At 38.4% G+C, this 72,089-nt stretch overlaps 2 protein-coding genes and 1 long non-coding RNA gene across 3 annotated transcripts; 2 read left to right on the forward strand and 1 right to left on the reverse strand.

The window, feature by feature from the left end:
* Positions 1 to 24,456: 24,456 nt before the first annotated feature.
* Positions 24,457 to 32,312, reverse strand: LOC104109622 (uncharacterized). Its single transcript, XM_070196422.1, has 2 exons — positions 32,210 to 32,312; positions 24,457 to 24,884 (listed from the first exon to the last, which is right to left on the reverse strand). Exons 1-2 carry the CDS (start codon positions 32,310 to 32,312, stop codon positions 24,457 to 24,459), a joined length of 531 nt encoding a protein of 176 aa, XP_070052523.1.
* Positions 32,313 to 37,895: 5,583 nt separating this feature from the next.
* LOC138906786 (uncharacterized) lies at positions 37,896 to 38,678 on the forward strand. Its single transcript, XM_070196427.1, has 3 exons — positions 37,896 to 37,908; positions 38,013 to 38,368; positions 38,460 to 38,678. The coding sequence occupies exons 1-3, from the start codon at positions 37,896 to 37,898 to the stop codon at positions 38,676 to 38,678; spliced, it is 588 nt and encodes a 195-aa protein (XP_070052528.1).
* Positions 38,679 to 57,625: 18,947 nt separating this feature from the next.
* LOC108948303 (uncharacterized) lies at positions 57,626 to 58,732 on the forward strand. Its single transcript, XR_011410840.1, has 2 exons — positions 57,626 to 57,883; positions 58,224 to 58,732. It is a non-coding gene; the product is annotated as an uncharacterized lncRNA (long non-coding RNA).
* The last annotated feature ends 13,357 nt before the right edge of the window (positions 58,733 to 72,089 follow it).

The raw sequence follows: 72,089 nt of genomic DNA on the forward strand, positions 1-72,089 counted from the left end.
TGCTAGGATGGAGACCCTCAATAAACCATCGAACCTTCTCTCAAACTGTGGCAACTAAGGTCAGTCCATGTCGGGCCAAATTGCTGAAACAAACTGCATACTCTGACACAGTCATAGCACCCTGGCGCAGCTGCTCAAACTTTGCACTCCATGAGTCCATGAGGCTCTGAGGGACATACTCTCTCAAAAACATGTCCGAGAACTGAGTCCATGTAAGTGAAGCTGCCTCAGCTGGACTACTCAACTCATCAGCGCGCCACCACTGATAGGCTATTCCTCTAAGCTGGAATGTGGTAAAAGAAACCCTGCTCATCTCCGCTATGCCCATAGTACGGAGAATACGATAACACTCTTCCAGAAAACCCTGAGCATCATCTGTAGCCACCCCGGTGAAGGTAGGTGGGTGGTACTTCTTGTACCTCTCAAGTCTGAGTTGCTTCGCCTCAGAAGCTGTTGCCCTAACCTCGGGCTGAGCTGGAGCTAACGGCTGCTTTGGTACAACCTCTGGAATCTGGTCGACCTGAACCCGCTGCTCTGGAGACTGTGCTCCTCCCCCGGCCTGAGATGTGGCAGGAGCAAGTGGAATCAATCCAGCCTGAGCTAAGGTGCTGAACATGCTTAGAAACTGGGCTAGAGTCTCCTGGAGGGCTGGTGCAGCAACAAGTATCTCAGGTGTCTGCCCTCCAGCTTGAGCTACTAGGGGCTATTCTGTAGCAGCTCATGCGGGTGCTCTGGCTACACCACGTGGACGTCCTCGGCCTCTACCCCGGCCTCTCGCGGCTCTAGCAGGGGGCGCGGGTGCCTGGTCATCAGATCCGCTTGTACGTTTCCTCACCATCTGTGAGAGAATAGAATTCAGAAGTTTAGAATCTTTGAAGTCAACAATTTTCGCACGACAGGGAATCAAAGTAGTGAAATATTTTTTTTCCTAACAGTTCCATAGCCTCCCGATGATAAGTACAGACGCCTCCGTACCGATTCGCGAGACTCTAATAAACCGGTTTGTGACTCACGACACCTACGAACCTAGAGCTCTGATACCAACTTGTCACAACCCAATTTCCCCTTCGTGTGACGTCGTGACAGCACCTAGTCTCTACAACTAGGTAAGCCTAACATTTGTGGAATAATGAAATAAAAATATAAATTTAACCAACTATTCAAAAATACACAACAAATCCCTAAACCCGGAACATCGTGAATCACAAACTACAGAAGGAAAAATGTAGTGTCTCTATACATCAGAATCTAACAAAGAAAAATACAGAAGACAATGGACATGAGAAAGAGTAGAAGGGGACTTCGAGGTCTGTGGACGCGACAGATATACCTTGAAGTCTCCAAAGCTATCCCGGCTCACTGATAGTGCGGCTGATAAGGTACACCTAGATCTGCACACGAAGAACATGTGCAGAGAGTAGCATGAGTACACCACAATCGGTACCCAGTAAGTGCCAAGCCTAACCTCGGTCGAGTAGTGACGAGGTCAGGTCAAGGCCCCAATGGAAAATATATAATAAAATAATATAGAATGTAATACCGCAATAAAATAAAAGCTGAAATTTAACAACAATGAAATCATAGAATGTAACAATTTAGTACACAGAAACACAACAGGGGATCTCCCGAGATACCGTCCCGTAGTCCCAAACGTAAATGTGCAGGGGGATCTCCCGGAATACCGTTCCGTAGTCCCAAAATAAATGTGCAGGGGGATCTCCCGGAATACCGTTCCGTAGTCCCAAAGTAAATGTGCAGGGGGGATCTTCCGGAATACTGTTCTGTAGTCCCAAAGTAAATGTGCAGGGGGATCTCCCAGAATACCGTTCCGTAGTCCCAAAGTAAATATGCAGTACATGGGAATCTCCCGAAATACCGTTCCGTAGTCCCAAAATAAATATGCAGCGCGAATGATAGAAATACAACTACATCACGAAATTCTTACAATTTAGACTAAGTACTAGTCAGGGAAGAAGCAGGAAATTCATTAAGCATGCTGCACATAATTCACACAAACAATTAAAACACGTAGACATGTTGGATTAGACTAAACATGATAGCTACACATATTGGAATAACTCAATTAAGAACTGAAAATAGATTAGTACTCATTAAAATGATATAACTCAAAATAACAGGAAAACATGTTGCTGCTCAATAAGAAAATTGGGTTTTTCACAACTAGCCCGTATACGTACTCGTCACCTCACGTACACGGTGCTCACATAGCACAATAGTTCCAAATCTTAAGGGGATTCCCCCCACACAAAGTTAAGCAAGCCACTTACCTAGAACCAAGCTCAATCAATTGGTCACAATGCCTTTCCCACTAATATTCGGCTCCGAATGGCCCAAATCTAGCCAAAAGCAATTACATATCATAAATACAACCATAATAGACTCATCTAATTAATGAAATCAACATTTTAACAAAAAATCCGAAATTTACTCAAAACTTGTCCGTGGGGACCACGTCTCGGAATCGAGTAAAAGCCGCAAAATACGAACACCCATTCACTCCCGAGTTTGCTCGTACCAAAATTGTTCAAATCCGATACCAAAATCTTGATCAAACCCCCAAAAATTGGCCTAAGAACTTTTCTTAATTTCTCACCCCAAATCCGAAATTAAATGATGAATTCAAGCATAGATACCATAAAGGAGTTATGAATCATTACCCAATCGATATCTCTGAAAATACCTCAAACCCTCGTCCAAAATCTGAGCTCCCAACTCAAGTTGTTAATAAAAATGGCATAACCCCCGTTTTGGAAACTTTAATACTGCCCAGACGCGTCCTTCTTCGTGAACGCGACCACACCCTCGCGTTCGCGAAGTACAGTTTACTTCGCCCAAAATAATCCTCCATCGCGAATGCGAAGACCACTCAGCTTGACCCTTCACAAATGTTGGATCTCCATCCCGAACGCGAAGCACAAAATCTCGCCTGCCTCTAGTTCTTCTTCGCGAACGCGAGGACCATGTCGCGAACGTGTAGCTTCGAGGTTCCACACCTTCGCGAACATGAGAGTGACAACGCGGACACAAAGAGTAATTCAGCTTCCCTTCCCAGATACCTTACGCGAACACGAGGGATCCCTCGTGAACGCGATGAAGAAAATGCCTGCAACAGAACACGAGAAATCTGCTATCTTCCAAAGTCCAAAAGTGATCCGTTAAGCATCCGAAACTCACCCGAGGCCTCCGGGACCTCAACCAAACATACCAACAAGTCCTAAAACACCATACGAACTTAGGCAAGCTCTCAAATCACATCAAAAAATGCTAAAATCACGAATCACCTTCCAATTCAAACTTAAAGAATTTGAAACTTTAAAAATTCTACAACCGATGCCGAAACCTATCAAACCACGTCCGATTGACCCCAAATTTCGCACGCAAGTTATATTTGATATTATGGACCTATTCCAACTTCCGGAATCGGATTTCGACCACGATATAAAAAATTCCACAACCGGCCCAAAACTCCAAAAATTTGACTTTCGCCATTTCAAGCCTAAATGAGCTACGGACCTCCAAAACACCATCCGGACACGCCCCTAAACCCAAAATCACCTAACGGAGCTAACGAAATCGACAAAATTCTATTCTGGAGTCATTTTCATATAGTTCCGACTACGACCCAAATCCTAAGGCTTAAGCTTTCATTTAGGGAGTAAGTGTCCCATAACACTCCGAAACTCAAAACCAATCATCCCGTCATAATAGCAGAAATAGATATGGGAAAAGCAGTTAATAGGGGATCGGAGCTATTACTCTCAAAACGACCGGCCGGGTCATTACAAGTTGAGTACAACATTTCATCCATAGATAGACGGACAGTCAGAGCGCACCATTCAGATATTGGAAGATATACTTCGCGCTTGTGTTATAGACTTTGGAGGTTCTTGGGATCATTTCTTTCCACTTGCGGACTTTTCTTATAATAATATATACCAGTCAAGCATTCAAATGGCTCCATATGAGGCATTATATGGAAGGCAATATCGTTCGCCAGTTGGTTGGTTTGAACCGGTAGAGGCTCGGTTATTGGGTACAGATTTGGTACAGGATGCCTTGGATAAGGTCAAGATTATTCAGGATCGACTTCGCACAGCTCAGTCTAGGCAAAAGAGTTATGCCGACCGTAAAGTTCGTGATATTGCATTCATGGTTGGGGAAAGAATATTGCTCCGGGTTTCACCTATGAAAGGTCTAATGAGGTTCGGAAAGAAGGGCAAGTTGAGCCCTAGGTATATCGGGCCCTTTGAAATTCTTGAAAGGGTGGGTGAAGTAGCCTACATGCTTGCATTACCACCTAGTTTATCAAGGATTCATCCGGTGTTCCATGTGTCTATGCTCCGAAAATATCATAATGATCCGTCCCATGTGTTAAATTTCAACTCAGTCCAATTGGACAAAGATTTGACTTACGAGGAGGAGTCGGTGTCTATTCTAGCCCGACAGGTCCGACAGTTGAGGTCTAAGAGTTATCCTTCAGTTCGGGTGCAATGGGGAGGTCAGCCGGTAGAGGCATCTACCTGGGAATCCGAGTCAGACATGTAGAGTAAATATCCACACCTTTTCTCCAACTCAGGTACTTTTTCTAACTCTGTTCGAGGACGAACGTTTGTTTTAGAGGTGGAGAATGTGGTGACCCAAAATATCATCTTTAAATCTAATAAGTAATTTTGTGTTCTAAGACCTCGAAAAGCACTATTTATCATTCCTCGACTTGCGTGCACAGTTCGTATACTTTCGAAAAAGTTTTTGTGTGAAAAATGGATTAAAATGTGAAATAGAGCTTTAAAACTCAATTGGATTGCTTGGTTAACAGTTTGAGCAAACGAATTCGGATCAGTGTTTTGACAGTTCTGCCAGGCCCGGGACCATTTAGCCCGCCAGGGACCGGTCCCAACGGCTATATTGTTTTTTTAAAAAAAACATTTAAAAAAAATAAAATAAAATATAGTCGTTGGCTATTTAAAAAATATCCATTTAACCCCCCAACTTTGTTTTAACCCCAAACTTTTTATAATTATACTTTTTCCCTATTTTCAACTATAAATATCCCATCATTCTTTCATTTTTCTTACAAAATCATCAATCTATCACAATCTCTCTCTTATTTTCTTCTATAATTGTTACTATTGCTTACTTTATTGTAACATGAAAGGACCAAATTATGGTACTTTTTAGCTAGTATAAATATGCGATGATGGAAGATCAAGTTTTAGCTCAACTCAGATTACAGTTTTAAATAATTTCCCACTCTTAGATATATTATCCTCTCTATCGGCTAGCTACACCAGTAACATAGCTAAATATAATGTCGCTTAAAATCACAGCAGCGAATTTGGTAGCTGGTGACCCCATTAGCCATATTATATATAGTATAATACGATATACGATTGTATATCTTTTAGCTATGCTACTGGTGTAGCTAGCCGATAGAGAGGATAATATATCTAAGAGTGGGAAATTAGTTAAAACTGTAATCTGAGTTGAGGTAAAACTTGATCTTCCATCATCCCATATTTATACCAGCTAAAAAGTACCATACTTTGGTCCTTTCATGTTACTACTAAAAAGTGTGTGTGTGTGTGTGTGTGTGTGTGTGTGTGTGTGTGTATATAGATTGTATATCTTTTAGCTCTATATATATCGATATAAGATGTATATATAGTATAGTATAGAATATATAATATAGTATAGTATAGTATATATACTAAATGTATAATATATAAGCTATATATATATATATATATAGCTTATATATTATACATTTAGTATATATACTATACTATACTATATTATATTCATAATTAATTATTGAATATTAAAATTTAGGATGTTAAATAAAATTTAGGTCACAATTCTATAATAAAATTTACATAGCATTACTTTAGATATTTTTTTAACATCCTTTTGTCTATAATATCTATTTAATTTTTTTTTTAAAATAATCCGTTGGGCCCACTTAGCCCACTGTCACGATCCAATTTTTTCCTCCGTTTGGTATCGTGATGGCACCTAATCTTAGGGACTAGGTAAGCCTAATATTAATTGAAACAACATTATTTAATTAACATCTAACAAAATAAATAGAAATCTCTTACAATTCCCAAAACCGGTAGTACAAGTCATAAGCTCTACAGAGTGTTTGCTAGAAAACTTCTAAATATAACTGTCCAGAAATAAGAATAAACAGTGCAAAACGAAAACTTGAAGGTGACTCCAAAACCTGCGAACGCAGCGGCATGTTTACCTTGAGTCTCCGTAGCGGCAGTCCATATAGGTAGTTAACGAACAAATACCTGGGTTTGCACAAAAAACAAAAATTGTGCAGAAGAGTAGCATGAGCACACCACAACGGTGCCCACTAAGTATCAAGACTAACCTCGGTGAAGTAGTGACGAGGACTAGTCAAGACACCCACTGGTCTAATAAACTGAACAAGCATAAGTATAGGGATGACAGAACATGACATCTATCTAAGGACCCCGCGATATGGCTAACGACATAGCAACTGCAATAGGGAAGGAAAAATATGAAGTAACAATGGAACACCAGAATAAGACACAGAAGAATGAACGACAACACAACACAAATCCAAAAATCACAATACAGTAAAGGCGAGTAGTAACTCAGTAGCTGCAATAGTTTTCACATAAGGTCTCAGCCAACAACCCCAATAAATTAGTTAAACACTTCAAGTGTAAACTTTCACCCGTAAGTTTTTAAATTGAGGTCTTTAGAATATAATCCTTTCCAATAAGAAATTATTTTTTAAATATACTTCCTTCAAATAAATATCTTTCAAACATAGTTCTTTCAAGATAAAACCTTTCAAATATAAACTTTTCAAATAATTAGCCTTCAAACATAGTTCTTTCAAGATAAATACTTTTTAAGTATAACCCTTTCAAATAAATATCTTCAAACATAGTTCCTTCAAGATAAATACTTTTCAAATATAAACTTTTCAAGTAATATCCTTCGAGTATAAGTCACAGTGTGACACCTAAGCATGGAATATTAGCAACTCCGAATAGAGATATAACCACAGAGAAAATCTATCGGGATACCGTCCCGTAGTCCCGAATTAATTATGCAGTAGGGGGGGAGATCTCCCGGAATACGTCTGTAGTCCCAACATAAATATAAAGTGCTGGGGGATCTCCCGAAATATGTCCGTAGTCCCAAAATAAATATGCAGTGCTGGGGTATCTCCTGAAATACGTCCGTAGTCCCAATTTAAATATGCAGCACAAACAATAGAGATAACAACTATAACACGACAGAAACCTCGTACATCACCACAACGAGTACAAAAGCAACAATGACAGAAATGCAAAGTCCGACGAGCAAATCAACTCAAGAATTTAAATCATAAGAATGGTAGAACTCATTCACAAGGAATAACCACAGTAAAGAATGCTAGGCACAAGGAGAACAGCTTAACAAGGGAAAATAAAACAAAAATGTAGCAACAATTCCACAATATTCAAGTCAACAATAAGAAGCCAACACGAGTCAAATAGTTCCAAATAATGGCAAGTCAACTAAGATATAGGTTATCTAAACTCCTTTTGAGGTTGAGCAATTACGAGGAATATTCAACAATTCAAGGATAAGCAGCGGAAGATAATCATAACTCCAATTAAGACTAAACAATTATAGGATGAGAAAATAATGATTTCAATTAAATATAAGCAGTTATGAAAAATATAGCACGACGATAGAAGAGGTAAAATCTTTGGTTAAGTCGAATAAGGGTCAAATAGACAGTAAGAGTGAATCCTGAAGTAATTATCTCTAATCAAAGCATGTAGAGGTGAAACAAGCAAATAGGAATTCAAACGTATCAAAAACAACATCATACACGGTGAATATAAGGACATAAGAGCCCTAAAAGGCCAACTTTCCACAAATAAGTCCGAGCACGCACTCGTCACCTCGCGTACATAAACTACAATCAACATAGATGACTCAAATCCTAAGGGGTAGTTCCCCCACACAAGGTTAGGCAAGATACTTACCTCGAGTCAAGCTCAATCAATCCGTAAGAATGCCCTTTCCACGAATATCCGGCTCTGAATGGCCCAAATCTAGCCAAAAGCAATTACATATCATAATAGACTCATCTAATTAATTAAATTAATACTTTAACAAAAATTTCGAAATTCGCCCTAAAAGGTCTACACGGGCCCACGTCTCGAAATCGGGTAAAAGTCACAAAATTCGCAAGCCTATTCACTCACGAGTCTAACCATATCAAATTTACTAAAATCCGACACCAAATGGTCCTCCAAATCCACAATCCAACTCCCCAAATCCCTAGCCTCCAACTTCCAATTTCCACCTAAAATACACACTAACTAGGTGAGAAAATACATGGGGAAGCATGATTATTGATAAAAAATAAGCACAAGGGACTTACCTCAAGATATCTCACAAAAATGCTCTTAAAATCGCCCTAAACCGAGTTGCAAAGTCCAAAAAATGACAAAAATCGCGAAGCCCTTCGGTTTTAACCACTGCCCAGGAATTTCCGCACTGCGGAGCCTGGGCTCGCACCTATGGGTACGCTTGTGCGGCCAAAAAGTGTGCATCTTCGCAAATCACTTACCTCCTCCGCCTTCGCACCTGCGATGAAAGGGCCGCACCTGCGCGTGCGCGCCTGCAGAAATCCCTTCCGCTTCTGCGGACCTTGCGCACCTGCGATGACCCTAACGCATCTGCGGGCATCGCAGATGCGGAATTCACCTCGCACCTGCGACCCCTGGCACTCCTCCATTTTTCCGCTTCTGTGCTTGCCTCCCTGCATGTGCGATCACGCACCTGCAGTCTCTCCACAGCAGGTGCGAAAATGACAGTTGCCTGAAGACTTGAGTAGCAACTCAAATCCAACTTTTGATCCGTTAAGCACTCGAAACTCACTCGAGGCCCCCGGGACCTCAAACAAACATACCAACCAATCCTAAAACACCATACGAACTTAGTCGAGCCCTCAAATCACATCAACTAATGCTAAAATCATGAATCTTCCTCCAATTCAAACTTAAAGAACTTGAAACTTCAAATTTCTAAAGCCGATGTCGAAACCTATCAAACCACGTCCGAATGATCTCAAATTTTGCACACAAGTCATATTCAACATTTTGGACCTACTCCAACTTCCGGAATCGCATTCCGACCCCGATATCAAAAAGTCCACTACCGGTCAAAATCTCCAAAAATTCGACTTCCACCATTTCAAGCCTAAATGAGCTACAGACCTCCAAAACACAATCCGGACATGCCCCTAAGTCCAAAATCACCCAACAGAGCTGACAAAATTCTATTCCGGAGTCGTCTCCACACAGTTCCGACTACGGTCAAAATCCTAAGACTTAAGCTTCCGTTTTAGGGACTAAGTATCCCAAATCACTTTGAATCACCCGATAATTGAATTCAACCACGCACACAAGTCAAGACACATAATATGAAGATTCTCAGGGCCTTATGCCGCATGACGGGATTTAAATTCTCAAAACGACCGGCCGATTCGTTACATCCTTCCCCTCTTAAAAAAATGTTCGTCCTCGAATGTGCTAAGAATCGCCTCGAAGTCTTCAATCACTGAAAGTATATATTCAACCTACACCCGCAGGGGACCCCACGTCACCTCAATCCAAATAAGCCTAACGACACCATCCCAACTGTAATTTATCCTTTCTATCAACACCGATAAGCCTTAGAGTCAAAATTCTCACCTTCCATTTGTCTTCAAAAGACCTAATTCTAAATCCATAACCGATATCAGTCTCAACCATCTGTAATAACTCATGCCTACACCCACAAGGTACGACCACACAACAAGACACACCACACATAGGCCCATAATAACATTTCTGATCACAATAGTTGCCCGTAATCAAAACCATCACCGACAATTAGCCTCATATCCGTTAGAACCCTGTTTAAACCTCCACAACACTGACAACGATACAAGAAACATGAATACCTCTTAACTATACACCCGAATCAATAAGTCGCAACTAACACCACCGGGCACACACCCCGCAAGCTAAAACTCAAGAAGCACAGAACGAAATTGACTGAATATGAAAAGAGAAACACATAAGGAAACTACCAAACAAGCCCGACATGCACAACTCTCTATCAATACTAACCTACAAAACAATATAACAAGGAAATAATTAAAGCATATGAACAATCACAAGGGTCCCATCCTGATATAACTTCCACCGCGATACTCAGCCCGGTTCAAACATATCAAATCACATGGAATCGCGAGGGTCTCACCCTCAACTCTGAATCACGAGTCGAATACATATAATACCAATGGAAATCTTCCACTAATTCAATTCTGCTAATAAAATCACAACACTTACTAAACCCTTACCCCAGTAGAGTATCAAATCACAAATCGTAACCAATTTACTCAGGAATCACATCAAACCTGCCATAATGGACAACATGAATTCACTTCTTGTCTCGAAGCTTTCGTTAATGAATAGAACAAACGATAGACACGGGCTACCACTCATAGAGTCTCCCAACAGGGGTAAACACCTAAACATAATACTAAGTCATGGACTCACCCATAGGTGGGACAACAAATAGGGGAACTCGCCCCGATAAGCAGAACCGGATCAAAATACGAATGGTTCCCCTCTATAAAAAATCAAAAGCATACTTGTATGATATCATCTGGCGCAGTGGCCTAAAGCCTATTATATGAAACACATCAATGGGCCGGGCCTTCCCCTCTTGGGTGCCCTCTACTTGCCTGAATACTCCGTTGTGACACACTTATCCGGAGTCTAGGATAATCTCTCACCCTGTGGCTGGTATCTCCACACTCGAAGCAACCTCTCTGCTAATGTGGCTGTGGGAACTATGCGGTACGGGTAAATCCATGAGCACCTGACACACTGTGCGAAGCCTGAAGTGCAAACCGAACTGGCTGACCCACAAAACCTTTACCATGTCGTACCCTGCCTCCAAAATAAGGACCAGTAGATCTCTCCGATCTACGAGGCCTCCTTACCTCCCTGTCCTCTCTCTCCTGATCTTGCATGTACTCTCTCTCATGGCCCCGTATGTCCTCTACACGGTGAGCGATCCCCCACCTGCTGAAACGAAACATCTGACTCTAACTCCCGAGCCATACTGAACCGAATATCATGTCTGAGTCCCTCAATGAATCTACGAACACACTCTCTAACTGTGGCGACCAAAGCAAGTGCATGCCTGGCCAAATCACTGAATCTCACGGCATACTCTGACACTGACATAGTGCCTTAGCGCAGCTGCTCAAACTCCACGCGCCATGCATCTCGACGGGACTGAGGTACAATCTCTCTAAGGAACATCTCTGAAAACTGAACCCATGTAAGTGAAGCTAACTCGGCTGGGCTACCCATCTCATATGCCCGCCACTACTGATAAGCCGTTCCCTTAAGCTGGAACGTAGTGAAAGCAACCCCACTCGTCTCAACATTATCCATAGTGTGGAGGATGTTATGGCACTCCTCCAGAAAACCATGTGCAGTCTCTGAAGCCAAACTGCTGAATGTATGAGGGTTATATCTCTTGAACCTTGCAAATCTAAGCTGCCCTTCCCTGGATGTTGCTGCTCTGACCATAAGCTAAACTGGAACCACGGCCTATGTTACCATGACACCTGAAACCTGACCAACGTGAACTCGCTGCTCTGGAGTGTGGGCGGCGGGAGTCTGGGCTCCTCCCCCGGTCTGTGAAATAACTGGTGCAACCGGAATATCCCTGCCTGAGCCAATATACCGAACATGCTCAGGAACTGTGCTAAAGTTTCCTGAAGTCCGGGGGTAATAGCAGGCGCCTCCGGTACTTGCCCCCAACTGGAACTACTGGCGGCTCCTCAACTGCTTCTCTGGTAGGTGCCCTAGCTACGGCACGTGCTCCTCGTTGGCCTCTACCTCTGACCATAGCGGCATCTACTCCGAGGGTAACACCATCAGGAACCGCAGCTCGTGTCCTCACCATTTGTGAGAGAATGGAATGGTAAATTTCAAACAACAAGATCAATGAACTCACACGATAGGAATGAAGGAAGTGAAATTGTCCTAATAGTTCCGTAGCCTCTCGAAGATAAGTACAGACATCTCCGTACCGATCTGCAAGACTCTACTAAACTCGTTTATGACTCGTAGCACCTATAAACCTAGGGCTCTGATACCAACTGTCACGACCCAATTTTCCCCTCCGTTTGGTATCGTGATGGCACCTAGTCTTAGGGACTAGGTAAGCCTAACATTAATTGAAACAACATTATTTAATTAACATCTAACAAAATAAATAGAAATCTCTTACAATTCCTAAAATCGATAGTACAAGTCATAAGCTCTACAGAGTGTTTGCTAGAAAACTTCTAAATACAACTGTCCAGAAATAAGAATAAACAGTGCAAAACGAAAACTTGAAGGTGACTCCGAAACCTGCGAATGCAACGACAGGTTTACCTTGAGTCTCCGCAGCGACAGTCCACACAGCTAGCTAACGAACAAATACCTGGGTCTGCACAATAACAAAAATTATGCACAAGAGTAGCATGAGAACACCACAACGGTGCCCAGTAAGTAACAAGACTAACCTCGGTGAAGTAGTGACGAGGACTAGTCAAGACACCCACTGGTCTAATAAACTGAACAAACATAAGTATAGGGATGATAGAACATGACATCTATCTAAGGACCCCGCGATATGGCTAACGACATAGCAACTGCAATAAGGAAGGAAAACAGGAAGTAACAGCGGAACACCAGAATAAGACACAGAAGAATGAACGAAAACACAACCCAAATCCAAAAATCACAATACAGTAAAGGCGAGTAGTAACTCAGCAGCTGCAATAGTTTTCACATCAGGTCTCATCCAACAACCCCAATAAATTAGTTAAACCCTTCAAGTGTAAACTTTCACCCGTAAGTTTTTAAATTGAGGTCTTTAGAATATAATCCTTTCCAATAAGAAATTATTTTTGAAATATACTTCCTTCAAATAAATATCTTCAAACATAGTTCCTTCAAGATAAATACTTTTCAAATATAAACTTTTCAAGTAATATCATTCGAGTATAAGTTACCCTATGACACCTAAGCATGGAAGATTAGCAGCTCCGAACATAGATATAACCACAGAGGAAATCTACCGGGATACCGTTCCGTAGTCCCGAATTAATTATGCTCGGGGGGGGGGGGAGGGGGGAATCTCCCGAAATACGTCTGTATCCCCAAAATAAATATGCAGTGCTAGGGGATCTCCCGGAATATGTCCTTAGTCCCAAAGTAAATATGCAAGACAGGGGGATCTCCCGAAATACGTCTGTAGTCCCAATTTAAATATGCAGTGCTGGGGGATCTCCCGGAATACGTCCGTAGTCCCAAAATAAATATGCAGTGCTGGGGGATCTCCCAAAATACATCTGTAGTCCCAATTTAAATATGCAGCGAAAACAACAGAGATAACAACTATAACACGACAGAAACCTCATACATCACCACAACGAGTACAAAAGCAACAATGACAGAAATGCAAAGTACGATGAGCAAATCAACTCAAGAATTTAAATCACAAGAACGATAGAACTCATTCACAAGGAATAACCACAGTAAAGAATGTTAGACACAAGGAGAACAGCTTAACAAGGGAAAATAAAACAAAAATATAGCAACAATTCCACAATATTCAAGTCAACAATAAGAATCCAACACGATTCAAATAGTTTCAAATAGTGGCAAGTCAACTAAGATATAGGTTATCTAAACTCCTTTTGAGGTTGAGCAATTACGAGGAATATTCAACAATTCAAGTAAGGATAAGCAGCGGGAGATAATCATAACTCCAAGTAAGACTAAACAATTATAGGATGAGAAAATAATGATTTCAATTAAAGATAAGCAGTTATGAAAAATCACTGTCTCGCATTCTCTTTCACTATGCTCAACACACTCAATCACTCAGCGCCATACAATACCTGTTGCGGTGTGCAGCCCGATCCCTGTTTAATGTCAATTGTGCTCACTGGGGGGTGTGTACAGACTCAAGAGGGGTTCCTACAGCCCAAGCTCTATAAGCACGGACAGCTCACGTGTTGCATGGATAACTCACGTGCCATAATAAGCCAATAAGGCCTGCTGCAGGCGGGCAGCCCTGATCTATATAATAGTAATAATATATATAAAGTCAACATGGCCTGCTGCGGCGTGCAGCGCGATCCCAAAAATATCCTCACAATCAGGCGCTCGGCCTCCCTCAGTCATCAATCTCTCTAGTCTCTCTCTCATGGGATCACAATGTCATGAGAATAGCCCAAAAATGATGATATGATGTATCAATAAATAACAACAGAGACTGAGATATGATATGCAATGAAATGAATGTGACTAAGTATGAATTTTCAATATAACCAATAATTCACAGCAATATGACCTATGTGGGTCCCAATAATACTGGCACATAGCCTCAACATGATTTTTAATATGCTTTTCAGCTCAATTTCTTTAACTCATAAAATCGCATGGAAAATACCAAGATTATTTAACTACAAAATTCCACAAAAATAATTATGTCACATTTTCTATAGTGTACGCCCACACGCCTGTCACCTAGCATGTGCGTCACCTCCCAACAATTCACGAAATACATATATTCAGGGTTCATACCTTCAACTCCAAGATTAGACGAGTCACTTACCTCAAACTGTGTAATTCTTTACTCTGCTATGCCTTTGCCTCGTGAATTGGCCTCCAAACACCTTGAATCTAGCCACAATTAATTCAATTATGTCAATACCAATTATTGTAATAAATTCCATAAGGAGATACTATTTTTCTCCACAAAAATCCGAAATTACACTCAAAATCGCCCGGGGGGCCTACGTCTCGGACCCGACAAAAGTTACAAAATATTAACGCCCATCCAACCACGAGTCCAACCATACAAATTTTACCAAATTCCGACATCAACTCGACCCTCAAATCTTCAATTGAAGTCTTCGAAGATTTTTACCATTTTCAACCCAATCTTTACCCATTTGAACTCAACACTCTTTCCATAAACCTTATTGATACGTATAAATAATACTACTACATCCAAGAATCATACTCTTAATCACCCATCATTACCCAAACTCGAAATTAAAGATTAGGGGTTAGAACCTTACCTCTTTGATGAAGAACTTGAGGGATTTCTTGTTGGATTTCAGGGCTTGGACAAGAATTTGATGAACAAGACACTTCATCTACTTCCTCTCTCTATAACACTCTCACTTCTCTCTAAAATTATCGGATAATTTCCCCAACATAAGCCCCAAAGCCTATTTATCAAAATGGGTCCGGGTTATGAAAATAAAAAAATTAACCCTCCGTAAGCAGGTATGCGGTCGCATAATGGACCGCAGAATGGGTATGCGGGCCGTAAAATTGATCGCAAAATCAGCGGCCAAAACTGGGCTCTTCTGCTCCATTCTACGACCAGTTTTGCGGTCGCAGAAGCAGTTTTGGGATCGCATAACTGTTTTGCGATCGCATAATTGGTCGCAGAATTGTATTTTTCCAGCCTTTGGTAATTTGATCATAACTTCTTATAGGAATGTCCAAATGACGAACGGTTTGAAGCATTAGAAACTAGACTCAAAGATATTTCATTTTATAGCTAATACACCATATAACACTTCGTATCATGAGAGTTATACTCATTTGAAGTTATGTCTTGTGCGAACTCACTTGAAACTTAAGTCTTATGAAATTTCCAACTTCTACATTTGATGCCGAAACCTACCGAATCAAGTCCGATTGACCTCAAATTTTGCACACAAGTCATAAATGACATAATGAATCTATTTCAATTTCCATAATCGGATTCTGACCTCGATATCAAAAAGTCAACCCCCCGGTCAAACTTTCCAAAAATTTAACTTTCGGCATTTCAAGCCTAATTCCACTACGGACCTCCAAATAATTTCCCGAACTTAAGTCCAAAATCACCATACAGAGCTATTGAAATCATCAAAACTTTATTCCGGGGTCGTTTACACATAAGTCGACACTATTTTAACTTAAGTTTTCAATTATGAGACTAAGTATCTCATTTCACTCCGAAATCCTTCCGGACCCGAACCAACTAACCTGATAAGTCATAAATCAACTGTAAGACATAAATTGAGCAGTAAATGGGGGAACAGGGTTATAATACTCAAAATGACCGGCTGAGTCATTACATTCTCCCCCACTTAAACATACATTCGTCCTCGAACGTGCCATGAGTTGTTTCCAAGCCACCACGTCACTGTTCCATTTTACCACACACGTACCCGGGGTGATCCCACGCCACCCTATTCCGTGTAAATTTTATAGGCCTGACAACACAATATAATTAAAAATCATTACTTTAACCTTAGCCCATAAACTTTGGAATTCAATTTCCATCATTCAGAATTTCTTTTCAAGACCTGAATCTCGCATCAACACGCTGTATGTGTCTGAACAAGCTGTATTGAGCCATAACCATAACCCCAGATATAATCACTTAACATACTACACAACTCGCATGCTCGCAGCACCATTTTCTATCACATTAACTACTCCAAAGTAACCCGGTAATAGTATTAAACCCCATATCAAACAAAACCTCGTTCTAAAACTTTTGCACACTGCTGATAATGAAAAAAACACATAGAAATCTCAAGACCCCGTATCAGATCAACAAGTAATGGAGCTCTCTCGCTCCAACCAGAACCATAATCACTTCCTAAGCCGAATTTCAATATTATCTTCCCGAATATACGGTTTCAAACCTAATAGTACTCATTCTAGGTCCAATGACCTTATATTATTAAACAAAACTATCCCACAGACACGCCACATCAATATAACTCCAGCCACCACTGCGCAATTCGTGTACCCAAATATGGGAGATGTCTCAAGGAAGAGAACCATATTGCAAGTTCAATAAAGCACCACCACGACCACAATGTTAGAACCAACTCCTCAAATTTCGTGAAGAGGATAACCATAGGCGCATCTGCACAATTGTAAAGGAAGGAAATTAATGAATCAGATAAATTATCTTAGAAATAAAATTCCCACACACGCACGGACAACTCACGTGCCAATAATATGAATCATCCGGCATGGTCACAAGCTTCCAGTCCCAGCACATCATACAGGAGCAATTAAACAAGTACACTTGTATATGATAATGAAATAAGATTCTCATGCTCCTGGACTGGTAGAAATAACACACCATAGTGTAAGCACGTGCAAAGTCTGCTATCACACTTCAAATCGGAAATAACGCAGAATCAGTAACTATCCCGTTTATTTAGGGAATCATCTTCTTTGTAACCTCAAGTATAACCCAGATAGTTCTTAACAAAAGTACGAATACGGAAAATGTTATGACTTTATGCTTAACAGTCAACTTTAGGCATATAATAGCCTAAGAATTCTTCCGAGTATGAATACTTGTTGTAATGACCGCAAATGGGCTCAAACCTCACATATATGCGCACTCATGGCGCATAACTATCGCAAATAATTAACGCAACTAGTGCCTCCACCGAGTTTTAAATAAAATAGTCACCTCAAATAGGTCGCAACCCCAAAACAATATACTTCTGAGAACTCCCAGTCTCCAAATTCATCGAACACATGAATCACCGTAACCGATCCCAACTCCAGAACTAAAATGACTAACACATCTTCCATTCACGATAATCCCATGAGGAATACTTTCATAATTCTTCTGTGTCACATAGCAATAATTTGAGTATCAGCAGTCTATCAATCAGGTGAGTACTCCAATACCGATGAACATCCGTAAGTCAAAACACAACGCGCCTTCTGAAATGTGCACCCTTCTCAGGAATTACCAAGCAGTTATAACACTCATCGAAATATTTGAAACTGACCATGTTGTCCAACATTCGTTACCTTCTCTTCAAGACTGAGTTGTCACCCTGTACATATAAATCCTAATCCCGCACAACACATCACATCTATTATGCCATCATGTGAAAAGCGCAAGAATCTTATTATCAACTTTGAGTCACCAACAATTTACATACCCTATTAGTTTGAAACTGTTCTCTTGCTTCTTTCCAGGAAGAAATCATAATACACAACACGTTCTCCACACCGGTAGAAAAGTATCTGATTCAAACCATGGTAGAAACCCTCAAGAACACTTTGAAATCCATCTGCACATAACCAAATTATTAGAACCAAATTCCTCTAACTCGACCAAACCACGTAGGTCACCAAAACCCAAGAATATTGCCACCAAAACACTCGTAAGGCCTCATTATAAGATATCCTCACTTAGAACCACACCGCCCTAAGGCTCATAAGCCGTTGTATTCCTTCTTAAGCACCATATAAGTACCACTACCGAGACACCCACTCTGAAGAGACCTCATATGAACTTAAAATTATTCTTTTACCTTTCTCATACTGGAATGTAGAATCCATAGTCATACAAAATTACCGCGAGTCCCCATACCATCAAACGCAAATCTCAGATTCTATCCATACACAAGTCCGGAAAAATTTTCAATTGCTATATATAAATCTCGAACCCATTAGAACCTTCTCAAGAGTCACCCACTCGGCTCAAAATTGAATTGCACCGCCCAAACGGGCCAAAAGACACATGCCCCAATAGCAGAACATCACTCAAAGAAATAACCATGCCTTAACACTACTGGCCAAATTCATATTCCATGCGCACTACATTCTTTGCAATTTACAACTTAATCATTCCATGATTTTTCATATTTTCGTAAGTGCATTATATCCCGTATTCAGGAAATTTCCTTACTCGAGTCATCCTCGATCTCAGCCTCTGCAGTCATAAATGCTCCACAAGTATGTCTCGGACCAAAACTTAATTTAACCTATAACCATAAAATCGAATTGTCAATAGTAGGCTCCCCCACTTGGCTCAAAGCCATAGATCAAGAGATTCAGTAATTCACAATACCCATATTCAATTACTGCCATAACACCGTAGTGAGATTTAACTAAATTCTTCCCAAGCTCCTGCATCACAACCTATATGGTACCTCAAATCGTCTACTAAGCTCGCCTTCATTCTCGTGACGGTCAGGTCAACTTTCTTGACCAATTCAAATTCAAATCCCAATACATCTTCCCTACTGGTAGAAAAGAAGATTCTCCATACAACATTATAAAGACCACACCTCTGTAGTTTATTTCACAGGTGATAACCCGCATGTTTAGCCTCAAACTGGCATCTTTCTATACCCTTTTTTTATTGCCACAACTCCTACATAATCATTTAACCTTCATGAGTTTGAACTCATCAACAAGACACGAAAATTTAATTTGTTCCACAATTACACCACGTAAAAGATCCTTCAACACATTCATAACTCGAGACTCTATGTCAAATCGAGACAGAAGTCAAATACACAATAGTCCCTCTTTACATCCTTTTTTCCCGTCACTTTCAAATCATCTGAATACATCACGCGGTCACAATAAAATCATCATATGGTCACCCATATCGAGCTATAAATTCCCCTCACAGGGACACTACCGGACATATGAGTCCAATTGTACAAGTTCACACAACTGAAACTACCGAGCCTAAGCTTCAGTCAAATCCTGGCCTCAAGTCCTCCAGATTGGCCCATCACCAAAACACAGAATACACATTTTGAACCTCCTTCATGGAATAACAAGATGGCGATGCACAACTGATACCGAGCGCTCATGTGCGCATACGAATGTGTGGGAGGAATTCAAGGAGTTATACTTCAAGCTGAATCAATACCGCACGATAAAGAAAGAAAGATGGAAAATTATCCTAAATGACCTGTAGCCTCTCGAAGATAGGTATAGACGTCATCATACCAATCCATAAGACTCTACTAGACACTTGCTCATGACTTGTAGAACCTATGAACCTAGAGCTCTGATACCATCTTGTCACAACCCAAAATCCAACTATTCGTGATGACACCTAACCCAACCCGCTAGGTAAGCCAACTTTCAATAATCCAATTCCAATAACAATTATTAAATCAATTTAAGTGAATAAAGATCTTAATCTTATACATCCCCCAAGAACTGGTAGTACAAATCAGGAGCTTCTAATAAAGCAGAAATAAATTAAATACATAGACTGTTTGAATAGTACATAAACAGAGCTTTTATAAATTTAAGGCTACCATGAACAAGAGACAGATACAACAGGAACGCATGTACATCTTCAAATCCCGCAACTATCGAGCACAGCAATATCAGTAGTCAACATCTGCACGCAATGTGCAGAAGTGTAGTATCAGTACAACCGATCCCATGTACTGAGTAAGTAACAAACCTAGCCTTAGGTTGAAAGTAGTGACGAGCTTCTACCAAGGTAAGGTCCAAATCCACTAATCCACAACAGTTAATAACAATATTAAACAAGTAATGCCAGAAGTAACTCAGAGATAAAATGCTCAGTCACCTCATGATTTCAGCAATAATAGTTCTTCTTTTCAAGTACATAAGTGAAAACCCAAATCTTTTGCCTAAGTTACCAAAATTGTGAATAAGATTGAAAATAGAATTTTTTTCAAAATCCTTTCAATAATAAATAAAATATCTCCTTTTCTTTTCAGATAACCATTGTAAAACAAATGCATCACTATGTCCATCTGTCAACATGTGTAAGAAATCATGAATAATGTGATACCGTACAACATGAGGAAAATACATCTCTATGCATATATGTCATATGTGCATGTCAAGGCAATGTATCTCAGAGTATGTACTCATGTACTCACACTCTCAGAGTACTCAATCTCACTGTCTCGCATTCTCTTTCACTGTGCTCAGCACACTCAATCACTCAGCGCTATACAATACCTGCTGCAACATGCAGCCCGATCCCTGTTTATAGTCGACTGCGCTCACTGGGGGTATGTACAGACTCATGAGGGGCTCCTACAGCCCAAGCTCTATAAGCACGGATAACTCACGTGCTGCACGGACAACTCACGTGCCATAATAAGCCAATAAGGCCTGCTGCAGGCGGGCAGCCCCGATCCATATAATAGTAATAATATATATAAAGTCAAGATGGCCTGCTGCAGCGTGCAGCTCGATCCCAAAAATATCCTCACAATCAGTCCCTCGGCCACCCTCAGTCATCAATCTCTCCAATCTCTCTCTTATGGGCTCACAATGTCATGAGAATAGCCCAAAAATGATGATATGATGTATCAATAAATAACAGCAGAGACTGAGATATGATATGCAATGAAATAAATATGACTGAGTATGAATTTTCAACATAACTAATAATTCACAACAATATGACCTCTGTGGGTTCCAATAATACTGGAAAATAGCCTCAACATGATTTTTAATATGCTTTTCAGCTGAATTTCTTTAACTCATAAAACCGCATGGAAAATGCCAAGATTATTTAACTACAAAATTCCACAGAAGCAATTATGTCACAATTTCTATAGTGCACGCCCACACGCCCGTCACCTAGTATGTGCGTCACCTCCCAACAATTCACGAAATACATATATTCAGGGTTCATACCCTCAACTCCAAGATTAGAAGAATTACTTACCTCAAACCGTGTAATTCTTTACTCCGCTATGACTTTGCCTCGTGAATTGGCCTCCAAACACCTTGAATCTATCCACAATTAATTCAATTCAGTCAATACCAATTATTGTAATTAATTCCGTAAGGAGATACGAATTGTTTCCATAAAAATATGAAACTACACTCAAAATCGCCCGTGGGACCTACGTCTCGGAACCCGACAAAAGTTACAAAATATTAACGCCCATCCAACCACGAGTCCAACCATGTAAATTTTACCAAATTCCGACATCAACTCGACCCTCAAATCTTCAATTGAAGTGTTTAAAGATTTCTACCATATTCAACCCAATCTTTACCCATTTGAACTAAACACTCTTTCCATAAACCTTATTGATACGTATAAATAATACTATTATACTCAAGAATTATACTCTTAATCACCCATCATTACCCAAACTCGAAATTGAAGATTAGGGGTTAGAACCTTACCTCTTTGATGAAGAACTTAGGGGATTTCTTGTTGGATTTCAGGGCTTGGACAAGAATTTGATGAACAAGATACTTCATCTACTTCCTCTCTCTAGAACACTCTCACTTCTCTCTAAAATCATCAGATAATTGCCCCAAAATAAGCCCCAAAGCCTATTTATCAAAATAGGGTCGGGTTATGAAAATAGAAAAATTAACCCTCCGAAAGCAGATCTGCGGTCGCATAATGGACCGCAGAATGGGTATGCGGGCCGCAAAATCAGCGCCCAAAACTGGGCTCTTCTGGTCCATTCTGCGATCAGTTTTGCGGTCGCAGAAGCAGTTTTGGGATCGCATAACTATTTTGCGATCGCATAATTGGTCGCAGAGTTGTATTTTTCCATCATTTGGTAATTTGGTCATAACTTCTTATAGGAATGTCCAAATGATGAACGGTTTGAAGTGTTAGAAACTAGACTCAAATATCTTTCATTTGATAGCAAATACACCATATAACACTTCGTATAATGAGAGTTATACTTATTTGAATTTAAGTCTTGTGCGAACTCACTTGAAACTTAAGTCTTATGAAATTTCCAACTTCTACATTCGATGCCGAAACCTATCGAATCAAGTCCGATTGACCTCAAATTTTGCACACAAGTCATAAATAATATAATGAAGCTATTCCAATTTCCATAATCGGATTCCGACCTCGATATCAAAAAGTCAACTCCCCGGTCAAACTTCCCAAAAATTCAACTTTCGGTATTTCAAGCCTAATTCCACTACGGACCTCCAAATAATTTTACGGACACACTCCTAAGTCCAAAATCACCATACGGAGCTGTTGGAATCATCAAAATTCTATTTTGGGGTCGTTTACACATAAGTCGATATCCGGTCACTATTTTAACTTAAGTTTTTAATTATGAGACTAAGTGTTTCATTTCACTCCGAAATCCTTCCGGTCCCGAACCAACTAACCCGATAAGTCATAAATCAACTATAAGGCATAAATTGAGCAGTAAATGGGAGAACGGGGTTATAATACTCAAAACGACCGGCCAGGTCGTTATAACATTGTCGTGATTCATTATATTTTCCATAATATTCACCAGCTCTATGTGACCAAATAATTTTCACATTTTTATCTAATTGCCTTTCAACCTCATTAACAAATACTTTGAGAGCATTTGCTGTTTGAGATTTTTCTTTCAGCAAATAGATGTATCCATAACGTGAAAAATCATCGATAAAAGTGATAAAATATTTTTCTCCACCAAAAGATGGAATATCAAAGGGTCCACAAATATCGGTGTATATAATATCAAGAAGATGAGTGCTTCTTGTGGCACCTTTCTTACTATGCTTGGTTTGCTTTCCCTTAATGCAATCCAAACATATATTAAGATCAGTAAACTTTAGACTCGGAAGAATCTCATTCTTTACTAATATTTCTAACATTTCTTTGGATATATGACCCAAAAGTTTGTGCCACAAGTAAGTAGAACTTTCATTTAGTGAACTACGTTTAATTTCAACATTATGTTGAACACTAAGAAGGGATTCAGAAAAACCAATATCGAGTTTCAATTTATATAAGCCGTCACTTAGAATATCAGAACCATAAAAAATATATTCTTATATAAATTGAAACATCCATTTTCAAACTTTAAATCAAATCCAGAAACATCAAGTCTTGAAAGAGAAATCAAATTCCTAGAAACTGAAGGTACATAAAGAGTTTGCAATAGATCAAGGTGACGTCCAGTATCCATGATCAAACGATAAGTCCCTATGTCTTCAACTGGATCCTTCATACGATTTCCCATGAACAAGAAATGCTTATTTGGATTTGTAGTTTGAATCATAAGGAATCCCTGCAATGTAGTAGATACATGAGCAGTTGCACCAGAATCAAGCCACCAAGTATTTTTAGGAACTTCTACTAAATTTGATTCGAAACATACAAAATCACTAAGTGTACCTTTCTTTTCGAACCAAGCTTTACGTTTCAGGCAATCTTTCTGATAGTGTCCTTCCTTGTTACAGAAATGACACGTATTTGCCTTATGTTCCTTCTTAGCATCCTGTTAAGTTTAGCAGGTGCTTTCTTCTTCTTGAACTTGTTGGCCTTCATTTTAAGTCCTTTACTAGCTCCTTGACCCATGAGGTTAATTGAATGACTCCCTTATTTCTTAAGTCTTGACTCCTCTTGAGTTAGCATACTGGACGGTTCACTAACATTCCACTTATCCTTAATAGTGTTATAGTTAATTTGAAAAGGTCCATATTTAGGAGGTAACGAGTTCAGAATAAACTGAGCCAAGAAGGAGTCATTCACTTTCATCCCCAGGGTCTAAAGTTTTCCTGCAATGTTAGTCATCTCGATGCTATGATTTTGCATACTACGCGACCCATCAAACTTCATAGTCGTGAGTTCAGCCATTAGTGTACCAGCGAGAGACTTATCTGCAGGACGAAAACTTTCTTCCACAAACTTCAGGTATTCCCTGGTACTTTCTGTTTGTGGAATAGTACTCTTAATGTTGTTGGCAATAGTCATTCGTATAAACATAAGGCTCAGCCTGTTAGAACGTTCCCATGCTTTATGGAAAGACTTCTCATCCGCACTGCTCGTATCAGTAATGGAAGTGGGCTTATCATTCAGCAAAGCCAAGTCAAGATCCATTACACCTAAGTGGAACTGGACTTGTTCATGCCATCCAGAGAAGTTCAATCCATTGAACACAGTAACAAACGAAGCATGCGAATGAAGAGGAATAACTGCAAAATAGATAAAACATGCTCACAAATCAATATGGATTCATTAAAACAATTAAAGTATATTACAATTCTCCTTTGGGTAAATATTGCGACACACTATCATAATTTAAATGTCATTTAGTCTTTAATAGGTAATTAAATATTTTTAACCAAACATATATGACATCTTTGGACAGACAATATATATTTTGACTAAAAAATATTAATTTGCCTCATCATATTCACTATTCATAGAATAATTGATCCACCTTTGGATAAATGATAGGCATTTCATTAATTTCATGGATAAACTATAATTTTATGTATGCATATTTTTCATGAACATGCTAGTTTGGCCACTTTGGTGACTAACAAACTATAAACATAAATGCACACATAAAATAAATATCATAAGATTTTATGCATGTGAATACCTTAAACAGTCTAGTTCGATCACTTTGGTGAGGAACAAACTATATAAATATTAGTACATGCATAAAATTTAAATATTATGTATGTGTATATTTTAAATATTCTAGTTTGATCACTTTGATAACTAACAAACTATATAACTTTAAGTACATACATAAAACTAAAGGTAATGAATTTATCAATAACTTAATTACTTAATGTGCCAAATAACTTAAATATATCAAAATTAACGTTATGGCTCAATAAATAAACAGTAACTAATAATGAGTCAAACCTCACATCAAACAACTGTCAGCAAAATCAATGAAAAATTGTATGGGCTTAGACCAATTTACTACGTTAAGGCATCCGAATATTACTCATCATATTCTGACACACTTTAGCTATCATTCTTTTTAAAAAAACAAAAAACAACCCTAAAGGAGACCGTACCGTCAATATTACATTGTTCAAGTCGTTGTCTTCATTGCTCAACACCAAAACTCCTTTTAGCTTATATATTTGTTTAAGGATAGATATCATGACCTCTAATTGCTAAAAACAGTTATAATCATAATCTTTTTCCAAACAAAATAATCTAATAATATTCAAGACTACATCATGTTTGAGAAAGTTAAAAGATGAAAATTAGAATATATATCTGAACAGTTTGAGCACCAAACCGAAGCCATTAATTTTATTCTTTAAAATAAATACTAAATAGCTACAACTAATGGGTTGAATAATTAATTGCATAAAGCAAAGAACGTGAAGTCCGAACTATACACAGAATAGACGCCATGCACTTTAAGGTTCTTTTCATAACTGTGTAATCCGTAAGGCGCATAATCATATATTTAACATTACATTCTTTATCGAAGATTATCCATTCAATCAAATCCCACGCTCTGATATCATATGTAAACATAAACTTTAACGCATATCAGGATCTTGAACATGATAATTTTATAAATAATCGTATGTTAATTGGTAAATTGATTTCTACCTCCTAGCCCTAACCTTACGTTACCACAGCCATCAGTGATGGAATTGTATATAGTAAAAAGTGGTAACCCTAATGGTGGAGAGATGACCAATTTATAGAGATTTAAATAGAATCTAGTACGTCCATCAAGTAACCAATTGGACGTATGAGATTTGCTCATTAATAAGCCTTAAATTTATTGGGACACCCATACATAGAAAAATATTACATGGAAGTCTCTAAAGAGCATAAAATTGGTGGATGTGACGTACGTTCGAGGATGATAATATTGTCAACTTACTCAAAGGGTGTCCGGAATTGGAAGCTATGGAATTGTATTTGTTTGACGGTTTCGAGCGCCTTGAAATTAATTCTTTAAAATTAAAAAAAACTGAAGTTGAATTGGGTTTCTTGTGGTCAAAATGGTCCCTTGGAAATTATTTCCCCTTATCTTCAGCATTTGGAGATTTCAGGAAATCATTATGATTTGAAGTGTAGGCTTGTAGATGTGTCTTCCTTGGTTAATGTTAAGCTTACTTTCTACATTACATGTTACAAGGACATCCAGGTAGGGATGGCAATGGGCGGTGCGAGTGCGGGTTTAGACATATGCGGGGCGGTGCGGGTTTATATATATGCGAGTGCAGGGCGGGGCAGGTTAAAATAAAATAAAAATATTTTTTTGGGGTGCGGTGCTGGTGCGAGTGTGAGTTTAAATTTTTTACGAAATAACAACTTTTCAAGTTCTTGTGGTTGTTGTTATGGTATTTGTTCTCACTTTTTCTTCATCTGTTATGGATGAATTAATAAGAACTTTACTGCTATGAACAAAATGCTTTATTTTTTTCTGACAAGTTGACCTTTTAGTAAATAGTTTTTGTAATTTGTTGTTAATATATTCCTTGTGCACCGGTTTTGAAAGTTCATAGAATTGGTATTTAAGTGTCGGTTCTTGAATTTCAGATTGGGATGTATCGCATCCCAGTGGCGAACTTTTAGCTTAAAATTTTGAATGTACTCAATGATCTGTAAATATTGGCTTTTTTGCTTTACTACATGCTTTATCTATTGCTATTGTATAGATTATTTTCTTTACAAAATTATACTTTTTCAAGTTGCGGGGCGGGGTGGTGCGGGTGTGATGCGGGGCGGGTTGAAATTTTGCGGGTTAAGAGAGAAACCGCCCGCCGGCATCGCTTGCCATCCCTACATCCAGGCTATGGAGGAGGGCATTGTTGATGATGAGGAAAACAGTTGTCATGATTATCATCAAGTTTTTAAGACCCTCGTCGCACATAATCTTCAAAAGTTGAGTTATACAACCGAGCTAACAATCGGAACTTGGTTTGCCGAGGTTTGTTTTTAGCTTAAAAGTCCTTATTTTCACTGATTGATGTTTAGCATACAGTTCCATAATGTAAGCATTATACAATCGAGAACCTTGCACAAATTTCACAAGTGCGACTGGATTAACTACAGAGACTTGAGGAACACCTTTTGTGCCTATTGTTGGTATTTATCTAAAGGTGATTCATGATTAAAATGTACCTTTGGACAAGACATATTGTTTTGTGAAAAGGTGTTACCCATTCTTTAAAGGATACACCTATTCTTTGTGAAAGGTGTTATTCAATCTACATCTATTCTTGAAAAGGTATGTTGGTTACCAGTTGAATCTTTATAAATGCTGATTGCTTTTGTAGATAATCAAGATTTCAAAATCTTCATCTTTTCACTCTCTTCAAAAGTATCCTTTCCTTATTCACTCTAAGTTGGTACAAAAGCAGTTGAGAGATTTAAGAGTTCTCCGGAACTTCTATTTGAGTGCAAATTACAAGATTCCATAGCGTGCCTCGAACCGTTTTTTCCATATTCAAAACTCTATTTCTTCTTTTATAGTTAACTATTTCTGTCTTATTTGTTAGTTAAATGCTCTTCTAAGTGTTTCCATCTCTAATATTCTCCAACACCTTTTGCTATCCTTTTGCCAACTTTTCGAAGTCCGAAATTTCTTTTTTCGTGCCGCAAAAGATATATCCAGAAACGGGGATTTTTGTACATCGATGTTGCTTAAAGTGTTTAGATGGTTAGAGTTCTCACAACACTATCTCTCTGCTGCGTAATACTTTCTTTTTGTTGTTATTGCTTTCTCCATTCTTAGCTGGTTTCATTGGGATTACTGCACTTGACTAGGTCCTGTGTATGTTACAGCTCGAAGGGGTGCTGATTCCAGAATTGAGATGCAAATATCTAACGCTGCAGTTGCATATGGAAAAGTTTGATTTGTATGGAGTAGATGGACTTTTGCAAGCCTCGCCTCACTTGCAGACACTCAACATAGACATGGCGACCACAAAAGTAACCTATCTAGAACTTTTTCTTCTCTTTTTACATAGTCATTTTATACACCCTGTCTTGTTAAGTTGTTTCTGAAGGAGAATACTAATATATTAACATAGTCATTTTATACACCTTGTCTTGTTAAGTTGTTTCTGAAGGAGAACATTAATATATTAGTAACTATTATCAGTAAGAAGCTTTGCTTATGTCACTGTAAAGCTTCATTTTAAAGTAGTATTGTTGTTGCTTTCATTGTGGCAAATGAGCTCTGAAACGAAAAGGATTTTTCCGCAACACTATTTGCTTGGGTTACTTACGCCATAAAATCTTTATGATAGCAACAGCCATCATAATCATTTTTCAAATACCATTACGAGTCGTCGGCTTTGAATTTTTTCTGTATCAAACACTTCTACTGTGGAATCATATTTGTCACCTTTGTGCAATCTCCATTAGGCTAACCTGCATTTGGTCCTGATTATATTCTCTGTCTCCAGCTTGAAGATTTCCTCTACGACTTTGAGTTTGAATATTCGGACGCAGGAGATAATATGTCATTGCAGGGTCGGTTTTCAAGTTTTTATTTCCCAACCTCAAGAATGTTAAGATTGTCATTTCCTCTGATAGGTGTTTAAAGAATCATTCCGAATAGGGCTTTGAGTTTGAGAATCTTCTCAAACTTTCAAAATTTCTTCTGAAGAGCGCAATAGTTTTGGAGAAGTTTGATATCATATCAAAGAGAAGAGAATGTGAGAGATGTTCAACGAGTTGTGCTTCCCAATTTTCACTTCGATTAGTTAAGAGATTGTTAGATTGCCCGGCATCCTTCACCAATTGTCCGATTAACATCAAGGTGTGAAGTTTCTATGACTAGACTGTAGCGGAAGCCAAATGTATATAGTGTGAATGAGTCACAACTACTATACCAAAAATTATGACAACCACTAAATAATAAACAAGACAATAAGACAACAATAAAAGAACACCAGAATTTACGAGGTTCGGCCAATTTTGCCTACTTCCTCGGACACAATCAATATTTTATTCCACTCCAAAATTACAAGTGAAATAATACTAAAGAGAGAAGATACAAATGCCTTAAAAAGATAAAAAAGGCAAATGAGAGGTGTATTTAAATCCTAAACATTAGACCTTCTTTTATAGGGTGAAATTCCCATTCAAAATTGTCATCCACCGATGTGGGACTTTTGACAATTTCAACAAATCTCCACCTTGGCAAAATTCCACATCTTCAATTTTCTCTCAATAACAAATTTTGGTTGTGTCTTCATCTTCAATCTTTAGTGTTCAACAATGTTGATCAAATCCAAATAATGTTGAAACTTGACCGCAGTCACCACTTTTGTCAGCATATCAGCAGGGTTCTCCGTAGTATGAATTTTCTTCACCGTGACTCCACCTTCTTCTATGATTTCTCGTACGAAATGATACCGAACATCAATGTGCTTCGTCCTTGCATGATAAACTTGGTTCTTCGCTAATTGAATAGCACTTTGACTATCACAAAAAATTGTAATATTTTTTTGTTCAATACCAAGCTCCTTTAGCAACCCCTGAAGCCAAATTGCCTCCTTCACAGCCTCCGTAATAGCCATGTACTCTGCCTCTGTTGTAGACAAAGCAACTGTTGACTGCAAAGTAGACTTCCAACTAACTGGTGCCTTTGCAAAAGTAAACACATAACCAGTAGTTGACCTTCGTTTGTCCAGATCACCCGCAAAATCTGAGTCACAATATCCAACTACAGACCGATTGCCTTCCTGCTCAAAAACTAACCCAACATCTACAGTACTATGAATATACCGTAGAATCCATTTCACAGCTTGCCAATGCTCCTTTCCTGGATTATGCATATATCTGCTAATAACTCCAACGGCTTGTGAAATGTCAGGTCTCGTACAAACCATTACATACATCAACATACCAACAGCATTTGCGTATGGCACCCTTGACATATACTCCTGTTCAGTTTCATCCTTTGGCGATATAGTAGTACTTAGCTTAAAATGGGGAGCAAGTGGCGTACTAATTGGCTTAGTCTTCTTATCTATGCCAAAACGCTGTAGTACTCTCTTCAAATATTCTTTCTGAGATAAACAGAGTTTCTTTGAACGTCTATCTCTTATTATTTCCATGCCAAGAATTTTTTTTGCCTCACCCAGATCCTTCATCTCGAACTCCTCCTTCAGTTGAATCTTCAACTTATCAATTTCTTACGAATTCTTGGAAGTTATCAACATATCATCAACATATAGGAGAAGATATACAAAGGAACCATCATTAAGTTTGCGCAAATACACACAATGATCGTATTTGCTTCTCTTGTACCCTTGCCGCAACATAAACTTGTCAAATCGCTTGTACCATTGTCTAGAAGATTGTTTCAATCCGTACAACGATTTTTCAAGTTTGCATACCATATTTTCTTTTCCAGCAACTTTGAATCCTTCTGGTTGATTCATGTAGATTTCCTCCTCCAAGTTTTCATGTAAAAACGCAGTTTTTACATCCATCTGAACTAGTTCCAAATTCAACTGTGCTACCAAAGCCAACATAATTCTAATGGAGGAATGTTTTACAACTGAAAAAAATACTTCATTGTAATCAATTCCCTCCTTCTGAGCATATCCTTTGGCCACCAATCTTACTTTGTAGCGAACATCTTCTTGGTTAGGAAATCCTTCTTTCTTTGCAAATACCCATTTGCACCCAATTGTTTTCTTTCCCTTCGGGAGATTAGCCAATTTCCATGTATGATTCTGATGAAGGGACTGCATTTCTTCATTCATGGCAATCCTTCACTTATCTTCTTTTGAACTTTGGATTGCGTCTTTATAAGTGGTAGGAACACCATCAGCTACAATTGAGGTTGCACAAGCAACCGTCTCTATGAGACGAACAAGTTTCGTTATTGTCCTTTTTGGCCTGCTGGTTGCTATTGATTCAAGTTGTTGTCGAGGTTCCTGAGTTGGAATCTCCCTCTCTACTAGCTCTTCTTCCAGAGGGTAATCTTCATGAGTTTCCTCCTCTGCTTCTTGTGTAGGAAAAATAAATTTTCCCTCAAACTCCACCTGCTTTGATGCACCACCAGTTTGTTTGACATCTTCAACTGTCACCTTATCTGTTATGGCAGATTCATCAAAGGTAACATCTCTGCTGAATATAATATTCCTTGTCTCTGGACACCATAAGCGGTATCCTTTGACTCCAGAAGTAATCCCCATAAATATAGCCTTCTTTGCTCTCGGATCCAATTTTGACTCTTTCACATGATAGTATGCAATTGAGCCAAACACGTGCAAAGAGTCATAATCTACAGCAGGTTTTCCATACCATTTTTCAAATGGTGTCTTGCCATCAATAGCAGCAGATGGTAGACGATTAATGAGGTGGCATGCATATGTAATTGCCTCAGCCCAAAATTCTTTGCCCAAGCCAGCATTGGACAACATACACCGTACCTTCTCCAGTAAAGTCCGGTTCATACGTTCTGCCACTCCATTCTGTTGTGGTGTATTTCTGACAGTGAAGTGTCGGACGATGCCATCATTTTCACAGACCTTATTGAAATGATCATTTTTGTATTCACCTCCATTGTCTGTGCGAATACCCTTGATCCTCCTGTCTGTTTGATTCTCCACCATCGTCTTCCATTTGAGAAAAATTCCCAACACTTTATCTTTCCTCTTCATTGTATACACCCACACTCTTCGAAAAAAATCATCAACAAAGGTTACAAAATAGTGCTTCCCACCCAATGAAGGTGTTTTGGAAGAACCCCAAACATCAGAGTGTACATAATCCAAAATGCCTTTAGTATTATGGATCGCTGTACCAAATTTAACCCTTGTCTGTTTCCCTTTGACACAATGCTCGCAAAACTCCAAGTTGCAAGTCTTTACGTCTTTTAACAATCCTTGATTAGATAGAGCTTTCAAGGATTTCCCTCCAGCATGTCCCAAGCGCATGTGCCATAGCCTGGTTGCTTCTGCCTCTTTGTCATCACTAGATGTCACTGTTGCTGTCCTAATAACTGTACTACCATGATAGCGGTACATGATATTGTTCTTCCGATTGGCCTTCATTACCACTAGTGCACCGGAGCATATTCTCATCACTCCATTTTCTGCAATGATTTTGAACCCTTTTGATTCTAGGGCTCCCACAGAGATGAGATTTTTCTTCAAACCCGATACATATCGAACATCTATTAATGTTCTGATCATTCCATCATGGCTCCTTAATCTTATTGAACCAATGCCATATGAGGTAAGAGGGTTGTTATCCACTGTGTGGATGACTCCATATTCTCCTTCTTGAAAATTCACGAACCAGTCCTTGTTGGGACACATATGATAGCTACAAGCCGAGTCCATCAACCATATGTCTGATGATGTTGATAACTCTGTTGTAACTAATGAGAAGTCTGAATCATCACAATCAGCTACATTTGAATCCATAATGGCCTTTCCATTGTTATGTCTGGCCTTATTCTTCAACTTCGGACAGTCTTTCTTCCAGTGCCCCTTTTCTCGACAAAAGGCACATTCATCTTTGCTGGGTCTAGATCTCGACTTGGATCTTCCCTTCTTAGTCCTCGTTTGATTTTGAGGATGACCCCTCACAATTAGTGCTTCTCCTTCTCCGCCCTTCTGTTTTTCTCCCTTTCTTTATTCATAGCTATACAAAGCCAAACAAACTTCTCTGAGAGAAATTTCGTCATTTTCATGGAGTAGAGTAGTTTTAAGGTGCTCGTACTCATTAGGAAGTGACCCCAACAACATCAAGGCCAAGTCACCATCATCAAAAGTTGCATCCATATTTTACAAATCTGTGACCAACTTATTGAAACTGGTGATATGTTCATTCATTGTGGTACCAGGAACATAGGTGAAGTGAAACAGTCTCTTCTTCATGTACAATTTATTTTGACTGTTTTTCTTCAAAAATTTATCCTTCAGTGATTTCCATAATTTACTTGCAGAAGTTTTCTTTGTATATGGATATTTTTGCTCTCTAGCAAGGTAGGATCGAATGGTACCGCAAGCAACACGATTGATAATTTTTCAATCTTCTTCTAACATCTGGCTTCTTTTCTTCAATGGCAAGATCTAGCCCTTGTTGAAAAAGAACATCCAGAACCTCGCCTTGCCACATCCCAAAATGTCCTGACCCGTCAAAAATTTCTACCGCAAATTTCGCATTTGACACAATTCTTGTCATAAGCGAAGATGCCAACGATGACGTATTATTGACACTTGATGTAGATTCTTCTTGTTTACTGTCTCCCATTTTGACACAAATATTATTTAGTAGCTGACGACACAAATCAAGATTATTTCCTTTCTGGTGTGGAAGATCAGACTAAGCTGCAACCACAGAGCATACTCAGACAGAACCTTGACTCAGTTACCAAGATAGATCTTTTCTGATGTGGAAGATCAGACTATGCTGCAACCACAGAGCATACTTAGACAGTACCTTGGCTCTGATACCAATTGTTGCGGAAGCCAAATGTATATAGTGTGAATGAGTCACAACTACTATACCAAAAATTATGACAACCACTAAATAATAAACAAGACAATAAGACAACAATAAAAGAACACCAGAATTTACGAGGTTCGGCCAATTTTGCCTACTTCCTCGGACACAATCAATATTTTATTCCACTCCAAAATTACAAGTGAAATAATACTAAAGAGAGAAGATACAAATGCCTTAAGAAGATAAAAAAAAGGCAAATGAGAGGTGTATTTAAATCCTAAATATTAGGTCTCCTTTTATATGGTGAAATTCCCATTCAAAATTGTCATCCACCGATGTAGGACTTTTGACAATTTCAACATAGACTGCAAGTAGTTTCCAGATTGAATACGAGAAATGTCGTTGTATCTTAAGTTTTTGATAAACTACTCATGCCATCAATTATACTGAAATTCTCTATGTAACTAATTAGTATTTCCTTTGAACTTACCCTTCTCGCATACAAATATCAAATATGACATGTCGTGGTAGCTTTGTTTCTCGTGGTGGTTTTTCTTTGTGCATTTTAGATGTTGTACGTGTGCATTGTGATTACTTTGCACCTCTTATTTTTCTGGACCTATTAAGGTAATCTGATCTATAAGCCAGATTTAGAGGGTGTTTGGAATGACTTTTAAGCTGGTCAATTCAGCTTTTAAGCTCTTTTTAGCTTTTTTTAGTGTTTGATAAAGTTAAAAAGTACTTAAAATAAGTTAAATACTGCTTAAAACAAGCCAAAAATAATAAGTTATGCAACCCCAACTTACTGCGGCTTAAAAGTTATTTATGTTTAAAAATCACTTTTTTTTAAGCAATCCAAACGGGCTATTATTTTGATAATTAGCCTTATGAACTGTAGTGTTTTCCTACCTTGCTTTATTCCTTTTTGGCTTCTTTCTTGGAAGAAAGAGGTCTGCATTGTTAGTTTACCTCGAATAACTTTTAGCAGTCATTATCGAGGTTTAACAATGCTGTTGAATCTTTTCATTTAAAATTAAGGTCATAATAAGACCGTTATTTGCCTGAAATTTCAATTCATCTGCCAGATTTTAGTTGGCTAGGACAGCTCTAGTTTGGTTTCTGTTTTCCCTTTGGTTGAACAGGTATACTGTAGTTGAGAATTCATCAAGAATAATGAGTGACTAATTTAAGTGAACTTTGCAACAAGTGTCAGGCCGTATTGGAATCAAAGTATATTTTTGTTTAGAATCTTATAGTTTGTTAGTCCTTGACGTATGGCTTTAAAATGTTGTACTACATTCAATAATAGCTTTAATTTCTTTACTCTTCGGTACCAGTGAATGAAATAAAAATCATGTGTTACCCCAGTCTTGACTAGTGTTTGACATGTTTTAACGATACAAAATGATATGACCAGTGAAACTTGTAAAAGTGAACTTAAATTTAGATAATGGATGATGGATAATGTGATGATCCTGATGATAATAATCTGGGTCTTGCAAAACTAATTGTGTGACATGATGCTCCTTATTTTCCAGATACTGCTAACCTAATTGTTTATCTCTCGGGCCGTAGCTTTTTCCCTTATTCAAAAGGGTTTTCCACATAAAAATCTTGATGTCGTTGTCACTCTTTTATTCTTGTTAATTATCGTATTTCGATGCTATGTTATTATTCCATTTTTATTTTCGTGAATATTATTTTTGTAGGGTTTATTCCCAACACTATTTTATATCCTTGACAGCGAACTTAATGAACTAGCAATACTTGTAGATCTTAAATTCTCTCTCTCTCTCTCTGCATTTGTATATAACACATTTACATAAATACTTTGGTTGTTTTTCATATGAACTTTGTTTAAACTTTTCTGCTATACAGCTAAAGCACTTGCAGCTTCTCTTTTGCTGCTCGATTCGTTATTTTACTTCTCATTTGGAAATATGCTTATTTGCTGACACATTTGATAAAGCTATGGCCTTAGCTCCAAACACATGTTGATTAATGTACATTTGCTATCAGAAAACTAGAAAAGTTTTACCAACTGCCCAAGCTCTACACCTCACAACATGCTCTCTTGGATTCCATCACCATAGTCTTACTGGAGAGCAAGCGGAAGAATTCTCTATTTTGTAGCAGAAATTGCTACGACTGCTTCGTTTGGGTCACTTTGCGCTTCTGGATTGCAGCTTGGTAACCTCAGTTCCTGCACGTTATTCCCTCTTACTTCGTTTCGCTTTGTTTTTAGTGTTTTCCTGTGTATAATCTGTGATCCTTTTTCCCAACAATTAACAATAAAGCGAATGGAATTAACTCTTTTGTGCTAGAAATCCACAAAAGAGTTGCCTAGAAGTGGTTTTTGTTAATGTTACAGATGGGGATGTATCACTGTGTGATGAAACCCTTATAGTTGAGATCAGCTGTCTTATTGACTTGTAGTCAAAGCTATTTTAGATAAGAAAATTTCTGCATATCACTATAGGTCACTACATATTTTTCCTTTTTTCGATGATTAACGTTTCAAAGAGTTTAATGTGCAATATTATTCATTTTTTGTCTTCGATATTAACTGATTATGATGAGATGTAAGTATAGATCCTAAGCGTTAATTAAAGACCTTGACTATAAAAGCTCATATAAAGATCTGAAACTGTTCACAGAATATCTTATAACTAAATTCTAATGTTTGGTCACTTTAACATCTGATGACTCCTACAAAAATGTCTCACTTTTATTTTTTAATCATTCTTTGAGCTCTTTTAACTTGTAATGGGCATTTGGAATTACTGGTGTAGTCGTTTTCTGCTATTGCTCATGATTCAAATAACCATATAGGGAACTTCTGAAGCATAGAGCAGGAAGATTAGAATAGTTTGTTCATCTTCCTGGGCGTTGATGATGTTCTTCGCTGCTCTGATTTTGCTCTTTCAAGGTAATTGCATAGTTCAAAAAGTTAGTTTAGTGATCTATCGTGTTGGATCTTTTACTACGGTGATATTGTTTGAAGATTTATAATTTTGACTTTAACTGAACTTCAATAAAATGAAAATAAGACTACAATATTTAATGTGTAGCCTGAAAATTTTTAGAGCTTTGATTTTTCCGTTCTTTGTCCCAAAGTAAAGATTTGGACAACTTGAGTTGTTTAGTTAGCCCTTCTGGCTGAGGATAAACAAGAGTATCTATGAATGGCTCAAATTAAAACAAACAATTTGGACTAAACACTGGCTTCCTAACAGGTTACATGAGTGACTATTATCTATTCAGTGGGGCTCATATTGAAGAAAAACAAAAAAGAAATGAAAAAAATGGGATAAGTGCCTAACTTTATTGACAACTTTGTTGAAGAAAAAAATAGGAGGTGCCTAACTTTGTTGAAAAATTATAGGACTAAATTAACAAGAAGTCATCTTCTTTGTAGTAGTTGGATGACATCTATTACTATAAATAGAGGCCTCCATTCTTCATTTCAATTACACCAAAATAAGAGAGAAACAATAGAAGTTAGAGAGAGTAATTCACAGATTATAGTATGTGAGATAAATAGTGAGTGTGAGTAATATTATAGTGAAGTGTTTTAAATAAAGAGTGTTATTTTTTTTAAAATTGTAGTAGTCTCTTGACACTACTAAGTTGTAATATTATAGTGGTTATATTTCTCCACTCGGGTATTGTATTTTACCCATTAAAAGAGTTGGTGTCGTTGCTACTCTCTTGTGTTATTATTATTTGTCGTGAATATTATTCCTGAGCGGGATTATTATTTTTTCCAACAACGTGGTATCAGAGCCATGGCAAATAAAGGTACGATGTCTTTTCAGTACCCCGTCTCACAAAAGATAATTATGAAAAATGGTATCTACGTATGAAAGTCATTCTTGGTTCTCAGGATGTGTGAAAAATCGTAGATAGAGGGTATGCAAAACCCGATAATGAGGAAGTTCTGCCTCAAAATAAAAAAGATATCTTGGCAAAGACAAGGAAGAAGGATCAACAGGCCCTCACGCTCATCCACCAATGTTTGGATGATGCCATGTTTGAGAAGGTAGCAGATACTACCACCTCAAAGGAAGCTTGGGGGATTTTACAAAATTCTCTTCAAGGAGTAGACAAGGTGAGGAAGGTAAAACTTCAAACTCTAAGGTCTGATTTTGAAGTTTTAAAAATGAAAGAATCCGAATCTATTTCAGATTATTGTTCAAAAGTGAAGGCTGTTGTAAATCAACTAAGAAGATACGGTGAGGACATAGAAGATGTCCGTGTGGTAGAAAAAATCTTTCGCATTTTAACACCTAAATTTAATTTTGTGGTGTGTGCTATTGAGGAGTCTAAAGATTTAGACTCTATGATGGTAGAGCAATTGGAGGGCTCTTTACAGGCCCACGAAGAAAAGATCAAAAGGAGATAAGAAGTGCCATTGGAGCAACTTCTTAAAACTCAGGCATCCTTCAAGGATTATGGAGGTTAAAAGAGCTATCGAGGGAATGGACGGGGACGAGGCCGTGGCAGTTATGGAAGAGGAAGATGTAACGGCAACAACTTCAACAATGAAGTTAAAATCCACCAAACATTAAGAGGTCGTGGCCGTAGACAAAGGGGAGGAAGAGGACGTGGCTACTATCAAGAAAATAATGGATAAAGGTATGACAAATCAAAAATCGAGTGTTATATTTATCATAAATTTGGTCATTACTCTTGGGAATGTCGTAACAATGTAGAAGAAAAATCTAACCTTGTTGACAACAAGAAAGAAGAAATTGAGTCAACGTTGTTGATGACATTCAAGGAAGAAGACAAGGATGATTGCAGCTCGTGATATTTGGACAATAGAGCAAGCAATCATATGTGTGGATGCAAAGAGAAGTTTGTGGAGATCAATAAAATTGTGAGAGGTAATGTGTCCTTTGGAGATACCTCAAAGATTCAAATCGAAGGGATATGTACGATTTTGATCTCCTGTAAAAATGGTGACCATAAGTTAATTCAAAATATTTATTATGTCCCAAAATTAAAAAGTAATATTTTGAGTTTGGGCCAACTTCTTGAAAAGGAATATGACATCCACATAAAAAATATGCATCTTTGGCTTAGAGATTCAAGTGAAATTTTAATTGCTAAAGTGCATATGGCTAAGAATAGATTATTCTCTCTGAATCTTAAGACAATCGATACAAAGTGTTTGAAGGCTAATGTGAAAGATGAATCATGTTGTTGGCACATGCGATTTGGGCACTTAAATTTTGAAGCGCTCAAATCAATGGGAGAAAAGAACATGGTGCATGGGATACCATCAATCAATCATCCCAATCAATTGTGTGAAGCTTGTTTTATTAGAAAAAATGTAAGGAGGAGTTCTCCAAAGGAGGCCATGTCAAGAGCAACCAAACCGCTCCAGCTTGTTCATACTGATGTGTGTGGGTCAATCAATCCACCTTCCTTTGGTAAAAGTAAATACTTTCTACTATTCATTGATGACTTTAGTAGAAAGACTTGGGTTTATTTCTTGAACCAAAAATCTGAAGCTTTTGTTGCTTTTAAAAATTTCAAAGTACTTGTAAAAAAAGAAAGTGGCTATGAAATAAAAGTTTTAAGGTCCGATAGAGTAGGCGAACTCACTTCAAAAGAATTTAATGATTTTTGTCAATCTCATGAAATCTGTCGCCCTCTAACGATACCTTATTCACCCCAACAAAATGGAATTGCAGAGAGAAAGAATCGAACGATTCTTAATATGGCTAGATGTATGTTAAAAGCTAAAAATTTGCCCAAGGAATTTTGGGCAGAAACTGTATCTTGTGCAGTTTATTTGAACAACAGGCCTCCAACAAAGAATGTTAGATATCAAACCCCCTCAAAAAGTATGGAGTGGAAGAAAGCCAAGTGTCAAGTACTTGAAAATCTTTGGGAGCATTGCCTATACTCATATGCCACATCAAGGGAGAGCGACTCTTGACGATCAAAGTGTCAAGCATGTGTTTGTTGGCTATGATACGAGTTCAAAAGGCTACAAGCTATACAACCTAAGTAGCGGCAAGATGGTGGTAAGTTACGATGTTGAATTTGATGAAGAATTGGCATGGAACTGGGAAGCTCAGGAAGAAACTTCATATGATTTTCTTCCTTACTTTGGTGATGAAGAAGAACTAGAGACCGTGGAACCTGTGTAGGATACAACTCCACCTCCTTCTCCAACCAATGTTGCATCTCCCTCTTTTCAAGAAAGTTTAAATAAACAGCCGCAAATGACAAGAAGTATTCAAGAGCTCTATGAAGACACAGAAAAAGTTACTAATTTTGATTCTTTATATTGTCTCTTTACTGACAGTGAACCAATGAACTTTGATAAAGCTGTTACAGACAAAAGGTGGAGATAATTGAAGTTAAATGGGTATACAAGGAAAAGAAGAATGCTGATGTAGATGTGGAGAGATACAAGGCACGACTTGTCTTTAAAGGCTACAAGAAAAGGCAAGGTATTGACTATGAAGAAGTCTATGCACCTGTTGCATGTATGGAGATGATTCGTTTGCTCATCTCTTTGGCGGCGTAAATGAACTGGAAGATCCATCAACTAGATGTCAAGTCAGCTTTTTTGAATGACTATCTTGAAGAAAAAGTCTATGTTGAACAATCATTGGGCTTTGTGGTCAAAAACCATGAAGATAAAGTGTTGCGGTTGAATAAAGCTTTATATGGATTAAAGCAAGGCCCACAAGCATGAAATAGTTGCATCGACAAGTATTTTTAAGATAATGGGTTTACTCGTTGTCTCCATGAATATGCTTTTTACCTTAAAGTTCATACTAATGGAGATATCTTAGTTGTTAGTCTTTATATTGATGATCTTATTTTCACGGGTAATAACCCATGTTTGTTTGAAGCTTTTAAGAAAGATATGTCTCGTGAATTCGAGATGACAAACGTAGGGCTCATGTCATACTACTTGAGCCTAGAAGTGAAGCAGATGGAGGATGGAATTTTTATCTCTCAAGAAATCTATACAAAAGATATATTGAAGAAGTTCAACATGCTCGATTGCAACCCCGTGAACACACCCCGATGGAGAGTGGGACAAAATTGTCCAAGTTTGATGAAGGAGAAAAAGTGGATCCCACATTTTTCAAAATTCTTGTGGGAAGTTTGAAGTAATTGACTTGTACCAGGCCAGATATACTCTTTGCGGTTGGAGTAGTAAGCCGCTTTATGGAAGCTCCTACCTCCACTCACTTGAAGGTCACTGGAAAAATTCTTCGTTACCTAAAAGGTACGATCGACTTTGGGTTATTTTATTCTTCTTCTAATGATTTTAACCTTATGGGATTTTGTGATAGTGATTATGCGGGAGATATTGATCATAGAAAAAGCACAAGTGGCTTTGTGTTTTTCTTGGGTGATTCTGTTATTTCTTGGAGTTCAAAGAAACAGTCCATAGTTACTCTCTCGACTTGTGAAGCCGAATATATAGCATCAACATCATGTACGTGTCATGCTATTTGTCTAAGAAGATTATTGAAGGAGCTCAATTTGCCACAAATTGAAGCTACAGAGATTTGTATTGATAACAAATCTGCACAGGCACTCACCAAGAATTCGGTGTATCATGATCGAAGCAAGCATATAGATACAAGATATCACTTCATCAGAGAGTGCATTGCCAAGAAGGAAGTCAAGCTCAAATATGTGAAGTCTCATGATCAGGCTGCAGATATCTTTACAAAGCCTCTTAAGTTTGAGGATTTTCAGAGATTAATATCAAATCTTAGAATGAAAAAGAAAATTCAAAATTATGGGAGAGATTTGTGGGGCTCATATTGAAGAAAAACAAAAAAGAAAAGAAGAAAAATGGGATGAGAGGTGCCTAACTTTGTTGAAGAAAAAATGGGATATGTGCCTAACTTTGTTGAAAAATTATAGGACTAAATCAACAACAAGTCATCTTCTTTGTAGTAGTTGGATGGCATCTCATACTATAAATAGATGCCTCCATTCTTCATTTCAATTACACCAAAATAAGAGAGAAATAATAGAAGTTAGAGAGAGTAATCCACATATTGTAGTCTGTGAGATAAATAGTAAGTGTGAGTAATATTGTAGTAAGGTGTTTTAAATAAAGAGTGTTATTTCTTTCAAAATTGTAGTAGTCTCTTGACACTACTAAGTTGTAATATTATAGTGGTTATATTGCTTCGCTCGGGTATTGTATTTTACCTATTAAAAGAGTTTGTGTCGTTGTTACTCTCTTGTGTTATTATTATTTGTTGTGGATATTATTCCTGGGCGGAATTATTATTTTTCCTAACATATTCATCATCTAATTTATCTATTTTTTCTAATTTTTTTTTTGAAAGATACGTGTAAATTTAATGTAGTCTCCTTGACCTGTGTATTTTGATATGGGTAGGTGCAAAATCAGTGAAGGTGGAGTTAAAGCAGGAGTTAAAGCAACAGAAAGCGACTGTAAAGAAGTGCGAGCTATGTCCATATATAAGCTTATGATCCTTCTATCAATGCTGTAAGTTATTAGTAGATAGATCTTTTGAATTTGTTGCACTTAAGATTTAGATCAATTATACTATTCATCTACTAATGTAAAAAAGTTTCACTTGAACCACTGCATTAGTACTGCAATCAACTTACTAATGAAATAAAATTAGTAAATAATTTCATGGATGCTCCGTTTAACTCTGTCGTTGTCTACCTTATTAACTCTGGGAATTTCTGCACACAAGCTCATTCCTGCAGACACTGTCACTATATATTTATTTACACTTGTTGTTAGTACTTACAGAAAGGAATGACAAGGATTTCAAAGGTACACAATGTATAACGAACCAGTAAAAGCTTTGTTGTAATACAAATAAATAACAAAGGAATCTCCTCTCAGAGCTTGAACAAAAATGACAGAATATGTTAGATTTAAATCAAAAGTTATATAGACAAACCAGAGGAAAGGACCAAACTTTAACAATAAAGTGCTAATCATCATTTTAAATAGGGATAAGTACAGGAAAGTATATCTACCTTACAATTTTTTTTCGAACTGAGGCAGGTACAAAATAGTTTATCTGTATATTTAAACTGCTCACCAAAGTGGTAGCCGGTCTACTTGAACTGCATTCTCTGTCCATACTTTATAAGGCTACTGTCAACAAGACTAAAGTATCTAACTACAACAGGAAAACACATAAAGGCGATTTTTCAGTTATGTTCTTCACGTATTAATTAGTTATTGCTTATTAAATTTAATTAGCGTGTGAAGCAAAATGAGAATAAGCAATTGAGTTCATGTTTTTGAATGACCATCTGTTAATTGTTCTCCTCATGGTTGATCGTAACTCGTATGCACTATATAATACGCAGTTCGAGCTCTTTTGCAGATGAAGCGGAAAGTATATAGTGGAACCTAAACTGAAGAAGGAACCTGTCCATTGCCTCGTGGAAAGAGGCGGATCTATGGTTTAAGTTCTATGGGTTCAACCTTTAAAGTTTTTAGCATTTAACCAATTATATTTTTAAAATTATGAGTTTATATTGCTATATATTGTAATATTAATGAATTTTTATACATAAATTTATGCTCTGTGCCAAAAATATTGAGTTCAATTGAACCCGGTACCGATACCTTGCATCCGCCTCTGCTCGTGGATAGGATCTCTATTCAAAGGTTGATCTGGATGGATGACTTAAACATCTGATCATTATAGCACTAATTAAGACATCAGCCATATAAGTATGGATTACAAAATAAATCACTCAAATACCGCAAGATTATCATCGATAAACATCAACAATTGAATTTGTTATCACAATGATAGTATAAGATTTGAAGGAACGCTTAAGCAAAGATCTCAAAATAAAAGTCTCTTATTCTAAAACCCTCGTCCCGATCCCATTAATTCCTAGACGGTTCCCCTCGATGTAGAAACGTTAACCGCGCGGCATGAATCGCAAAATCTTCACAAGGATCGATGGGTTTATACAGTTCACCACAACAACCTTCCCTTATATATGTTATATGCGCAGAGAGATTTCTTGTTCTGGCCCACAAAGAACAATATAGACTTGTCAACACAAGTAAAAAATGTGAATAGCTCCTTGTTATCTGGTTTCAAGCATGTCAGCTTGATGATCCGCTCAGCCCATTTCAACTTTTTGTAATCGTCCAATACCAAGACAAAGAGCTCGTGTTTTACTAGTTGAGCGAATGAGAGCCGGCCAATCCAATCGAAGAGATTAGTGCTGCTCAACTTAGAGAAGAAACCACCACCTCTAAGAAAAGTAGTATGACCAATGTAGCTCTCATTAACCATATCCAAAACATCAACTTCAATATCAAGATCATTGTTTACCCGAAAAATGGATAAAGTTGAATTTATACGTAGTTCCGAAGATATGTGGCGTAACTTAACACAAAATACAAGGATAAATAAAAAGTGTAAATATAGATTGGGGAGAATGCTAAAATAGATAAGGTTATCAGGAACAATAAATCTCACGATTCAGTAAATAGAATCAATCTAAGAAATCTGAAAGAACAGTTCTTTCTGTAGAAGAATATAGCCCTTTTATTACAATGTAAGCCTTTGAAAAACCTGTCCTACAGAAATAGTAACCAAGTCCTTTTATAGTGGAGGGATTTGGCTCTAAGCATAATAAAATAAACATTCAGTAGGAGACCCATGATAAGTCAGCTTTTCCATAATTTCTGCCAAGATTCTCTCTAGTGGGATTGCAACGGCTTTTGTCTGTGAGCTCGATCTTGCTTAGAACCCTCGATTTTGGTTTGAGCTTGATTTCGGCTCGAACTGATGATCTTGGTTCGAGCCCGATCCTAGCTCGAGCCCTCGAATTGATTCGATGTCAACGTCGGTTGGTCTCTGGATTGTCAGCATGGTAGATTTTGATTCGAGCTTGGTATTGATATCGAACTTGACGGATCGGCCTCCCCAGATTCGAGGATAATTTGCTCCACCTTCGGGATCTCACTTTGATAAATTATCATTTGAACTCGATCGGACGTGCTAAGGCCGAAACCTATTTCGACCGTATACAGATAGTCCCCTCGTTTCCCAGAAAGAATGTGGCGAGAAACGATATGATTTTTTAACAGCTCGATCGGATTATATCCTGTCATTTCCATCGGGTTCGACCATGATGCATCTGGTAGCTGTCCCATCGGTTTAGTCTTTCAAGGCATTTAACACATGTCAGGCGGTGGTCGGCCACTGTTGATATTGAACCTCCATCGCTTGGACCTATAAATAACCCTTTCTTTTATCTTTTACCATTTTTACATCTTCTATCTTCTAAATTTTCCAAGTTCTTCTTCGTACTCTCCATCTTACCAGTAAACCTGTGATTTCTTTCCGCAAAATCCCTCTTCAATTCTACCAGATCTTTGTCCCTTTCTTCTACTCTCCACCTTTGAATTCTGAAATGGCGAAAACATCGCAAATCATTCCTCAGAAAGAGAAAGCTTCATCTTCACAGTGTGCCGCCAATGAGACACCGGCAGAACCACGTCCTGAGGAGTGTGTTCCCGGGGCGTGTGTCCTTACTTCAGATTTTAGGTTCATCGGTCCCTGGCCGGTGTGAGCCTGTATCGAGGTACATGTGTTCGATAACCGAAAAGCACCTCGAACAGCTAAAGAAAGATTGCAATTGGGGTGAGAAAGAAATAATAATTCCTACGCCCGACGAAGATATCACTTCTTACGTGAAGGGGTTTTTGAATGTGTATACTTACCCTTTCACTTTGGGTCCCTTTAATTCTGTTATTATTGACTTCTGTCGACAATACCAAGTAACCCTAGGCCAGGTCCATCCTTCTTTGTGGCGGATCATTATCCTGATCCGATATTTTGTGAGCAAGATCGAGGGGATGTCGTTCACCCTCGATCATCTTATCCGATTGTACCGTCCTCGACTTTTTCGAGGGGGGTTAATAAAACTCCAGTGTCGGGCTACCAAGGCTATGTTCTCGAGTATTGACGAGGACAGGAACCGGGGTTGGATGGGCAGGTTCGTTCGAGTAAGGACTTCGGACCTAATCCCGACTGAAAAGATGCCCTTTCCAGAGGAGTGGAATATGAAACGTAAGTGTGATCTTGCTGTTACTTCTATTTTCTTCTTTCATTTATTCTCTCATCGACACTCCCCTTTCTTCTTGATGTAGCGGTTCCCTGGATGCCCGGAGCAATCCCCGATCTCAAGAACTGGGTACTAGCCATTGTTTCGACCTCTACATACGCCGAGCGCTCATGGCGTGATTTGTTAAAGGGTCGGTGGGAGGCCAAAAATCACGGTAAGCCCATTTCTCGGACTCTTTGATGATCCAAACGAGGCAGTTTTCAAAATATTTTATTAAGGTTTCCCATATACAGGTTTGGGTAAAGACGCGGTTTTGAGGCCCTTGCCCAATGAAGAGGGAATTTCGGCCTCTGTCCCAAAGCCGGTGAAGGAAAATAAAAGGAAGAGAGCCTCGGTTCCCGAATATCCAAAACCGAAGAAGAGGACAGCTCGTAAGCCGAACAAGAATGTCATTTCTTTGACCGTGGAATCTATTCTGCGTCTAAGGGATGAAGATGAAGAATAAGAAGAAGAGAACGATGAGTGCGCTCTGGCAGATCGAACGAAGAGAACCACTGATGCCTCATCGCCGGCTGGATCGATGATGCTCTATGAGGCTCCGCCTCGAACTGAAGATATACCGGAGAAAGATTCGGGTAGAGTCCCCGAACTATCGGATATCAAAGACGCATCTCATCGGAGTCAACCGGCAGGGGATATGATCGAAGAGGCCCTCGAATCCCTTCGAACTGAGGGGAACGCTCCAGGCGATCTATTTGGGGCAGCAGCAGTCGAGGATTCGCCTACCTTTCCCGCTTTTTCCGCAGGGGCGATTCGAGAAGCTCAAGCTCTGGGAGCCCTAGTTTCCCTTCGTTGGATTTCGGGTACTAATGGTAATTTTTCTCAACACCAAGTCCCCAGGCTTGAAATGGCGGAGCTTGGTTCTTCGATTATAATATCTTTTGATTCGCTGCTTTTGGGCAGCCAATTGGACGAGTGCAGCTTCTCGTCTTTCGTCCGATAGTTCGAGGCTTGTATTCATAGCCTCGTTATTTGATTCTTCCATCGCGAATCAAAATCTGGCACTGGGTTCACCCACTTCGACTGGTAGTAATGCTTCAGACCCATATACTAAGGAGAATGAGGTCTCCCCCGTACTGAATTTTAACGTTGTCCGATATGCCCAAAGGACTTAGGGCAGGATTTTTCTCCATCTCCCTTTAGCATTGGTCAACCTTTTCTTTAAGTTTTGAATGACAGTTTTGTTTGTTGATTCGGCCTACCCATTCCCACTGGGGTGGTATGGCGTCGATAGTATCCTTCTTATTTTGTGGTCTTCGAGGAATCTTGTTACTTTGCTGCCAATGAATTGTTTTCCATTGTCGCATACTATTTCGGCAGGAATCCCGAATCGGCATATGATATGATCCCAGATAAAGTCTATAACTTCTTTCTCTCTTATTTTCTCGAACGCCTGCGCTTCAACCCATTTAGAAAAATAGTCAGTCATAAATAAAATGAATTTGGCTTTACCTGGGGTCGATGGCAGAGGGCCGACGATATCCATTCCCCATTTCATGAATGGCCATGAGGATAGGACCGAATGGAGTTGTTCTCCTGGTTGGTGGATCATCGGTGTGAACCTCTGACATTTGTCACATTTACGAACAAATTCCTTCGCATCTTTGCCCATATCGACCCAATAATACCCTATTCTGATTATTTTTCGAACTAACGTATCGGCTCCAGAGTGATTCCCGCAAGTACCCTCGTACACTTCCCGTAGGATATAATCTCCCGGACCCAAGCACACTGCCAAGGTTCCATCGAACGTTCTTCGGTACAGTGTTCTGTCCGGAGCCAATATGAATCGAGCAGCTTTAGTCCGTAGGGTTCTGGAATCCTTAGGGTCCGATGGGAGTTTTCCGCTCTCCAAGTATTCAATATACTTGTTTTCTCCAATCCCAGGTTAAGTTTGTAGAATTTATTTCGGCGTGACCTTCTTCGATTACCGATCTCGAAAGTTGAACAACATTCCCCGAATCATCTACCTCGACCGACGACCCTAAATTCGCAAGCGCATCGGCCTCATTATTCTGCTCCCGTGGTACATGCCGTAAACTCCATTGTTTGAAATGGTGCAAAGTGACAAGCAGTTTATCTAAATACCTTTGCATCCTACCTTCTCGAACTTCGAAGATTTTGTTTACTTGACTCACCACCAGCAAGGAGTCGCAATTGGCTTCAATGACTTCTGCTCCCAAGTTTCTAGCTAGCTCGAGACCTACAATCATGGCTTCATACTCGGCCTCATTGTTAGTCAACCTGATAGTTTCAATAGATTGCCTAATAGTGCTACCCGTGGGTGGTTTCAAAACTATGCCTAGTTTGAACCCTTTTACGTTCGAAGCCCCGTCCGTAAAAAGGATTCATACCCCCGATGATGTACCTGATTTCAACAATTCTTTTTCGACTTCGAGTACGAGTGTTGGCGTGAAATCGGCCACGAAGTCTGCTAAAATTTGAGACTTGATGGCCGTGCGGGGTTGATATTTGATATCGTACCCGCTGAGTTCGACGGCCCATTTAGCCAGTCGGCCTGATAACTCGGGTTTGTGCAAAATATTATGAAGCGGGTAAGTGGTTAACACACATATGGGATGACATTGAAAGTACTGCCTTAACTTTCTTGAGGCGTTTATCAGTGCAAGCGCCAATTTTTCTAAGAGCAGATATCTAGTTTCCGCTTCTCCTAAGGTTCGACTCGTATAATAAATGGGGAATTACGTACCTTGCTCTTCCCGAACTAGGACACCGCTTACGGAGACTCCCGATACTGCCAAGTACAAAAAAGGGTTTTCATCTGTTTTTGGAGTGTGAAGTAGTGGTGGGCTTGATAGATATCGCTTTAGTTCCTCTAATGCTTGTTGGCACTCCGGGGTCCAAGCAAAATCGTTCTTCTTTTTGAGTAGAGAGAAAAATTTGTGACTTCGGTCAGATGATCTTGAGATGAACAGGCTTAAGGCTGCAATCTGACCTGTTAGCCTTTGTACAGCCTTCACGCTGTCCACAACGATGATGTCTTCGATGGCCTTGATTTTATCGAGGTTAATCTCTATTCCCCGATGTGATACCATGAAGCCGAGGAACTTGCCCGAACTGACCCCGAAAACACATTTCTCGGGGTTGAGCTTCATGTTGTATTTCCTTAAAATCTCAAACGTTTCCTGCAAATGGGTCAAATGGTCCTCTGCGCGTAGGGATTTAACTAACATGTCATCAATATAAAATTCCATTGATTTTCCTATTTGTTCTTCGAACATTTTATTTACTAGGCATTGGTAAGTAGCCCCTGCGTTTTTTAGCCCGAAGGGCATCACATTATAACAATACGTTCCATATTTGGTGACAAACGAAGTCTTTTCCTGGTCCTCCGGGTTCATCTGGATTTGATTATACCCGGAATAGGCATCGAGAAAAGTGATGGTCTCGTGGCCGCCCGTGGCATCAATCATGCGATCGATGTTAGGCAGCGAAAAGGAATCTTTGGGGCATGCTTTATTCAAATCCTTATAGTCCACACACATTCTAAGTTTGTTCCCTTTTTTAGGGACTACAACTACGTTGGCTAGCCATTCGGGATATTTCACCTCACGAATGGACCCTATTTTGAGAAGCTTGGTTACCTCGTCGTTTATGAGTGTGTGCTTTCTCTCTGACTGGGGTCTTCTATTTTGCTTCACCGGTCTGAACCTGGGGTCCAAACTTAGCAGATGCGTCGTTATGTCCGGCGGGATCCCTGTTATATCTAAATAGGACCATCCAAAACAATCGATGTTATCAATAAGAAATTGAATGAGTTTCTTCCTGAGTTCGGGGCTCAACCCCGTTCCCAAGTATACCTTTCGCTCAGGCCAGTGCTCGATCAATATGACTTGCTCTAGCTCCTCGATTGTTGATTTGGTGGCGTCGCAGTCATCGGGCATCACGAAAGATCGAGGGACCCTTTGGTCATCATCCTCTTCAATTTTCTGGCATGTTCTCCTTCCGAGCCTAATCCTTTTATCGGTGAGAGTGAGGACATTGGTTTAGCTTCGTCGACGGCAAATATTTCCTTTGCGGCTGGCTGTTCTCCGTACACCATTTTGACACCTCCCGATGTCGGGAATTTGAGGGCCTGGTGTAGGGTCGAAGGCACAACTCTCATGTTGTGGATCCATGGTCGTCCGAAAAGGGCATTATATCTCATATCGCCTTCGATCACGTGAAACTTTGTTTCCTGGATGGTTCCGGCCACGTTTATTGGTAGGATTATCTCACCTTTGGTGGTTTCACATGCCATGTTGAACCCGTTCAGGACCAGAGTTGCGGGTACGATCTGATCCTGTAGGCCGAGCTGCTCTACTACCTTCAATCGGATGATGTTGGCCGAGCTACCTGGATCGATTAACACACACTTAATTTTAGTTTTATTCATGAGTACGGATATTACCAGTGCGTCGTTATGAGGTTGGATGACCCCGTCTGCATCTTCATCGTCAAAGGACAAAGTCCCCATGGGTGCGTAATCTTGAGTCCGAGATCGTTTTTCCCTCACCGTCGATGTTTTAATACGTTTAAGTATTGGTCCCTGAGAGGTATCGATGCCTCCGATGATCGTATGGATGACGTGCTGCGGTTCTTCTTGCTCATTTTGCTTGCTGAAATACCTGCTTTTAAAATGGTTCTTCGCCCTATCACTTAGAAATTCCCGAAGGTGCCCTTTGTTAAACAAGCGAGCTATTTCCTCCCTTAGTTACTTACAATCTTCCGTTCTGTGGCTATGGGTACCATGATATTCGCACGTTTAATTGGGATTTCTTCGAGCAGGATCGGCCTGTATGGGTCGAGGCCATTTAGTGTCTTTAATGCGTCCGATGGCTGACATGAGAGCGGATGCACCAACGCTGAAGTTATATTCCGATAATTAAGGTGCTTCTATAGGATCGACATATTTATCGAAGTCGCTCTTACTCATAAGCCCACGAGAACTTTGTCCTCGATCAATCCTTCGATTGTTACGAACTGCATTGCGTGTTGAACCGTTATTCATCCGATCCGCAATGTATGGTCGATATCGGTCTCTGTTCGACCTTCGTTCTCTGTTGATCTCCTTTTGGTTTTTAGTAACTGTCCTGTTCTGATGAACGGGTCCGTACGGAGCTCCCAACTAATCATCCTCGACCCTAATTTTTGATTGATATCGGTTGTGTATGTCTGCCCAAGTTATCGCTGGATACTCGATCAAATTTTGTTTCAGCCGATGTGATGCTATCGAACTTAGCTCGTTCAACCCTTGGGTGAAAGCTTGTACGGCCCAATCGTCCGTGACCGGGGGTAATTCCATGCGTTCCATTTGAAATTGGGATACGAATTCCCTCAGCATTTCATCCTGCCTTTGCTTTACTTTGAAGAGGTCTGATTTCCTTGTTGTAACCTTTATGGCACCAGCATGTGCTTTTACGAACGAATCTGCTAACATGGCAAAAGAATCGATGGAATTCGGCGGTAAATTGTGGTACCAGATCATCGCTCCCTTCGAGAGGGTCTCCCCGAACTTTTTCAACAACACGGATTCGATCTCATCGTCCTCCAAATCGTTGCCTTTTATAGCACATGTGTAAGAGGTGACATGTTCATTAGGATCGGTCGTACCATTATATTTGGGAATTTCGGGCATACGGAATTTTTTGGGGATTGGCTTCGGTGCCGCACTCGACGGAAAAGGCTTTTGTATGAATTTTTTCGAATCAAGCCCATTTATCATTGGTGGAGCCCCCAGGATTTTATCGACCCTGGCATTGTACATTTCCACCCTCTTGTCGTTGGCTTCGACTCGTTTTGTGAGTTCCTCGAGCAATTTAGTAATTCCGGGAGTAGTCCCTGATTCTTGCTCGTTAGATTTCACTATGGCAGGCTCTGTTCTGGGGTGACTTCTCGAAGTGGATTGGAATCCGGCCTGCTTTGTGCGCGAGTTTGGCTCTGTAGCTGAGCTATCGCTACTTGTTGGGCTTGTAGTATCTCGAAGATCATACATAAGCTGGCCCCGATTTCTCCCGTATTTTGGGTGTCTCGGGCTACGGATCGAGTACCGCCCTGAATGCTTCTTTCCGGTTCGGAACGCTGGTTCGCCTCGAAAGATATTTGTGAATTGACATCCAATGGTATTTCGGCTCAAATTTCGGGTACTTCGATTCGAGCCTCGGGTGCCAAGCTATCGTTAATTGGCCTTCCGACCCCGGGTGCCAAGTTATTGATTTTATCTTGAAGGCCGGCTTCGTAATCGATCGGTGAAGCCATTTGATTGGTGGTTATTCGTAGCTGATCCGAAATTCAAGAAGTTTTCGGAAATAAGTGCAAAGCACAATGGCGTGTTTTTTCAGATTTATATCAAATGACCACTGTTATCCTCGGCCCCACGGTGGGCGCCAAACTGTTTACTCGAAAAATGGATAGAGTTGAATTTATACGTAGTTCTGAGGATATGTGGCGTAACTTAACAAAAAATACAAGGATAAATAAAATGTGTAAATATAGATTGGGGAGAATGCTAAAATAGATAAGGTTATCAGGAACAATGAATCTCAGAATTCAGTAAATAGAATCAATATAAGAAATATGAAAGAACGATTCTTTCTGTAGAAGAATATAGCCCCTTTATTACAATGTAAGCCTTTGAAAAACCTGTCCTACAGAAATAGTAACCAAGCCCTTTTATAGTGGAGGAATTTGGCTCTAAGCATAATAAAATAAACATTCAGGGAGAGACCCATGATAAATCAGCTTTTTCATAATTTCTGCCAAGATTCTCTCTAGTGGGATTGCAACGGCTTTTGTCTGTGAGCTCGATCTTGCTTAGAACCCTCGATTTTGGTTTGAGCTTGATTTTGGCTCGAACTGATGATCTTGGTTCGAGCCCGATCCTAGCTCGAGCCCTCGAATTGATTCGAGGTCAACGTCGGTTGGTCTCTGGATTGTCAGCATGGTAGATTTTGATTCGAGCTTGGTAATGATATCGAACTTGACACGGATCGGCCTCCCCAGGTTCGAGGATAGTTTGCTCCACCTTCAGGATCTCACTTTGATAAATCATCGTTTGAACTCGATCGGACATGCTAAGGCCGAAACCTATTTCGACCGTATACAATCATCATCCACCGTTTCAACATGCCAAATACAATATGCAACCTCGCTTCTAAAGAAAACCTTAATTTTCTTCCTCTTTCCAATTGGCTCATTGTTCTGATTTTGCAAATTAAGTGGTGGTGGTAATTTAACGGCTTACCAGGTATAAGTAGTTTGATAAATTCCAATCCTAAGAGCGAAAATTTCATAAGCGAGTGAATATTCATCTTCATAAATAGAATCCAACTTGATAGCTTGTTTAGATGGAACAAACTCCAAGGCCATGCACAGACTAGGATTTTGTGGATTCGGGATTGCAAGCCTTTGGCACGATGCAGGGCACCGTATGCGGTATCTCAAAGGAGAAGAAGCACTAGAAGTTTTCTCCAGATATAAGCCTCGACTACTCCAACTAATTCTAGTAAATGGAATTGTGGATCGAGCAGTAATCACGTCCACGTCATCCAAACAAAAACTATGTGATTCATGAAGGTACGAGAAATGAGGGTGCAGAAATAGGGTATTACAACACTTGCAAACACATTTGGATCTGAACAAAGACAAAAGTGGCAAGAAGGTCAAGATGTATTATATAATTTCATCTGTAAGTTGTTGCCCTTGTAGTTTCATGACTTTGGCGCAGTTACTAGTCGTTGGCGCAGTTGCTTGCAATGACTAGTAACTGCCCCAAAGTCATGAAACTACAGGGACATCATCTTACAGATGAAACTATATTATACATCTTGACCTTCTTGTTAGGTTTTTGGGTTTTTTTCCTATCTATGTGGATAAATAAAATATCTTTTGGACCTAGCATACTTTGACCTATAGCCCACTAATATCAAGACATATAAATATAATATATTTTAGTTTAGAAATACAACAAGAGAGAAAACATAATGGTGCATCTGTTTTTGAAGCCTTGTGAGAGAGAAAAGTATGTTCTTTTGCTTCAAAGACTTTTTGCTCAGGCAGTTCGCTTAAATTAGTATTTCCTGACTTGTTAACCATTGGATCGTACTTAATTTTGAACTTGGAGTTTCTAACATGTGTTTCTTGGATTTCAACAGTGGAGATTGGATTCAAAGTCTGTAACTTCGATTTTGGAGGCGTGAACAGTATCTCGTTTTTGGGGTGATTTCTTTTCTTTCTTCAATTATTTTGGTGCTATCTTTTATGTATTGTTTCTCTTGGTTTGCCACTTGCTTTGTGGCCAATTTAAAGAAATTTTATAACTCTTATTGATTGATTTAGTGGAGCTTTGAGGGCCTTTGGTCCCGTGGTTTTTACTCTTCACATTGAAGAGGTTTTCCACATAAATCTTTGTGTCTCGTGTGATTGATTATTTTTACCTTGCTATATTTATGGTGGTTGATATACTTACTGCCCGTATACATTTGTGCTTGAATTTGTTTGTTTTCTTTTTGTTTAAATAGATTGGAAAAGTTTGACTTGGGTATTATTCCACTGCTACCTCGTCGTGCACATTACTTGTACTTGTCATTTCAACACTTCTTGCCACTTTCGTCTTTGTTCAGATTCAAATGTGTTTGCAAGTTTTGGAATACCCTATTTCTGCACCCTCATTTCTCGTACCTTAATGAATCACATGATTTTCGTTTGAGTGACGTGGACGTGACCACTGCTCAATCTACAGTTCATGTTACCAGAATTAGTCGTAGTTGTCGAGTCTTATGTGAGGAGAAAACTTCTAGTGCTTATTCTCCTTTGAGATACCGCATATGGTGCCCTGCATTGTGTCACAGGCTTGCAATCCCGAATCCACAAAATCCTAGTATGTGCTTGGCCTTGGAGTTGGTTCCATCTAACCAAGCTGCCAAGATAGTTTCTGTTTATGAAGATGAATATTCACTCGCGTATGAAATTCTCGCTCTTGGGATTAGGATTTATCAAACTACTTATACTTGGCGAGCCGTTAAGGTACCACCACCACCTAATTTGCAAAAGAAGAAAAATGAACCAAGTGGAAAGAGGAAGAAAAATGAGGTTTTTTTAGAAGCGAGGTTGCTTATTGCATTTGGTATGTTGAAACGGAGGATGATGGTCTTGATATTGTCATATTGAAGTTGATGTTTTGGATATGGTTAACGAGAGATACATTGGTCATAATACTTTCCCTAGAGATGGTTGCTTCTCAATGGTGGGCTTGTGCAACAGTAATCTCTTGGATTGGAATGGCCGGTTCTCATACGCTCAACTAGTAAAAATGAGCTCTTTGTCTTGGTGTTAGACTATTACAAAAAGTTGAAATGGGTTGAGCCGATCATCAAGCTGACATTCTTGAAACCAGATAACAAGGAGCTATTCACATTTTTTGCTTGTGTTGACAAGTGTATATTGTTCTTTGTAGGGCAGGACAAGAAATCTCTCTGTGCCGTGTGATATATTTAAGGGGAAGTTAACAACTGGTGAAATGTATAAACCCATCGATTCTGGTGAAGATTTCGCAGTTCATGCCACACGATTAACGTTCTACAGGGAGGGGAACCGTCTAGGAATCAATGGGGTCGGGAGGGGGGGTTTTAGAATAGGAGACTTTTATTTGAGATCTTTGCTTTAGAGTTATGTCTAAATTTCCCTTTTTCCTTGTTTCCTTCAAATCTTATATTAGTGTACGCTTTATCATTGTGAAAACAAAGTCAACTGCTGATTTATATCGATGATAATCTTGCAATATTTGAGTGATTTATTATGTAATCCATTCTTATGTGGCTGATGTTTTCATTAGTGCTATAATGATCAGATATAGTGGTGTAACTCTGCTTGTCCTTTTGTTTTATGCCTCTTGAGGTGTCATACTCCTCATCTCTGCCAACTCTAAATCTTTGTGAGATCTAGTGTGCATGTTTAGGTCATCCATCCAGATCAAACTATGCTGACAGTAGCCTTATAAATTTTGTACTAGGTGCCGCCAGTATTTGTCGTATGCAGTTCAAGTAAACTGGCTACCACTTTAGCGAGCAATTTAAATATACAGATAAACTATTTTGTATCTGCCTCAGTTCGAAAAAAAATTGTAGTGTGGATATACTTTCCTGTACTTATCCCTGTTTAGAATGATGATTAGCACTTTATTGTTAAAGTTTGGTTCTTTCATCTGTTTTGTCTATTTCCCACTGTTGAGGATATCATATAACTGCATTGTTTGCTACAATTTTCGTACATGCCATCAATTTGTACTCCAAAGTAAGTTCTGAATATAAGATCTAAATCTCTAGTAATATAAAGTTTCAGTTAGAGATTGAAGCATAGTAGTTGTAATATAAAGTTTCAGGATTTAATCTTTCTCCTAACTTGCCGGCGTGAAGGTCAAGGATGATACCAACTGTTACACAGCTTGCTATTGTTTCACATTTCAATTTTCTACTGCTGGTGCTGTCTTCTACCCATTTGAACGCCTTACAATGTCCAAGAAGGTATATTGTTCTTTGTTTCAGTTAAAGATAAGACTATAGTAAAGATAAGTAATGCGTGTATATCATATTCTATGACAAAACTGCAATACAGTCCACTATGAAATAATGTGAAAGGATTTTTGATTTTTGAATGATTCTTGATTTTTGAGTCTTTGCTAGTGTAAAATCAGTAACAATTCCTGAAATTCAAAACAAGCTCGTATATGAAATAATGTGAAAGGATTCAAACCCCAGTAATTGTTCCTGAGGTTTGAACCCTAGTGAAACAATGTGAAAATAATTCAAAACCAAGTAATCTTGTTGGAGTTTGAACCAATAAAGGTGGGATTTGAACCTATAAGGCTTGAATTTGAGTAGTATGCTAGAATTTTACTTTTAAAAGTTCTAAAATTCAATACTGTGTATTTGTGATATTTTTGTCTTAACGCTTTTCAAAATTAGTAATATTTAGAGGTTTGGCCAAACAAATTTTAAGGCACATGTCCAAGTAAAAAATACCAATATAAACTACGAGTGGCAAAATTAGCCCATAAAAATATGTCTCATATGACACTACTAGAAATTGGAGCTATGGCAACGCTTTTTATTGCTAGGGATCAGTAACCGTTACTATAGATGGTGTATTGTTACAGTTTTAACCGTTACAAATAATTATTGGAACTACCGGGACACTTAGCAACCGAACCGTTATAATAGTCTTAAAACCGTTCCGATAGAGGTATATATGGCAACGTTTTGTATAACCGTAGCAATAAATCTATCTATGGTAATGGTTGGATAAATTGGTTTTGCTATCGCGACGGTCATTAATCCCCTCCTTATTTTTCACCCAAATTTTCTATACCCGCTAAAATGAAAGGGGCCCAAAATATGATTTTCAATTTTTATTTTTTAGTTATCTAATAAAATACCAAATATGTAAACCCCTAATTTTAGCGTACAAGTCACACTAGATCTTTAGCATTCTCCTCCAGGCTCAACACCTCTATGCTTTCGGAAATTACGAGGAGACGATCGACAATCTCCTCCAGGCTCAACAACTCCTCCATAATCGGCCGCACCGGAGGCGGCATACTAATCCTTTAGAGTTTCTCCAAATCTGAAAATCGGTAAATATACTCTTAATTGCAAAAATTTCTTAACTCGTGTGGGTGTTGATTTTGGGCCTCATTCATGAATTAATCAATTCGGTATATCAATCTTGAAAGTGGGTCTCAACTTGAGTATAAGCTCATGGTTGAAGGCTTAATTTTTTGCAGCTTTTTTAATTTATTTTTGTTTAAATTTTTGGGTTGGTTTTTTGTATTTTTGTTTAAATTTCTGGGTTGGTTGCTCGTGGGTTGATTTTTTGTGTTTTTGTTTAAATTTCTGTGTTTCTGTAAGTTTCCTTCATGTGGGATTTTGGTTTTGTATTTGTTTGACGGTTAATTTTGTGTGTGTGTTTTGTAGTACAGCCACTCCCAAAGCTTAAAGTCCAGATGCAGAGAAGCCATTGAAGAAACAAAGAAAAAGATAGATACAGAAAATCCAATTCTGTGAGAAAAAGGTGTGTTCTGTCTTTATGTACAAAGTGAAAAAAGTCACGGATAATTTAAATAATCTTGGGAATTTGCTGCTTAATTATGCTTCTGATTGGTTAAAGTTAATCTGATTCTTCTAATTTAATTAAATATCTTGCTTTTGAAATTGTACTATGAACATAATTAAAAGGTTTTCTTTATCAACATTTTAAAACTTTTAACTCTTGAAATATAAAATGTATGTACCTGGTAACATTTCATCACTTCTATGGATTTATTAGCTTGTTGGACAATTTGGATTATGAATAGTTTTATTTTGTTATTTATATAAATTTTAGTGTTTTATAGTTTATTGTAAATATATATGTAAATCTTTATTTACAACAAGGGCAATATTTTCAATTCAATTAAACTGTTACAATAGCTAACAGAACCGTTGCCATAGGACATACAAACCGTTCCAAAATAATCTAAAACCCGTTGCATAGTTCAACCGTTGCAATATCTTAAAGAAATCGTTGCCATTTCTATAATAGCCGTAACGGTTTAATAGACATAGTAACGGTTATTTACCGTTGCATTAAACGTTATGGTAACAGAATTCAACTGTTGCAGTTGATAAGAATAATCGTTCCAATAGGAAGAGGGAAAACTGTTGTGATAGACTATACTATAGAAACGGTTATCTGAACCGTTCCAAAAACCGTTCCTTAAGATCTATAGGCACGGTAGCTGGTGGAACGGGCACTGAGCCATTGCAATACCTCTATGGCAACGATTTACCTATCTGTTGCAACGGTTTTCTATGTGTAGCCATAGGTGAATTTTCCAATAGTGGGGTATTGGAATATTTAAAGATCCTACTTTGGCGTCATTACATTTCAAGGTGTACCGGTTATTTTTATTGTTCTTTTTCTTAGTTTATCTTCTTCCTTTTCATTCTTTGTTTTGATTTAGTACTTTGACATCATTCTTGCCCATGCCCATTTGACTTGGTTCATCATCATAAGAGATATTAGCAAAGTACGAGGAATCTTTTTAGGTGGTAGTTCTATCGAATTTAGAGCTATGTTGTCGGACAAGAAATTGTATTCACATAATATTCTCATATTGAGTTTGAATTATTATATTTTCTTGGAAAAATGCCCAAAAATAACCTTGTGGTATTCGAAATGGATCAATTATAACCCCCGTTTAAATTTGAGTCCAAAAATGACCCTACCATTATAAAATAGGTCTAATAATGCCCTTGTGTTATTCAAAATGGATCAATTATAACCCTCATTTTAATTTGAGCTCACTAATGACCCTGTCATTAAAGAATGGGTCTAATACTGCTATTTTCCTCAGTCAATAATGATTAGAGGTGCAAATGAATTTTTAAAAACCGACTAAACCGACATAATCGTACCGTGCAGAACCGATTTTTAAGTTTTTTTTAAATAAAACAGTATATTTTTATATAAATCTATAACTGTACCGATAATTATGGTAGATTTTTTATTTTATAAAAATAAACCGAAAAAATATTGAACCGTCAAATTGAAAAAAAAAAGATTTTGCAAAATATTTTTATTTTTTTAAAACTAATGCATATGTAGTCCACTGCTTTAGGAGAGTTTTTTTTTTCCAGTTTTTTTTTAAAAAAATTTTCAGTTTTTACAAAAAAAATACTTTAAAAAAACTGAAAAGACTTAAAAATATATATTTTGCAAATTCCTTTTTTTTTTCTAGTTTTTACAGAATATATATTTTTCAGTTTTTAAAAGTATTTTTAAAAAAATATTTTTTTTCCAGTTTTTACAAAAATAAATACTTTAAAAAAACTGAAAAGACTTAAAAATATATATTTTGCAAATATTGAACCGTATGGTTCAATATTTTTTCGGTTTATTTTTATAAAATAAAAAATCTACCATAATTATCGGTACAGTTATAGATTTATATAAAAACATACGGTTTTATTAAAAAGAAAACCTAAAAATCGGTTCGGCATGGTACGATTATGTCGGTTTAGTCGGTTTTTAAATATTCATTTGCACCCCTAATCATTATTGACCGAGAAAAATAGCAGTATTAGACCCATTCTTTAATGGCAGGGTCATTAATGAGCTCAAATTTAAATGAGGGTTATAATTGATCCATTTTGAATAACACAAGGGCATTATTAGACCCATTTTATAACGGCCGGGTCATTTTTGAACTCAAATTTAAATGGAGGTTATAATTGATCCATTTCTAATACCACAAAATCATTTTTGGACCTTTTCCCTATTTTCTTTTGCAGTAAATAGAAATTGCGGCACAAGAGAATCAATGTGATTACCGTTTCTCGTATTTGTACTAACTATTTTAGCATTTCTTTAATGGCAGATATACCATAAAAATTAAAGTATGTTAAAAGGGAGGACAAGAAGGAAGCCCCGATCAGGATACTAAGCAAATTTCATAACTCTTAATACGGTATTGTGATAGTTTTAGTTAATGATTATCAGCCCAGGTAAAATTATACTCAATATCTTTTATTTCTCTCACAACTTTTTCTTTTCCAGAATTTATATCCTACTATTATGTATATAGATGAGAAGTAAAGGTTTTTATTGTTGTATGAAAGTTCCCACCACAAAGCAGACTTAAAATAAGAAATTGATGCTGATGAGCTTTATCTCATTCAAAAGCTAAAGTAATAGGCATGTGCCTAAGAAATATTTCTTTTGTTTGATAGCCAACTTTGTTGAATTTCTTTGGTTTGCTAGTCAACTTTGTTGAATTGTCAACATTTAAGAAACAGAAGGAAAAATGTGTGCAAATTGTCAAATATATTAGGCTTTAGAAAATGAGACTTCGGTTATAAAAGGAGAGCTCCAGCTCTAATTTTCACACACCAACAAAGAGAGAAAGAAAGAGTGAGGTTTCACAGACAAGATATAAAAAAAAATAGTCTGTGAGAAAAATAAAGAATGCGCGATATTGTAGTGAGGTGGGAATATCAAAAGAGGGTTATTTCTTTTGAGTGTTGTAGTGGTCTTTGGAGTATTTTACACGGACTTACAAAGTATAAAATTCCTTGCTATAGTGATATCAGTTGCTCGTCTCGGGGTCGTATTTTTTTCCCTTATTCAAAGGGTTTTTCACGTAAAAATTTTGGTGTCGTTGTCACTCTTTTATTCTTGTTAATTACCGTATCTCGGTGCTACGTGATGTTTCCGCTTTTATTACTGTGAATATTATTTCTCTAGATGATTTATTCCCAACAACGGGTATCAGAGCACAGGTTCTACTCGTTCACAGAAATACTATTCACTATCGGTTGTACTATACTCGGTGAAAAATAAAAATATCCGAAGTAAAGTACGAGGTAACAAAATTTAACGGAAATAACGGTTTCTCAACATGGCAAAGAAGGATGAAAGATCTGCTCATCCAACAAGAATTACAAAAGGTACTAGATGCTGATGCCAAAAAACCTGATACCATAAAAGTTGAGGATTGGGATGACTTGGATGAAAGGGCTGCTAGTGCAATCAGGTTGCACTTATCAGATGATGTGGTAAATAACATCATTGATGAAGACTGTGGCATTTGGACAAGGTTGGAAAGCATATATATGTCCAAAACGCTAACAAATAAATTGTACCTGAAGAAGCAGCTATACGCCCTACACATGGGTGAAGGTACGAATTTTTTCTCATATTTAAATGTGCTTAACATACTAATCACACAGCTCGCCAATCTCGGAGTGAAAATCGAGGAAGAAGATAAAGCTATCTTGCTGTTGAACTCGTTGCCATCTTCGTACGATAATCTGGCAACAACCATCCTGCACGGTAAGACTACCATTGAGTTGAAAGATGTCACATCGGCTCTTCTACTTAATGAGAAGATGAGAAAGAAGCCTGAAAATCAAGGACATGCTCTCATCACAGAAGGTAGAGGCAGAGTTATCAAATGAGTTTGAGCAACTATAGTAGAACCGGAGCTCGTGGGAAGTCTAAGAACCGATCCAAATCAAGAGCTAGAAATTACTACAATTGTGATCAACCAGGTCACTTCAAAAGAGATTGCCCAAATCTAAGGAAGGGCAAAGGTGAAACTAGTGGACAGAAGAATGAAGACAACATAGCCGCCATGGTGCAAAACATTGATAATGTTGTCCTCTTTATAAACGAGGAAGAGGAATGCATGCACTTATCAGGTCCAGAGTCGGAATGGGTGGTTGATACAACAACATCTTATCATGCCACACCGGTAAAATATCTTTTTTGCAGATATGTAGCAGGTAATTTCGGCCTTGTGAGAATGAGTAACACAAGTTACTCAAAGATTTCGGGGATTGATGACATTTGTATCAAGACAAATGTCGGATGCACATTGGTTCTGAAGGACGTTCGACATGTACTTGATTTGTGGATGAACTTGATCTCGAGAATTGCTTTAGACCGAGATGGATACGAGAACTATTTTGCAAATCAAAAATGGAGACTCACCAAGGAATCATTGGTGATTGCAAAGGGAGTTGCTCGTGGCACGTTGTACATGACAAATGCAGAAATATGCCAAGGTGAATTCAACGCGGCACAAGATGAGATTTCTGCAGATTTATGGCACAAAAGAATGGGTCATATGAGCGAGAAGGGATTGCAGATTCTTGCCAAGAAATCACTCATTTCTTATGCCAAAGGCACAACGGTAAAACCTTGTGACTACTGTTTATTTGGTAAGCAAGATAGAGTCTCATTCTGAAAAAAAAATTAAATATGCTTGATTTGGTATATTCTGATGTTTGTGGTCCAATAAAAATTGAATCGATGGGCGGTAACAAATATTTTATTACTTTTATTGATGATGCTTCACGAAAATTATGGGTTTATATTTTAAAAATCAAAGATCGGGTGTTTTAATTTTTCCAAAAGTTCCATGCTATGGTGGAAAGGGAGACACGCCAAAAGCTAAAGCGTCTCCGAAGTAACAATGGAGGTGAGTACACTTCAAGAAAAATTTGAAAAGTATTGTTCGAGCCATGGGATAAGACATGAAAAGACATTCCTGGGACCCCACAACACAATGGCGTAGCTGAAAGGATGAATCGCACTATTGTAGAGAAGGTGAGAAACATGCTCAAAATGGCTAAACTGCCTAAGTCATTCTGGGGTGAAGTAGTTCAGACAACCTGTTACCTAATCAATAGGAGTCCATCAGTTCCGTTGGCATTTGACATCCTAGAGAGAGTTTGGATCAACAAAGAGGTGTCGTACTCACATCTCAAGGTGTTCGGTTGTAGAGCTTTTGCACATGTATCAAAGGAGCAGAGAACAAAGCTGAATGATAAATCTATTCCCTGTATATTCATCGGATACGGAGATGAAGAGTTCGGGTACAGATTGTGGGATCCTGTAAAGAAGAAGATCATCAGAAGCAGAGATGTAATCTTCCGAGAAAGTGAAGTTGATGGTATAATTCCTAACCTTGTTACCATTCCTTCTTCTTCTAACTATCCCACAAGTGCAGAAAGTACGCCCGACGAGGTTGCCGAGCAGGGGGAGTAATCTGGTGAGGTTATTGAGCAGGGGGAGCAACTTGATGATGATGTCGAGCAAGTGCAGTACCCCACTCAGGAAGAAGAACAACCTCAACCTCTAAGGAGATCAGAGAGGCCAAGGGAAGAGTCATGCAAGTACCCTTCTACAGAGTATGTCCTCATCAGTGATGAAGGGGAGCCAGAAAGTCTTAAGGAGGTGATGTCCCATCCAGAAAAGAACCAGTAGATGAAAGACATGCAAGAAGAGATGAAATCTCTACAGAAAAATGGCACTTACAAGCTGGTTAAACTTTCAAAGGGTAAAAGACCACTCAAATGTAAGTGAGTCTTTAAAATCAAGAAAGATGGAAATGGAAAGTTGGTCAGATACAAAGCTTAATTGGTGGTTAAAGGCTTCGAACAGAAGAAAGGTATTGATTTTGACAAAATTTTTTCACCTTTGTCAAAATGACTTCTATTCGAACAATCTTGAGCTTAGCATCTAGCCTAGATCTTGAATTGGAACAGTTGGACGTGAAAACTGCATTTCTTCACGGAGATTTGGAAAAAGGAGATCTATATAGAGCAGCGAGAAGGATTTGAAGTAGCTGAAAGGAAACACATGGTGTGCAAACTGAATAAGAGTCTTTATGGGTTGAAGCAGGCACCAAGGTTGTGGTACAAGAAGTTTGACTCATTCATGAAAAGTCAAACTTACACAAAGACATATTCTGATCCATGTCCATGTTTATACTTCAAAAGATTTTTTAAAAATAACTTTATTATATTGTTGTTGTATATGGATGACATGTTAATTGTAGGAAAAGATAAGGGGCCGATCACAAAAGTTGAATCTTGCTAGTCATCTAAAGTTGATTAAGAAGATGTGTCGTACAGCAGTGGAGGAGAAAGGGAACATGGCTAGAGTTTCTTATTCTTCAGCAGTCGAAAGCTTGATGTATGCAGTGGTATGCATCAGACCTGATATTGCTCATGCAGTTGGTGTTGTTAGCAGATTCCTTGAAAATCATGAAAAGGAACATTGGGAAGCAGTCAAGTGGATACTCAGGTACCTGAGAGGTACCGTGGGAGATTGTTTATGCTTTGGAGGATCTCATCCAATCTTGAAGGGCTATACAGATGTTGATATGGCAGGTGACATTGATAACAGAAAATTCACTACTGGATATGTATTTATATTTTCAGGGGGAGCTATATCATGGCAGTCTAAATTACAGAAGTGTATTACACTTTCAACAACTGAAGTAGAGTACATTGCCGCTACAGAAGCTGGCAAGGAGATGGTATGGCTCAAGCGGTTTCTTCAATAGCTGGAATTGCATCAAAATGAGTATGTCGTCTATTATGACAGTCAAAGCGTAATAGACTTGAGCAAGAACTCCATGTACCATGCAAGAACAAAGCATATAGATGTGAGATATCATTGGATTCATGAGCAGGTGGAGAACGAATCTTTACATGTCAAAAAGATTCACACGAGTGAAAATCCTACTGATATGTTGACCAATGTGGTACCAAGAGACAAGTTCGAGATATGCAAAGAACTTGTCGGCATGCACTCAAACTAGAAGATAGTGCTACCTCATCTAGATGAATGAGACTGGAGGGGGAGATTGATGGGGTCTATCTCATTCAAAAGCCAAAGTAATAGGCATGTGCCTAAGGAAATTTTTTTTGATTTGGTAGCCAACTTTGTTGAATTTCTATGGTTTGGTAGCCCACTTTGTTGAATTATTTTGGTTTGGTAGCCAACTTTGTTGATTTATCAACATTGAAGAAACAGAAGAAAAAGTGTGTGTAAATTATTAAATATAGTAGGCTTTGGAGAGTAAGGCTTCGGCTATAAAAGGAGAGCTTCAGCTCTCATTTCCATACACCAACAAAGAGCGAAAGAAAGAGTGAGGTTTCACAGACAAGGTATAAGAAAATAGTCTGTGAGAAAAATAGAGAGTGAGCGATATTATAGTGAAGTAGGAATATCAAAAGAGGGTTATTTCTTTTGAGTGTTGTAGTAGTCTTTGGAGTATTTTACTCGGACCTACAAAGTATAAAATTCCTTGCTATAGTGATATCAGTTGCTTGTCTCGGGGTCGTGATTTTTTTTCCTTATTCAAAGGGTTTTTTCACGTAAAAATCTTGGTGTCGTTATCACTCTTTTATTCTTGTTAATTACCGTATCTCGGTGCCATGTGATATTTCCGCTTTTATTACTGTGAATATTATTTCTGCATGAGATGTATTCCCCGCAGAGGCAAGTATTGTTGCAGGCTCGGTAGTTTTTATACCTTTTTGCTTGCTTTTTAAAAGGTTTTTCCAATGAGTTCGGGTATTGCTTTCTCATTTTTGAACATTTTTTTCCTTCAATAAAGATGTACGGTCAACAAAATGTTTTTCCTCTTTTTTTCTTTTTCCGCAGTAACTCTAAACATTTTGATTTTCCTCACCTTTCCTATAATTGATGTTTATTATTGTGTAATAGTGTCTGTTTGGAGTTACTGATGAGCAATAGATCGAGGAAGATCTAAATTGCAAGAGGTCGTCATTTTTATTGCTCGCTCAGTATTGATAGAGTTTGTGAACATTGGGAGAGTGGGAGAGGAACAATGGCACAGACCAGTTTAAGAATAATCGTAAATTTAAGAGTCACTTAATTTCTTAATCCTCTTAATTACTCTTCTTTGTCACTCGGCCACTCAATTTCTTATGAATTTAATGTATACTGAATGTGGTATTCATTTGGAATGTGAAATGTATTTTTTAATTTTTGTTTGTTTATACTGTCAGATCTCTCTATAACAGTATTCATATATAACAATATTTCAATATAAAAGTCGAGCTTTTTCCGAAACCAATTTTCATGTTATGTTATAATATATGTTCTCTAGAACAACACTTCGCTATAATATTCAAAAATATTTGGAACAAACGAGACTGTTATAGAGATGTTTGACCGTACATATTTAAGCCAAACAAGACACCATAATTTAGGGAATCACACTATTTTTGCAATTTTTGTGTTGCTCCTTTAATACCTTCCCTCGCTTCCTATTCTTTCTCAACTAGCTTCTTTTCTTTTTTCATTTTAAATGTTTTTTCGTGCTTACTAGCTTTTTTCATTAACTTCGTTAATTATTTTAATTCTTTTTTATTGATCCTAATGTTTATTGTTTAGGTTAGTAAATGAAAGAAAACAAGGAACTAAATTAGTAAAGTGATAAGATAACGAAGAGGAGAAAGAAGCAGGAAGGGAAAGAAATCTGTCACGACCCAAAATTTCACCACAGGCGTCGTGATGGCACTTAGTCTCTAAGACTAGGTAAGCCGATTACAATTACATTTCAAGTCATTTTTTTTAATATGAATTAAATAGGTAATCAAAACCAACAGCGGAAACAAATATAAAAATCTCTCAAGACTGGTAATACTGAGTCACGAACTCTAACTGAATACATAGAATGATCACGAGTACCGAATATACAATACTGTTCGAATAAGAAATTAACAGTACAATAGAAATAGAAGGACTCCAAGGGACTGCGACGACCAAGCAGCTCTACCTTAAGTCCTTGAGATCACCCTCTAACTTCGTCCGAGCACTAGGTTCACTTACCAACACAATAACTCCACATCATCACATATCATCCCTGATAATAGCCATCCTTATCTCTCCTATAGCCACCATTATCACTCCTATAATAGCCTCCCGTATCCCTCTGCCCTGACAATATCAATAGCCACCCTTATCACTCCTATAATGTGATGACCCAAAATGTCATATTTAAATTTAATAAGTAATTCTGTATTCTAAGACCTCAAAATATACCATTTATCATTCCTCAACTTACGTGCGTAGTCCGTAAAATTTTCCGAAACATTTTTATGTGAAAAATGGATTAAAATGTGAAATAGAGTTTTAAAACTCAATTAAGTTAACTTTGGTCAATATTTTTAGTAAACGGACCCGGATCAATATTTTGACAGTTTTGATAGCTCCGTATCGTGATTTGGGACTTGAGCGTATGCCCGAAATTTAATTTGGAAGTCCCTAACTCAAGTTATGACCATTTAACGGAACTAACAATTTAAAGGGTAAAGACTTTCAAGTTTTTCCACGGGGTTGACTTTTTGATATCGGAGACGGAATCCGATTCTAAAAATTTGAATAGCTCTGTTATGTCATTTATGACTTGTTTACCAAATTTGAAGTCATTCTGGATTCATTTAATATGTTTTGGCACAAGATTTGCAAATTGAAAAGTTTGTGTCACGACCCAATTTCACCTATAAGTCGTGATGGCGCCCAACACTACAACTAGGCAAGCCAACCAATAAATTAAGCATACATTGATAAAATTTAAAACCAAGAAAATATAATAAAACTCAAACTCTACCAATATATGTGCCAAGACCCGGTGTCACAAGTGTATGAGCATCTAGTAGATTATACAAAACCTCAAATGCTGTCCGAAATAAAAAATAGACAGAATTAAAATACAAAGAGAGACACTAGTAGCTGCAGAACAGATCAGAGAAACAGCTCACCACTATATCCCTGGATAACGTGGGTGTAAGACGATAGGTCTCCCACTAGTACTTGCCTCAATTCCTGCACAAAAAGTGCAACAAGTATAGTATGAGTACGTAAACAACATGTACCCAATAAGTATCAAGCCTAATTTCGAAGAGGTAGAGACGAGATGGCCGACTTTGACACTCACTATGGGGCAATAATAATAATTGAAATACAGCTAGGATATATAAATCAACATGATTTACAGAATTTACAATAATTTATTTAATCAACGGAAATAATCAAAATTCTTCAAATGCAACAATTCTCAATATATTCATTAAATTCCTTAAATTTGAATAATTTTTAATTTATCAATTAAATATAATTTTCAGTAATAATAATTAATTATTTAACAAGCAAGAATAATAATTCATTAAATTCCAAGAATTTTTCAATTTATCAATTAGCTTCGCAAGCTGAAATAAGCTATTAAAGTATCGTGTAATTATTATTATTATTAAACACGATTTCTGCCGAGGACGTACGGCCCGATCTAGAGTGTCGTGTACACTGCCGAGGGACGTACAACGCGATCCATAGATGCATCTATCCTGCCGAGGCGTTCGGTTCGCTCCACAAGAAAGGAGGACATTTTCTTATGTACCTACGGAAGGAGAGCATATTTATTATGAGATAAATTCGGGAGGAAGAATAATTTCTTTTAATAATTAATTAATTTAAACAGAAAATCAAACATATAAATTTTTCCATCCTTTAATAATTTGATCTAACAATTCACAATATATATAAAAATATATCAAATAATATTAATTAAACAAGAAATACAATTTACACAAGTAATTCATGCTTTGAGTCCTAAACTACCCGGACTTTAGCATTAATAGTAGCTACGCACGGACTCTCGTCACCTCGTGCGTACGCAGCCCCCATAGTTATCAATAATTATTCAATTTAATCCTTACGGAGTAATTTGCCCCTCACAAGATTAGACAAGAGACTTACCTCATCTCAAAGTCCACTTTCCGATTATCGCGTCGCGTAAAATTCTCGATTCAATGAGGAAAAATCCGAAACTATCCAAAAGTTATAAAAAATAATTAATATATGTACAATAATTCGAAATTCATCTATTAATTAAATTACTCTATCCAAAATGATAAAAATTCCTAAAATTCACCCCGGGCCCATGTTCCCGGAATTCGAATATTTTCGGATGAAAACGTTACACATAATCTCAAGAACTCAAATATTTAATTTCTATCCAATTCCATAACCATTTTCGTGGTTAAAATCTCATTTTTATAAAAATCTAGGTTTTCACCTAAACCCTTGATTTCTAAGATTTACAAGTTATAATCTACCTATAATCTATGTATTTAACTCAAGGAGTGAGTAATTAATTTACCTTTCAATTGCTAGCTGAAACCCCGTTCTCAAAAGCTCTGAAATCGCCCAGAAATAGAGGAAAAATGAGCTCAAAATGTCTGAGCCCCGACTTTTTAATCATTCTGCCGAGACAGGTTTTTCGCACCTGCGGAAGATGTTCGCACCTGCGGCTTTCGCACCTGCGGAAAAGCCTCGCAGGTGCGAGATTTTTCCTCTTGGATTGGCTCCGCACCTGCGCCCAAAGGACCGCACCTGCGCGTCTGCTTCTGCGCCCAATTCTTCGCATCTGCGATGGCTGGGCAGATCCTCCCCTTCACACCTACGGCTGGTGGCTCGCACCTGCGGCTGACCATGCGCAGGTGTGATCGTACCAGAAGCTGGAAGCTTCAGCTCTTCTTCAAAATTCCAAAATTGATCCGAGCCTCGTCCGGTTAACACTCGGGGCCCCCGGAGCCCCGCCCGAACATACCAACAGGTTTGAAATCATAAAATGGACTCGCTCGAACTCTCGGAACGTGTAAAAAAACATCAAATCTAAGAATCACACCCCAAACCAAATTGAATCAAACTTAAGAACTTCAAGTTCTTCAATTTACTTCCAATACGCCGAAACGTACTTAAACTATCCGGAATAATACAAAATTTTGCGTGCAAGTCTTAAATCACTATACGGAACTATTCCCAAACTCGGAATTCCAAACGGACTTCAATTTCTCAAAAACCTACTCCAAACCAAATTTAAATAACTTTAAACCTTCAAATAGTTGATTTTTACTATTAAGCGTCAAAACGCTCCCGGGTTATCTAAAACCCGATTCGGACATACGCCCAAGGCCGAAATCATCATACGAACCTATTGGAACCGTCAAATCCCGATTCTGGGGTCGTTTTCTCAAAATGTTGACCGAAGTCAAACTTGACTATTTAAAGCTAACTTAAAGAACCAAGTGTTCCGATTTCAACCCAAACGCTTCCAAATCCCGAACCAACAATTCCCGTAAGTCATAAATTAATAAAAGCATGTTCGTGGAGTTTTATTTTAGGAAACGATGTTCTAAAAGTTAAAATGATCGATTGGGTCATTACATTCTCCAACTCTTAAATAAACGTTCGTCCTCGAACAGGTTTAGAATAATACCTGGAGTATTAAATAAGTGTGGATATTTGCTCTACATGTCCTCCTCGGCCTACCAAATCGCTTCCTCGACTGGTTGGCCCCTCCACTGGACCTTTACTGCAGAAATCCTCTTGGACATCAACTGGCGAACTTGTTTATCAACAATGGCAAATGGCTCTTCTTCATAACCCAAACTCTGATCTAGCTGAACTGTGCTGAAGTCCAACATATGTGATAGGTCAGCATGATACTTCCGGAGCATAGATACTTGGAAAACCGGATGAACTCCCGATAGACTGGGAGGCAATGGAAGCTCATAAGCAACCTCCCCAACTCGTCTCAACACCTCAAATGGGCCTATAAACCTTGGGCTCAACTTGCCCTTCTGTCCGAATCTCATAATCCCCTTCATCGGCGAAACCTTCAAGAGAACTTTTTCACCTACCATAAAGGATAAATCAAGCGCTTTCTGATCCACGTAACTCTTCTGTCTGGACTGTGCTGTACGAAGTTGCTTCTGAATCAACTTTACCTTTTTCAATGAATCCTTTACCAAATCAGTACCATATAACTTAGCCTCACCAGGCTCAAATCATCTGATAGGTAAACGACATCGACGACCATATAAAGCCTCAAATGGAGCCATCTCGATGCTGGATTGGTAACTGTTATTATAAGCAAACTCGGCCAAAGGCAGGAAACGATCCCACTGACCTCCAAAGTCAATCACACATGCCCTGAGCATATCCTCCAAAATCTGAACTGTCCGCTCTGATTTCCCGTCGATTTGTGAATGAAAGGTTGTGCTGAGCTCTACACGGGTCCCCAACTCACTCTGCACTGCTCTCTAGAAATGTGAAGTAAACTGAGGGCCTCTATCTGATATGATGGAAATTGGCACACCGTGCAACCGAACTATCTCCTGAATATAAATCTGGGCCAACCTCTCTGAAGTATACCTAGTCACGGTAGGAATAAAATGTGTCGACTTGGTCAACCTGTCAACAATCACCCAAACTGCATCAAACTTCCTCAAGGTCCGCGGCAACCCAACTACAAAGTCCATAGTAATTCGTTCCCATTTCCACTCTGGTATAGTTATCTGCTGAAGTAGGTCACCTGGCCTCTGGTGCTCATATTTAACTTGCTGGCAATTTAGACACCTAGCTACATACTCAACTATGTCCTGGTGCACCCCAAGGCGATACACTCGGTCTGA

The sequence above is a fragment of the Nicotiana tomentosiformis genome, chromosome 1 (assembly GCF_000390325.3).
Source record: "Nicotiana tomentosiformis chromosome 1, ASM39032v3, whole genome shotgun sequence".
In the NCBI taxonomy this organism is placed as follows: Eukaryota; Viridiplantae; Streptophyta; class Magnoliopsida; order Solanales; family Solanaceae; genus Nicotiana; species Nicotiana tomentosiformis.

Coding starts and splice junctions, on each gene's coding strand:
- LOC104109622 (XM_070196422.1), bottom strand. CDS start 32,312: ATGAAGAGGAAAGATAAAGTGTTGGGAATTTTTCTCAAATGGAAGACG. Junction 24,885..32,209: donor TATTCGCACAGACAATGGAG/GTGAATACAAAA, acceptor TCTATTTTGCAG/TTATTCCTCTTCATTCGCAT.
- LOC138906786 (XM_070196427.1), top strand. Junction 38,369..38,459: donor ACATAGAAGATGTCCGTGTG/GTAGAAAAAATC, acceptor CTATGATGGTAG/AGCAATTGGAGGGCTCTTTA.